We start from the raw sequence: 72,089 nt of genomic DNA on the forward strand, positions 1-72,089 counted from the left end.
GTTTGTAACCTTTCTTTGTTTTTTGCATTCTTTGCATTTTTGTGGTTGTGGTTTGTGGTGGGTGTTACGGTTTTCTAGTGCCGTGTGGATAGGTTTTTTTCGGTTTGATTGTCAACCAACACCGGAGTGGGTGGTGTGTTGGTGGTCAACTCCACCAGGGGTGGGTCGTGCCTCTTATTGCTCGAACGGCTTCCTGTTTGGTGGGTCTAGTGCGGGTGATTGTTTGGGTGGCTATATTGGTTTTTGTGCTTGTGGTGTGTTGGTGTTTTACATCCTTCATGCCCGAGCTAGTCTTGTACCATTGTCCTTTTCGAGTCTTCATGGGTGTCGGGATGGTTTCGGTAAGGGCCTTACAAAGGCGGCTTGGAAGAAACATTTGCAAGACCGGCATTGTCATGACGGGGCGTTGGACCTTACGCGCGAGACTCTTTCGATAGTTTGATTTGTCTATTCCAACGCCGAGAGTTCTTTGAGACGGATGGGGTTGGTTGTGTGTGGGGTGTGTTTTATGATCCATACTCTTGGTGCTAGATGTCGGCATAATCGGGGTGATATTGTGGAGCATCCGGAGTGTGTTGATGGCATTTACTCCTTCCATATTCATGGTATTCCGAGACCTTTGGCTCCTTCTACTTCGGTTTCTTCTGAGGATAGTGTGGAGCTCGTTCAGTGGTCTATATCTTCGTTGGATCGTTTCTTTGTCTTTGGGCCTTCGCACGGTGAAATCTATTCCTCCTAAGTGCCGTCTTGGGTTTGCTCGGGCTTTGAAAGGGGCCTTGGATGCGGTGTTTGATGCCCCTAGTGATCTCTCCGCCGGGTTCGTTTGCTTGCTTTACCTCTTTGTTTGCTCGGGACTTTTGCTCCTCGGAGTAATCATGAGTGTCGGTCTGCTATTCGGCGTCGGCATCGGGAGGAGAGTATTGCGGGGCTATTCTTGCTTGGGGACACACGGGGGGGTTTGCGGTTATTCAGGAGTGCTTTGATGAGGGTCCTTCTTCTTTTTATGTGGATGAGGATCTCGATTTGAGTGACCTTAACCTCCGCCAATGCCGGCGGAAAATATCAGATGGCCATTATTCTTCTTTGTACGAGTGCTTTCTTCCTCGGGGTCGCCCCTACTCCGATGCCACTCTCGTGGCCCTACGTGAGAAGCATCATGTCGCCCGCCTCCTTCATTGCCTCCTCTGTCTGGGGATCATCATCCTCTGGTTGCCTCTTCTGCGGTGGTCTTGGATATGATTCGGAGCTTCCCTCGTGGTACTTCTTGTGGGAGGGATGGTTTTCGTGCTTGACACCTTATGGATTGTTTGAGTGGTGGCTCTTTGTGGCTATCTCCGATGATTTGATCACTTCTATTACTAGGGTGGTTAATCTTTTTCTTGAGGGTCGGTGCCCTCTTCCTGCGGGTGAGTACATTGCGGCGCCCCTCTCACACCACTCGTTAAACCGGGTGGTGGAGTTCGTCTATTCTTTGTCAGACGGTCCGGAGACGGCTTGTCTCTAAGGTTGGTGCTTCTATGGTTGGCCCGTCCTTATCTTCTTATTTTGATGGGCTTCAGTTCGGGGTGGGTGTGTCCGGTGGAGGAGAGGCTATCTTGCATGCCTTGAACCGGCTCATTGAGGCTCGGGGGGAACAGGTGGGGCTTTCTATGTTCTTTGGTTGATTTCAGAATCGTTCAACCTTGTTGACCGTTCGACCATGCTTCAGGAGGTCCGCCGTCGGTGCCCGGCTCTCTCCCGTTGGGTGGAGTTTTGTTATTCCAGCCCGGCCCGCCTTTTTTATGGGGAGCACTGCTTATGGTCTTGTCAGGGTGTTCAGCAGGGTGATCCATTGGGGCCTTTGCTTTTCGCGTTGGTTTTGCATCCTTTGGTTTGCAAGATCCGGGACACTTTTGACCTCACTTTGCAGGCATGGTACTTAGATGATGGCACCATTGTGGGCGATACTTTGGAGGTGGGGAAGGTGTTGGACTTGATTAGGTTGGATGGCCCTCGTTTTGGTTTACACCTAAATGTCTCCAAGACGGAGGTCTTTTGGCCTGTTGAGGATCCACGGAGCCGGCTTCCGGGGTTTTCCTACTTCTATTTCTCGGCCATTGCGCGGTGTTACGATTTTGGGAGGACACAAGAGTACTTGTCCTGGTTTTAGCGGTGAGATTGTGGCGACGAGAGTAACCAAGACCATTGAGCTGATGGATTTGGTTGCGAGGATTGAGGACCCGCAGTGTGAGTTGCTTCTTCTTCGAGCTTGTACTGGTATATCTAAGCTCTACTTCTCTCTTCGTACTTGCTCCCCTAGTGTTTTTGGGTCTGTTCATCTTCCTTTTGATGCCGCTCTGCGTTCTAGCTTGGAACGTATTGTCACCGCATCAGGGCCGGGTTTTGGGGATTGGCAGTGGCGCCTTGCTACATTCCCTTTTCATCTGGGTGGCCTTGGTGTTTATGCGGCCGGAGATGTTTTGTTCTATGCTTTTATTGCGTCCCGCTTGCGATCTCTTGGTTTGCGAGGCTAAGCTCCTCGGCCCTTCTCGTGTTGTAGCTGCTGGCCCTGCTTTTGATGATGCCGCGCAGGTGTTTACTGCGACTACAGGTTCTGATATTTTAGGTCACCCTAGTGAAATTGCTGCCCCCAAACTTATGAAGAAATTGGCAGATATTTATTTCACGACGGTTGCTACTGCCTCAGAGTCTGTTTTTTCTTTGACACCTCGCCAGATCGCTCTATGGCAGTCTCAGCAGGGTTCTCACTCCTCTGATTGGTTACGTGCGGTTCCTATCTCAGGGTTGGGGCAGACTATGAACGGGAGGACTTACCGTAGTGTGCTGGGGTATCGCCTGGGTGTTCCGTTATTCTCGGTATCTAGGCCCTGTCCTGCTTGCTCTCGGGTTTTTGCTGGGGATGTTTTTGGGGACCACGCTGTTTCTTGTCTTTGTCTTGTGGGCGTTAAACATCGGCATAACCTTGTCCGGGACACTCTCTTCGACATCTGCTATAGATCTGGTATTTCTGCGGGGAAGGAGGTTGATATCGGTTTGGTTGATGGGCATGGTGGCTCTCTTCGTCCTGCGGATTTATTGCTTTATTCTTGGGACAGGGGGCGTGATGTGTGCGTCGACTGGCGGGTTCTTCACCTTTGACTCGATCGGGTTAGCGGATTTTGTCGGGCGGGTTGTCGGCCGATCTTTGCTCGGCGAAAGTGTGCTAAGTATGGGGATTTGTGCGCGGTAGCGGTTTATGGTTTCCTACCTTTCTCTTTCTCTTCACTTGGGGAGTTGAGTTCGGATCTTTGTTGCCTTGCTCAAGCGGATCCGAAATTCTCGGCATCTCGGGATCTTTGGGCTCGGGTAGCCGCTTACATTTTTACTCGTATTAGCTTTACTATTGCTAAGGGTGTGGGAGCCCAGATTGTCTCTCGGCTCCCCACCAATTTCATGTAAACCTTTTATTTTTATTATAATGAAAGCTGCGCGCATTTTATAAAAAAAAAAAAAAAAAAAAAATTAATTATAATAATAATAATTATAATAATAATTATTATTATTATAATTATTATAATTATTATTATTATTATTATTATTATTATTATTATTACTATTATTATTATTATTATTATTATTATTATTAGTATTGGTATTATTATTATTATTATTATTATTATTATTATGATTATTATTATTATTATTATTATTATTATTATTATTATTATTATTATTATTATTATTATTATTATTATTATTATTATTATTATTATTATTATTATTATTATTATTATTATTATTATTATTATTATTATTTTGGTTGATTAAACTTTAGTTGATTCACTCTATTCGATTCGATTCAGCCCCATTCAATTTAGTTCAGTTAAGTCCAGCTCTAAAAAGACAGAAATAACAGGGCCTAAGTCTGACTTCTAACAATGACAACAGAAAAGTAAGGAAGATTTGCAAATTTGAGAGAAATCTCAAGGTTTAATTCATTAATCAAGTCTGAGTAAAACAGACTGAGGAAGGGTCCTTATATAGGCCTTTCCTAGTGAAGTTCAGCATAAATAAAGCCCTAGATATCTCCATCTAAGGGCCAGGATTTGTTTTAGGAAGCAAACAAGATAAATGAAAATATATAACAATGGATACAAAACGAATTAAAGCAAATTGAGCAAGAAGCAAAAGTGTTGTAGATATGATAGTGACAAGTTGCTCTTAGACTGCTGCATTTCTTTGGCTGCGAGTGTGAGGTCAAATGGCCTTGGTTCAGGCACCAACTGTTGCTCGAGGTGTTATCTGAGGAGTGCTGAAACAAGACAAGAGTTCTTTGCTAGGAGTTTTTTCCTTGTTTGGCCAGAAATAGTAATTCTACTTTATCTGATTTACCCTTCCTACAACTTGCCTTCAGTTTGATTTTCTGCGAAATGCATTAGGAATTAAGTCTGGCTCCCTAGGATTAATTTGAACCTAGTTGAATGAAGATTCAGCTGGCCAAGGTGGCAGCTGGTGGTTGGCCTAGAACGTCTACTTTTGACCTGGTGAAATTGGACTGACAGTTGAGGTGGCCTCAACATTGTTGTTGTGATTGTTGTTAGCCTGAATGTGGCTGTTGGGGCTTGGCCTGTCCCTGGTAATCCTACGCTATGCCCTGGCAAGGCCATGGCTAGGTTATCCTTGGCCTCCCTTCAAATGATCTATGGCCTGGTTATCAGCTCCTACGGCATGGTCGAAATGGTCGGTCAATTGATTTAATGCACGATGATAGTACCAAGCAATGTGTATAGCTCGTATTTTTTATCGGTAGGTCGGAAATACGTATCGGTTTGTGACTTGAGAAGTCGAGTATAGAATTTTAAGGGAGAAATGAGGGGGTGGACACTCGCGTACCTTCAAATGGTGGCATTTGAGGGGTATTTATAGAGGATTGTATGGTTGTGTGCTTTTTGAGCGATGTGGCTATATAGGCTACTCGAAAAGGCGCGAGCCATTTCGCGGGTCTTCGAGCTGTCTTTTCACTATCACGCATTTGAAATCATGATTTGTTCTATATTAGGTTTTGGATGGCATGATTGTTGTATTTGACCATCAAGTATACCGGGTATACTTAACATGGAAGCTTTGTGATGTTTGTTTATTGTGTTTGCCTCGGTTTGACTCGTTGTTGGAGTCGGGATTTGAATTTTGAGTCGATTTTTGGTCCGGTGTCGGTTTTGACTCTATTTAGTGTCATTGCGACCCCGCCGATGTGCATAAAACACTCTAGGTACTTTTGAAAAGTTTGTAAAATGTTTTTTTTTCGAAATAATTTAGAGTTTTTCGAGGTATAGTTATACAAACTGTCGATTAAACGCATCGATTCCTAAGCATGTTGTAGTCCGATAAGCGTCGGGTGTTTGTTGGGGATTCAGCAGATACTGGGTATCTACAGAACCCCCACTTTGACCGAGTCAAAGTATATCCCCGAGGTCAATCGAATATTACACCCGGAGGCCGAAGGGACTTCGAGGCGGCTCGAAAGAATTTGGGCCAAGGCCACTCGAGGATACGAGTCAGCACCTACCATCGGGAACAGTTTAGAGTCTGTCGACTGTTCGTGTGGGTCATTTAAAGCCCGTTAGACTACCTACAAAGGCTTGCCAGCCATAGGAAAGAGTCATATCTGAGGCATCTTCGGGATAGGTCCTTGAATTGTATCTTATTTTCGGGCGAAGGCTCGCCAGCCATGTTGAATTTATGTTTGAGGCCTGCTAGCCGTGTTGTGAATATGATGAGGCTCGCCAGTAGCGTTGCGGATATGATAAGGCTCGCCAGCCGCGTTGCGGATGTGAGGAGGCTCGCCAGCCGTATTGCGGATATGAAGAGGCTTGCCAGCCGTGTTGAATGTCCGTTTGAGGCTCGCCAGCCGTGTTGAAGTGCTTTTCTTGGCTCAACAGCCATGTTGGAGGTACGTTTTGAGGCTTGCCAGCCATGTTAAAGGTGCGTTTTGAGGCTCGCCAACCATGTTGAAGGCGCGTTTTGAGGCTCGCCGGCCATGTTGAAGGCGCGTTTTGAGACTCGCCAGCCATGTTAAAGGCGCGTTTTGAGGCTCGTCAGCCATGTTGAAGGCGCGTTTTGAAGCTCGTCAGCCATGTTGAAGGTGCAATTTGAGGATCGCCTGCCATGTTGAAAGCTGAATGATTGACTGTGAGAAATAGCCGCGTTGGGCGAGCTTATTTCAAGAGGTTGTTGAGTTAGTAGGCTCCGTGGGGAGATCTCCGGTATCTTGCTGGGGGTTTTCGGTGTTTATATTGGATGTTTGTGGTGCTAGAACGAGATAGGCTTTTTGTGTTAGAGCCCGGCTTCTATGGACGGCGGTCTCTGTTATTGTCATTCGTAATTTCGAATTTCGAAGAGAGGTAACGGTTTTTACTGCCGTTGTTCGGTGTTTGTAGAAATAGGGAATGTGAACTCCGCCATTTGCTGTTTGTTTGGGAGATAACGGTTTTAAATTCTGTCATCTTGTGATTCGAAATTTTTGAGAAATAGTTAATTTGAATTTCACTATGTTGTTTTTTGTTTGAAAAGGTGACGGGTTTTAATGTCGTCGTTTGAAATTATGGAAATAATGAATTTGAATTTGGTTATATTATTTTCTTGACAGGTGGCGGTTTTTAATTCCGCCGTTTGGAATTGTGGGAAAATAACGAATTTGAATTTCGTAATTTTGTTCTTTGTGAAGTAACGGTTTTTAATTCCGTTATTTTGAATTTTGTGAAAATAACGAATTTGAATTTCACTATTTTGTTTTTGCGAGGATGATGATGGTTTTTAATTCCGTCGTTTGAAATTTATGGGAAAATAACGAATTTTTGAATCTCGCTATTTCGCTTGTTTCGTGAAAATAGTGAATTTGAATTTCACTATTTTCTATTTTGTCTGAAAAATGATGGTTTTTAATTCCGTAGTTTGGAATTTCTTAAAATAGCGAATTTGAATTTCACTATTTTGTATTTGTTTGAAAGATGATGGTTTTTAATTCCGTCATTTGAAATTCGACGGAGTCTAGGTCAGGGTCATCCTCACTATCATCGTAAATAGAAATGCATTCAGAGAAACACAAGGAGTAAGCAGAATTAGATTTATTCATATTAAATTTTGAAAAGAGCTGAAACAAAGAAGCCATCTGTTCAATAGTCAGTGGCGGTAAAGGGACAGCTGCGGGGAAATTTCCCAAGCTGCTGTTACTATGTGATGCTAAGCTAGGAGAAACAATGGGATGGGGAGTGTAGATACCCAGTATCTGCTGAGACTCCAACAAACACCCGATGATTATCGGACTACAACATGCTTTGGAATCGCGGCGTTTGATCGACAGTTCGTGTACAACTTTACGTAGGAAAATTTAAAACGATTTCAAAAATAAAACATTTCAAAACTTTTTAAAAGTACCTGGAGTGTTTAATGCATGACGACGGGGTCGCAATGACACTAACTAGAATCAAAACCGACACCGGACCAAAAACCGACTCAAAATTCAAATCCCAACTCCAACAACGAGTCAAACCGAGTCAAACACAAAAAACAAACCATTCAAATGCTTCCAAGTTAATATTTCCCGGATTCATGTATGGTCAAGTACCAAACATGTGCATACAAATCCTAGGATAGAACAAATCATGATTGCATTTGTGTGAAAGCGATAGACTCCTCGAAGACGTGCGACGTGGCTCACGCCTCTTTGAGTAGCTCAGGTGGCCACGTCGCTCAAAACTCACACAACCACTCATTCTCCTATAAATACCCCTCAAATGCCACCATTTGAGAACTTACGCGAGTGTCCGCCCCATCTTTTCTCTCTTAAAATTCTAGACTCGACTTCCTAAGTCACAATCCGACACGTGTTTACGACCTACCGATCGTAAACACAAGCCTTACACATTGTTTGGTACTGTCATCGTGCATTAAATCACTTGACCCACCATCTCGACCACTACACCGTCACTAAACTTAATAAAACACTCTTTTTACTTACTAAAACGGTTTTAAACCGAGTCTTTTCCGACCAAATGAGTTGATACACTTACGTCGGTTTCTCGCCATAAGCCAAGCATGTAAGTATGAGGGTGTAAAAATCCTTCTTTTATCATGTCTTTACTTGTTTCATGACTATAACATGCTAAATCATGCATAACATGGTCCAAAACATGGGAAGAATGAGCCAAAACCGGACTTTTTGGTTGAGGCAGAGGCTACTTACGTAGCACATAGGCTCGCGCCTAAAGCAGCTTGCCCAACCTCAAGTGCAATCCGTGTTTGGTCTCTTCTTTTCTACTATTTTCATTTTCATATTTGTAATCGGTTTTTACCATTTCAAGTATTTTCAAACCCTTTTTATTTTCCTTTACAAGTTTTAACCATAAAACATTTTTCACCCTTGGTTCTTAATACCATGACGCTTTAATCCATGTTTCGGTTATAATATTTGGTTAATTACATTTAAAAGGAATTTTAAAACCTTTTATTTCATTTCTTTACATTTTGGGAGGTATTTTAAAGCCTTTCATCTTTTCTATACATTTTCAAAATAAATGTATTAGTCACCAACACAAAGTCATCCTTGGTTCTACATACCATGTCGGATTTTAACCCGAGCACGATGATGAGTATTGACTAATTATATTCAAATGAACTTAAAACAATTAGTTCATAATTATTTTTTAAAACTATTCATGTCAAACTTACAAAGTCAAACCCGACATCGAATACCGTCAAAACAATGACGTTTATTCAAGTCCCGTTCTTCAAATCAACACAAATACGGCCTAAACGGTCCTTTCAAACCAAAACGGGTTCAAATACCCATTTTTCAACGCGTTTTATAAACGTTTTTCAATGGTCAGAATACGTCATATACCGTTGACTGACCCGCGCCTAAACAGGCCATTTCTTTTCCTATTTTCAAACCAGGGGAGACCCCTTTATATCGCCAATAGGCTCTCGCCTTATCTGGCTGCCTGGTGCGGGGTATGTTCCCTTACCAGCATTAGACTAGGACGATCCCGACTCCGGCTAACCCGAATATAGGACGGATTAGACGACTAACTTGCTCATTCAAAAATCGTATTTTAAAAATGCCTTACTAAGACAAATGGATCACGTTATACACCATAAACCTAATTCGGTAAATGGATGTTTAATTTCCGTCGTTCATGCAAATCAATCATAAATCCAACTCGACATCTTATACTTGATACTTGGATTAAATCAACCGACTTAGAAAACTCTCACATGTTAGGTTTAAACTATTGGATGCGCATTCATGCATTTAAACCGTTTTATCAACTTTTGCATTCAACCAACCAAGATCGATCAGTAGAGGCCGCTACCGCAGGTGGGATTGGGTGTCTGATTAAAGGGCTTCTCAATACGTACCTTCACCTCTTACTCAGAAACTTTGGATAGTTGACGACCTTCTCTAAGGCGTACGAGAGTCATTCTTGAGATAGGATGCTAATGAGGGACGATTCCTTATCTTTAGTACCTATGTTAAACACTGCTTTGTGCTTCGTTTGACCGAGGTATAAAGTGTATTCGAACGTGTTTCAAGCATCCCACAAATGCTTGGTGGCGACTCCGAACATCTCTAATCGTTTCGAGACCCTTGCCGAGACGAAACCGACCGATCTAAAACGATCCGGTCGAATGCATTTTTACGCCGCCGAGCGTGGGTTTCAAAAGACCGTTGTATGTCCACAGATCGGCTGGGCGTGCATGTGGCTATGTCCACAGATTGGCGACTCCACTGGGGAAAACTAGGACACTTGTGTCATTGTGATCCCTAGATGGTGAGACTCGAACGAGGTCTTGGTTGGAATGCATTAATTGATATTACGGTCACGGTCGGGTTCATTGTCCGGGCCCACAACCTAACTCTTTTCGACCAATTGAGTCGTCCCGTCGGCGTGAGTTTTCTCATCCCCGCGTTTCGAATCCTGATTGCGTCAAGCATACCATTGACGTTACACATTTCTGTTCCGTCAAAGAGCTTTCATCACGTTCGACCACGAGGCTAGAGCACCCTCCTTACACATTTTGTTCAGATTGGTATCCCTCTCGCAAATCGGGGTTTGATTGCTTGGTGTGTAACCCACCCTTTTAAGCCAAAACCCGTGTCCGCATAATGCATAATATAATGAAACTGTGAGTGCTTATGTGCTACTTGATCATAGGTCCTTCCGTGTCATTTTTAAACTTTCAAAAAACACGCTTTTGCGCCGTTATAATGGCCATTTCAAACCTCGGTCTTTCGCCGACCGTTGCTTTTCAACACGCCTTTCTAGGCCGTCGTAATAACGATTTTCAAACTCGGTTTTTATAACCATTTCAACATGCCTTTCTAGGCCATCGTAATGACGATTTTCAAACCCGGTTTTTATAACCATTTCAACACGCCTTTCTAGGCCGTCGTAATGACGATTTTCAAACTCGGTTTTCTACAACCATTTCAAATCACTTTTTTACGCCGTTATAATCGCCGCGTCTAGACAAGGATTTAAACCCGTTTCGCACCGACAATGGCTCTTTCAAAACCCGAGAAAAGCACACACCCTTTTCTCGAGACACTTACGAGATCCCGAGGACCATACACCGTCCCCGAGACCTCTTTAAATTTTTCAAACCCGATTTTCAAAACATACAATTTTGAATTTCAAAAACCGTCTTGGGAAATAATACATTGTTTTCCAAGCCATTTCAAACTCAAAACCGTCTTCTGCAAACAAACTTAAGACAACCCTTTCAACTGACCGACTTGCGGAGATCCCTATCTTCGGAAGCCGTCCATAAAACGACAAATGAATCTTTTTAAAAATCTCTATTTTTGAAAACTTCAGTCCACCACTTTAATTCCGTCTCGTGTCTATCGAGTCGAAGCAAACGTTCTTATGGGTCTTTACTTATGAGTTGTCTCACCACGAGACTTGTCCAATGGCGTCACGCCGCTACGTTGGACGCGTGTTGAATGTTCGGCAGCACCGTCACGTCATAAATCGAGTCAGCACCGAGGTACCACACACTATCATCCTCGTCTTATGAGTCTGATCTTTGTCCCGTCCCTTGTGTTGTCTGCGTTCAGTCTTTGAACCATGTCGGTTTGAGTTGTAATGTGAGCCGTTTTTCTGCTACAGAACCATGGCCCCGTCTTCAACTTCGTCCAACAACAACAATGATAACAACAGAGATATCACAATTGCTCAGCTAGTCAGCCTACTCACTGCTCTTAAGGTCACTTTGGATCGTGTCGAGACCCGTATCGACACCCTGGAAAACAAGGAAAATGGAGAGCACAATGCTCCGCCCTTAACTGAAACTGGGAAAAGGCTCAACCTCTTGGAAGAACAACTCCTAGCCCGGGGTAACAATATCCATCTTAAGAACAACCGAAGATTTGAACCTATTGGGGATCAACTACCCGACAACTTTACCCTGACTAATGTGCCCAAATTCAAGGGAGTGGAGGACCCACTCAATCATATTCGAGCCTTCAAAGACTACATGGCCATAAAAGGGGTTAAACAAGAACTTTTCACCCGGATCTTTCCATCATCCTTGGAACCGATCCCTCGCCAATGGTACTATTCCCTTGACCCGAAGAACCTTACTACCTGGGATGAGGTCGCAGTTGAGTTTGCTAAGAAATATGCCGACAATGTCGAAATCCAAGCCAATACCCGTACTCTTGAGGTCCTAACCCAGAATGACAAGGAGGGATTCACCGAGTTCTTAACCCGTTGGAGGAGGGTAAGCACTCAGTTGGTCAGCAAGCCGAGTGAGTCAACCTTGGTGGAAAAGTGTGTCCACAATCTCCGCCCGGTATACGCCAACTTACTGAGATACCAAAATATGAAGACCTTCCAAGACCTGCAAATCTTGGGACACGCATTGAAGACGACCTCCGAAAGGGTGTCCTAGCCAAATCCACCAGTAGAGGCTACCAGGGATCCACATCAACCGGATCTCGTCCTTATGGTCATACGAACAAGATTGACGAGGTTAACCTCCTTGAACTAACCGCCAAGAGAGCTGAGCGCCCCCAGAGAGTGTTCACCAATATAGGGTCAACTTATGCAAGCGCCCTCAAAAGGTTTATGGACCAGGGGAAGCTACAACCGATCGGACCCCCCGGATCCGTCTGATGCTAAGAAATCCCGCTTCTGGAACCCTAATGCCTACTGTCAGTACCACCAAGGGAAAGGTCATGACACGGAAACCTGCATCAAGCTCAAACACATCATCTAAGACATGATCGAGAAAGGGGAATTACCTTTCCCTCCACCGACTAAACCAAACAACAAAACGAACCCTTTGGGAATCCATGCTATCTCCGATGATGAGCCGACCTTGGACTGATCACACCTCATCCTACCAATTGATGACGAGGTGAATGCCATGGAGAAGGATGCCTCAGACGGGGTATTTGTGTTCAGTGCCGCAACAATGCTTGCCATGGTCCAACAAGTTGAGGAAGCTATAGCCAGTCTCTCCGAAAGGATTAACCGACTTGACGATGCTTACCGCCGACTGATTTTCAATCCTCCAACAGCACGCCCGAGGGAAAGTCCACCAAGCACCCAAAACTACCCTCACCAGGATAGATTGCTCTCGTAACCATTCTGGCATGCACCTAATGATAACCACAACAATCACCTTCACAATAATCAACATCACAAAAACTAACCTCACAAAAACTACCCTCACAATAATCAACCTCACAAAAACTGCCCACCGAGGAATACCCCTCCAAGGTACCCTCGGGATCCCGAAATCAATGGAATCTGGAGAGATGATGTTGAAGATGTCAATATCGTCCCAGGGAAGGTGAAGCAGGCAAAAGAGATCGGTCATCTTAACCGGTCCGGAGGCCCCTATCAAAACCCAAACAATTCAACGGTCGTTCCAACAACGAATGACCAAGTTATCCTGGACATGGATACTCAACCCAAGGCTCCCGAGAATTCGATCCTCAAACAACTGCATAAAGCAAAAGCCGAAATTTCAATTTGGCAACTGATTGCTACATCATTCAAGCATCGGCAAGCTCTACTACAAGCCTTGGGAAAACTAAATGTGCCCTCTACCTCCTCCCCGAAAGAAGTGGTGGCACACATGATAAGGGATGTCCCTGATTTGAGCAACCCGGTCATCTTCTCCGACGAAGAAATACCTCCCTTCGGAGCCAACCACAACCTGGCCCTGTATATCACCGTACAGTGCCTCAAAAAGAATGTTCCTATGGTTCTTGTGGATGAGGATCCGCGGTGAATGTCATTCCCCTCAAAACGGCTCATAAACTGGGCAAGACGACAGTTTGCTTATGACTCGTCTCAATTTAACTGCAATGCAATTCTGAATGACTATGAGGAATTTGACTTGAGTGACTACCCACCTCAGTTAGCCAAAGAACTTGACAAACGGGAAACCAGAACCCCCATCATTGAGGAGACTGAACCTATTAACGTAGGAACCGACAACACACCTCAAGAACATAGGATAGGGACAACCCTTGACCCCTCGGAAAGACGACAGTTCATTAACCTCCTCCACGAATACAAGGACGTATTTGCCTGGTCCTACAAAGATATGCCTGGAATTGACAGGGAAATTGCTGAGCAGCGGATACCCATTAAACCCGGAGCTAAACCCGTGAAGCAAAAGCTGCGCTGAATGCGTCCTAAATGGGACCTGAAAATCAAAGAAGAAGTGGATAAACAGTTCAAGGCCGATTTCATCAAAGTGTCTGAATACTCTGACTGGGTGGCCAACATTGTGCCTGTGCCAAAGAAAGACGGGAGAACTCGGGTGAGGCCCTTGGAGAAAGAAAATACCCTGAGCAGAGCTCGTGGGAGCTGAGACGAGCTCGTGGGAGCTAAGTCCAGCTCGGGAGAGCGCATACGTGAAGGAAATTGTCCTGCTACCCAGCTCACCTGACCCCAACCTTGCTTGGGTGGCTCCCCTATACACCCCCAATAAAACACGGTATCTTCTCACTTCCTTCCTCTTTCGTACAACACACTTTAAAACACAATAACTCTTAAAACACAATCTCTCTTACCACAACACGGCAAAACTTAAACCTTATATCAAAGAACATCAACAAACAAATCCCCATCCAACCAAATCTTAGGGTTTGATACTACCCCAAGGATAACCTGAAGGAGTAAAATTCGAAGGTTTTATACGAAAGAAAAAGGGAAGGAGATTCTTTCAAGAAAGAAGTCACTAAGATTGAGGGGAATCTCTTCCACCACAAACCCTCATATGAGAAATAGGGAAGATGAAGAAATGATTGACCTCTCACCATTGGAGGTCTACCCCGAGGTTAAATTTGCAATTGATGCTCAAAATATTGCTTTTAATCGACTAATTAGTACGAATATACTCCCTACAAAATTTGTTAGCGAACTTACTTTGTTGAAGATAAGAATTAGAGAATAAACAAAATCATTTTTTGAAGACCTAGGCCTTACCCTACTCTTTGAGATGAATGAATTAACATGCAAAAGGCTCATACTTTAATTCCTTAGTAGTCTCCATATCTGATACAAAAATGATGTGGCTCAGCAACAAAATGAACAAAATGAACAGACTCCAAGACTAGTCAGTCAGAAGCCAGACACAGCGACATGTTCAGCATTGTTTCCTTTAGTTACTTGGGCGTCAAGTTTACTGACTTGCTTGGACATCAAGTAGAGTGCATGGAGCTGGAGAAGGAAGGTTCGTAGATCTTAAGGAAACGTGCATAGGAAAGCACAAAAGTCGGTCGCCATATCTTTCCTAATTGAAGTTTTCCTAATTAGTAGTCTATCCGGTTTTAGGAAAGTTTCCAATTTTCTTAAAATTTATTTAGTTAATTATTCCATTGTTGTTATTTCCTTTAATTAATTTCTCTAAAAGTATTAAGATTAAAATAAGGCAAATTAGCCATAGCTTAAGTCGTGTAAGCTTAGGGAAGTCAATTGTTTCCTCATTTCCTTCTAGGAGTCGGTCTAGCTTAGTATAAATAGGGAGCTATTGTATCCTTATTTCACATCCAATAATTATCAATAAACTTGTAAAGTTTTCGTTTACATTGTGTAAGCACAGGGTCGACGAGTTTTGTTCTGATTTTCGTTATTGTTTGACGCGTTTTCGAACATTAACACGAGTTATAATCAATAAGTCTTGATAATAATTCACCATTGGTTGAGCTATAGGACTAGCTCAAGCAAATATCCCATTGGGTCGATTTATTCACATATTTCGAAACAAATATCCTTGTTACTTTGTTTAAGTTTACAAATAAAAACTTCAACAAACAGCTTCAAAGACTGTTAATTTTAATCAAATTTAGCCTAGTATCCTTAATAGGACAGTTTAACCGGCTGTTCGGTTTAGTTAATTCCGCTGCAAACTCACGAGTCCTATTCTTTTGAGTTGAATTCGTATCATTAGTGGTATCAGAGCCAGGTTCTTAATTTCCTTAAATCCAGACGGTCCTAGGTGTGTCAAAGCCAAATTATTCGTTGAATTTCTGATTGCAATTGGAGTTCCATGGTTAAACTCAAGCAAGTAGTTTAAGGGTTTATCGGTTTTGTTTAGTCATCTCAGGAGCATTGTTCTAGTAACAAACGTGCCGATTCTTGGCATAAAAAAAAAATTAATATTGTTCACGTGTGTAGTATTGTTCATCCAAAAAAAAAGAGAAGAAGAAAAATACATGTTGGGAGTGTTCTCATTTGAAAGCACCTAGGAGGAGAAGGTTAAGTTTGATCCGACATTGCCTCCTATATTCGATGATTATAGCGATGAGGATCTAATGGATGATGTCAATCTTGAAATTACAAAGCTTAAAAACTCTTATGATGTCGATCATCAAGAAGACAAATATACAAGAAGTGATGAAGAATTGTCTTTGAAGTTCAATTTGCCCTATAAAATGATTTAATGCATAATTGAGCCAATGTTGATGAAGGGCGATTATAACTCTCCATTGGAATTATAAATAGATGAGTTCTTATATGGTGACGAGAAGAGTTCGTTGGTATGTTAACTTTTGGTGGTGATTATAACAATTGTTGTCAATTTTGTGCAAGGAGGGTGGTCGGGTGAAAGGCATGAGTTGATTTGGCACGAACATGAAGAGCACAAGAGGAACTTGGAATCAAAGAAGATGAATGAGCTTAAAGTTTACTTTGAAAATGATGAGCTAAAGGATGATTCAAGTTCATTGCTATTAGTTAACAATTTTGCATTCAAGTTGGCGATATTCGTATTTGATGTCGGTGGATTGAAGCATCATGAATTGAGGACAATTTCTTTCCAAGGGGGAGGGGATGATACAAAAATGATGCGGTTTAGCAACAAAATGAACAAAAAGAACAGACTCCATGACTGTTCAGTCAGAAGCCAGACGCAGTTACGTGTTCAGCATTGGTTTTCTTTAGTTACTTGGGTGTCAAGTTTAGTGACTTGCTTGGACGTCAAGGAGAATGCATGGAGCTGGAGAAGGAAGACCGTAGATCTTGAGGAAATGTGCATAGGCAAGCACAAAAGTCGGTTGCCATATCTTTCCTAATTCAAGTTTTCCTAATTAGTAGTCTATCCGGTTTTAGGTAAGTTTCCTATTTTATTAAAATCTGAATTAGTTAATTATTCCATTGTTGTTATTCCTTTATTTAATTTATCTAAAAGTATTAAGATTACAATAAGGCAAATTAGCCATAGCTTAAGTCGCGTAAGCTTAGGGAAGTCGATTGTTTCCTTATTTCATTCCATGACTCAGTCTAGCTTAGTATAAATAGGGAGCTATTGTATCCTTCTTTTACATCCAAGAATTATCAATAAATTTGCAAAGTTTTCGTTTACATTGTGTAAGAACAGGTTCAACGAGTTTCTTTCCGAATTTCGTTATTGTTTGATGCGTTTTCGAACATTAACACGAGTTATAATCAATAGGCCTTGATTATAATTCACCATTGGTTGAGCTATAGGTCTAGCTCAAGCAAATATCCCATTGGTTCGATTTATTCACATATTTCGACACAAATATCCTTGTTACTTTGTTTACGTTTACAAATAAAAACCTCAACAAACTGATTCAAAGAATGTTACTTTTGATCAAATTTAGCCCAGTATCCTTAACAGGACAGTTTAACCGACTAATTCCGCTGCAAACTCACGAGTCCTATTCTTTTTAGTAGAATTCGTATCAATATCTCAACATTGAACAAAGTAATTCGTGTTGAATTTCGATTGGAAAACGAAACTAGGATGATGACCTTTGTGGAATTCGCTAATATACTTGGGTTGAATGTGAGTACAAGTCAGCCAAGTAGTCCCAAAGGGTATGATGTTGGACCACTATGGAGAGCTCTAACGGGCCACGACTTAACTCGATTTAGGAATTTCTTTGCTTTATCCATCCGAAATCCCATAATTCCTTACACCTATCGGTTCTTAACAAGTACCATTCTTGCAAGAAGAGATCCCACTATGGTCAATGAACTTGATCTCGATTTCCTAGAGTCACACCTTCAACTGCAAGGAAGAAGTGGCTACCGTTTCAATGCCCCTTACGCCCTTTTGGAAAGATGGGCAAGGTTCACATATGGTAACGAAGGTTCCATGAGATACGTTGTCAATGAAGGACTAATTACTAGATTAGCCAAGCACTTCAACCAGGATAACCCCTACATTCCAATTCCGGGTAGCACATTGATTGATGAGGCTCTCCTTCACCATTATCATCATTCGATAAGGTATGAAGGGGATACGATCTTGTGGTTAACAAAAGGGTGTTCGCCAATTACACTTACTAGAATAGGTTTCCCACGAGTTACACCCAGTTACCTAGTGTCGGGAGTAGTGATTACAACTCCCCCTAAGAAACAATAACCTTCCAAGACTAGAGCCTTTGCCTCTAAGACAAGAATAAAATGCTATCCCATAACCGATCATAATCCCTCCATATCTGTTTGATTATGAAGAATATCAACACCCTAACCCCCTTGTGTCACCTAATGACGACTTTGCCACCGAAATACTCTAACGTATCCACCGACAACTCTACCAACACCGGATTGACATGTACCATGCACTTTATCCAACTTTTCATAAGCAAGCTACTAGGTGTAGGATAAGTGTGTAGAGTACCCTTCCTTCTTGGGTAAGAGCCGATTTGATCTTTCCATGTATGGCACAAAGAAACAACAATGCGGGAAAACAACAAGGAAGTGAGGAGGCGGGAAAAGAAGCTCTAGATGATGGCGACACGGTTGAGATTGATAATGTGGGGAAGGGAATCATTATTCCATAAACTTATAAAAATATGAAATTTTTTGAAAAGAAATCAAAAGCATGTTATTTAAATTCATAAAAACAAAAATTCTAAAAATCTCAAATTTTCAATATTTCAAAATCGAAAAACATGTTCTTTACGTTAGTAGTGTAGACTTGTATATACTTGTGTGTTTATTACTCTTTTTACATAGTAGCTGCATCACATTCGAGACATCCTTAAGGGATTAATGACGAACCGCATGATATGATCTTTCCAATCTCTTTTCCCTACTCTTTATGTGATGTAAAACCTACTCGGAATTATGGAACAGAACGGAATTGTGAATTGTTCGTTTTATATTAACAAGTATGCAGCGGAATTTAAACTGTTTATTTTGGTTTTTGTATGAATTTGAATGAAAATATAAAATGATATGACGTGATCACTCTCTCCTCCCTTGCAAGGAACATGATTGCAACACACGACTGGTTTTGTGACTCTCACCTCGTAAGGATTGACTCACACTCTAATCTCTCCCTCGCAAGAAAGAAATAAGACACTTAAAACTCGCAAGCAAGAAGCAACAAGAAATCTTGTATTGATTCTCAAACTCGGATGCGTAAAACTTAATACAATGACCCTTATACTCTTACCTTGAAACAGACAAAGAAACTTTCCTAAAATAAGTTGAAAACTGACGCCACAATAAGTTCCATAAAATCGACTCCTACTATCGCACAATTGCCTTATTACAACCTTGATAAGATTAGGAAAGAAACAATAAGGAAATAACAATACTACCTTAAATTTATTGACTAAAATAAGAAAAGCTGAAATAAGGAAACTCATAATTTTAGACAACTCTTGAACCGACTTGGCAGCACCTCGGATTACGTGTTGGTCAGACCGACTCCGACCCATCTCTATTGCTTCTCCATGATATCATATTCACGATACTTGAGCCCATTTTCAAACCTTTAGAAATGTGAGTTACATTTCGACTAATCAAGACTTCATTTTCATTTTCTTCAAGTGCTCCCGCGTCATTCTCCCCTTCTTTTTGAGAAATTGACCTCAAATTATCATCATCTAGGTATGGTGACAAATCCCCAACATTGAACGCCGCACTTACACCTCCATACTCACTCGGTAATTCTATTTTGTAGGCCTTAGTCCCATAGCTCTCAAGTATCTTGAATGGTCCATCGGCTCTCGACATCAAATTATGCTTCCTTTTTAAATGGAAAACGTTCCTTCCACAAGTGTAACCATACTAAGTCTCCAACTTTGAAAACAAGTTGCTTTCGATGTTTATTCGCCTTCTCGTTGTATCTAGCATTAGCTCTCTCCATTTGTGCTTTAACTTGCTCACAAACTCGAAAAAATGCAGCTTGTCTCTCCTTTGCTTCGAAACTCATCACATACTTGTTTGGTATAGGAACCAAATCAATAGGAAGATACGGGTTCACCCCATAAACAATCTCGAATGGTGATCTTCCAGTAGTCATTGACGGCGTGCGATTGTATGCAAACTCGGCATGAGCTAATTTAACATCCCAATCATTCGTACTCTTGCTCACCAAACCTCGTAACAAGCTTCCCAAAGTTCTATTAGTCACCTCGGTTTGTCCATTTGTTTGTGGATGATTAGTAGTACTGAATAACAACTTCGTTCCAACAAATCTCCATAATGTCTTCCAAAAGTAGCTTAAGAACTTAACATCTCGATCCGACACAATAGTAAGTGGAATACCATGTAATCAAACAATCTCTTTGTAATAAAGTTCAGCAACATTGGTAGTATCATCGGTTTTATGATATGTGATGAAATGCGCGATCTTTAAAAATCGATCCACAACAACCATAATTGAATCTTTTCCTCTTTGAGTTCTAGGTAAACCAAGTATAAAGTCCATACTTACCTCATCCCACGGTTGTGTTGGTACGGGCAGGGGCGTATAAAGTCCCTTTTGAACGTACTCTTCGCTTTTTGGCACACCACACACTTAGCCACGATCTCTTGCACATCTTTGCTCATCTTTGGCCGATAAAAATGCTCACTCACAATATCATTAGTCTTGTTTACTCCAAAGTGTCCAGCTATTGCACCACCATAAGCTTCACGAACCAACAGCTCTCGAATTGAACCATTAGGGATACATAGTCGATTGCCTTTGAATAGATAACCGTCTTGAACAGTATATAACCCCGTTGGCTCAATAATCTCTTTAGCAAACTCTGGATCAGCGTTGTAAAGTTCCTTGATATGTTTAAATCCAAGCATTCTTGCATCCAACTCGATCAATAATGTATGTCTTTGAGACAACGAATCAGTTACAACATTAGAAGCTCCCGTCTTATACTTTGATAAGAAAGTAAACGATTGTAGAAACGCAACCCATTTGGCATGTCTTGGATTTAACTTTTGTTGCCCATGAATATTCTTCAATGCTTCATGATCCGAATGTAATATAAATGGTTTAGGCCGCAAATAATGACTCCAATGATCAAATGCATAGAACTCCGTATCATAAGTCGAGTAATTCAATCAAGCACCACCCAACTTCTCACTAAAGTATGCTACTGGTCGTTTATCTTGCACCAAAACAGCCCCAATCCCAACTCCACTCGCATCACACTCAACTCGTCTAACATATCATCTAACCTCGGCATAGGAAATCGATATTTGATTATGATATTGTTAACGACTCTACTATTAATACACATTCTCCATGTCCCATATTTCTTTGGCAGCAATAGAGCTAGTACGGCACAAGGACTCAAACTTTCTTGAACATAACCCCTATCAATCAACCCTTGTCCTTGCCTTTGTAATTCTTTTGCTTCTTCGGAATTACAACGATAAGCTGGTTTATTTTGCAATTGAGCTCCTGGAATTAAGTCAATTTGATGTACAATACCTGTTCAAGGAGGTACTCCAACCGGCAACTCTTCGGGAAATACATCGTAAAACTCTTTTAACAGCCCTTGAACTTCACGGCTACTACTTTCACCATTGGCCTCCAAATCTCGAACCATAAGAACATAGGCTTGTTTTCCCCGAGCTAAAACTTATTCAACCTCACGAGCTTCCATGAATAAGCTTCCCTTCTTTGATTTCGGCTCCTTAATCATATTAGGTGATAAAGGCTTCAAATTGTATGTTGTGTTGCCTTTGGTCACGCTATATATATTAGTCCTTCCATCATGCTCAAATATGGCACGTACTCATAGGAATTACGTCGCACCAAATATCATCATTATAAGGTCCCAAGCTCAAAGAAACCATTGCTTATTTCCTTACTTGAATTCCATGGTATCCATTCAACCAATGCAACTTATACGGTCTATCATGATTCTTGGTTTGTAATTTCAACTCATCAACTAATTCCACTGATACAACGTTGGTACACGAACCACTATCAATGATTAGATTGCAAATTTTGGCATGTACCTTGCAACAAGTGTGAAATATTTGCACTTTTTGTTCAACTTCAGCCGGAGTTGCTTCCACATAAAGATTACGAATCACCAAACACTCCTCTTCACTCAATGAATCAACATCATAGGACACGCCTTATTCTTCGTTCTCCTCAATATCAAACATTTCCATGGACTGTTTAGTCTGAACAAATTCTGGAACTATGTTGCGTAATTCTTGAGCGGTGAGGACTCGATTTTTTGGACATTCATTTGCTATGTGTCCATAGCCTTGGCATTTGAAACAACGTCTCAATAAGTTACTTTTAGGCTCCACGACTCCCTTACCTTTGTCTTTCACGTCTTCTTTCACAACTTCTTTTGGCTTGCTAGATGTTGATTTTAAATAAGAACTCGAGCCAGAACTTACACCCCTTGAATAAGCATAGGGTTTCCTTGTTTTGTCTTGCTTTTCAAACTTTAGAGCCAATCTACAAACATCATCGAATCCATTGTAAATCTGAACTTCAACTCTATTAGCAATCGAGGGCGTGAGACCCTTGATAAATCTTGCAATTCTAAGCTCTTCCTTTTATTCAAGATCACAAACAATCGTCATCCTCTTGAATTCTTTGATATACTCGGCCACGGAAAGATTTTCTTGCGATAAAGATTGCAAGTTTAGGTAATTTTCTTGCTCATAGTCTCTTGGTAAGACTCTCCTCATAATATGCTTCTTTAGCTTCTCTCAGGTATCAATCTTGCCTTTCTTATCTCGCTTCCTCTATTTTTTCAAGTTTTCATACCACAATGATGCATATTTAGTAAATTTTAGAATAGCTACCTTGAATTGTTTATACTCATCATACTCCTTGTATTCAAAAACTCGTTCAGCTTGCCTAATCCAATTAAAAAACTTCTCGAGTTCCAAATCTCCATTGAAATCAAGTATGTCAAGCTTTAGACCTCGATCATCATCATTCTTACTTTCTTTCTTAGGGTTGGAAATTGCATCATCTGAATCTAACCCACAGGACCTACTTCGACTTGGACTTTGTTCTCTACCTCGTCAACCTGGAAGGTTCTTCATCATATATTTTAGCTCGGCCATAGCTTCCCGCATCTCATCTATTTGCGTTTGAAGTGTGCTTGTAATGTCTCTAGTACCCTTGCTTGAATCAGCATTTCCTGGCATCTTCACTTCCCAAGATTAATTTGTTAAGAAACAAATTAATAACCTGGCTCTGGTAACCAATTTGATGTAAAACCTACTCGGAATTATGGAATAGAACGGTCTTGTGAACTGTTCGTTTTAGATTAACATGTATGCAGTGGAATTTAAATTGTTTATTTTTGTTTTTGTATGAATTTGAATGAAATTATAAAAGAATATGATGTGATCACTCTCTCCTCCCTCGCAATGAACTTGATTGCAACACAGAACTTGTTTTTGTGACTCTCACCTCACAAGGATTGGCTCACACTCTAATCTCTCCCTCTCAAAAAATAAATAAGACACTTAAAACTCGCAAACAATAAGCAACAAGAAATCTTGTATTGATTCTCAAACTCGGATGTGTAAAACTTAATACAATGACCCTTATACTCTTACCTTAAAACAGACAAAGAAACTTTCCTAAAACAAGTTGGAAACTGACGCCACAATCAGCTCCATAAAATTGACTCCTACTATGGCACAATTGACTTATTACAACCTTGATAAGATTAGGAAATAAACAATAAGGAAATAAAAATACTACCTTCAATTTATTGACTAGACTAAGGAAAGCAAAAATAAGGAAACTAATAATTTTAGACAGCTCTTGAACCGACTTGGCAGCCCCTCGGATTGCGTGTTGGTCAGACAGACTCCAACCCGTCTCCATTGCTTCTCCATGTTATCATATTCACGATACTTGAGCCCATTTTAAAAACTTCAGAAATGTGAGTTACATTTCGACTAATCAAGACTTCATTTTCATTTTCTTCAAGTGCTCCCGCATCATTATGTTAATGACAATAAGGTGAGATTTTGATATTGCAGTTTGTAACTATGTGATGATAGCAGTATGCATTTATTGTTACATGGCATTTAGTTGGATAGTAGCATATGCATTAGAACTTATCTAATAGAATACATTATTGAGACCCATGACAAGTGTACATAACCTTCATATCTACTTTTTGTCCTTAAGATTTTATCTAACAGAATACATTTCAAAAAAAAAATTGTGATATGAAATCGTTTTAATTGCCAAGAAAATCTCAAGTGCTTTGAAATGTTGAAATTTTCGAAATATAGTCATTTTGATGGAGGCGTACCACTTCGATGTGCTTTGGAGAGGAATCCATTTAATTGAGCCCCATATGATTGTGAATTAAACCACCCAAAGTCAGAGTGACTATCACCCCAAAACGTTTCGTCTAGAGGTTAACTGTTTGCCTAATAAGCGATTGGTGAAAGCAAAGGGCATTAGCAAGGAAGGGACAAACCCCATCTTGTGTTTTGAAATGTGAAATGTGAAAGTACAAATGAGGTCAAATTTTAAATGCTAGTCAAATCCACTTTCTTTTGTTGAATTCAATTGAGCATTTCATTCCCAAAAACCTTTTGTTATACCACCTCGTTGAGCTTGGGACGACCCTTCACCTCTTCTTTTATAGAGAATTCGAGACTTATCATGTAATATGCCACTAACACCATAGGAATCATCCTTCGACGCCATTTGATCGCCCTTGACAAAAGCATTTAGTGATTGTGGACAAAAGTAGGCTAGTTTTACACTATTTGGAGGTGACTTGTTTGTATCGTCTTAGACTTAGTAGTTTGTAGAACTAGTGCCTATGAAGGAATGTGTGCCCTTGAAGTGTTTCTCTTTTAGCGATTTTCGCCACCAAGATGAGGAAAGTGGTTATTCTTTTGTAGATGCATCCTATGTTTCTTTATGTGCTTAATGTTTGTATGCATCGCCATTTGGCAAGCCCTACCTTGCCTTGCAAGAAAGCATTCTACCTCATGGATGTCTTGTTTTGAGTTGAAGGGGCGGAGTGAGAGCTGACAATTGTCTCACATCAGCTATTTTATTAGGATAGTTTAAATAAGGGTCATAGTTTTAGTCATCTCTTTACTCGGCACGAGCCAAGGTTCGGTTTGGGGATATTTGATGTGATTCGTATTTGCGCACATTTAGTCCCCTAAGTAACCCTCGTTTCATATGCTTTTACGTAATTATTAGAGTCGTTTCTTGTATTTAGCTTCCTATTATCCAAATTCTAAGAGGTTTGGTGCCTTTGTAGGAGGAGAACAATTAGCCTTACGTAAATGGTGCATTACGGAGCTAAATTGACCACATCTGACGACCAACCATCAAACAGGAGACCAGTACTAAAGGCCTTAGTCAATAAAACAAGCATTCGGTCAACGAAGAGGAAACCCCACAAGTTCTAGCCAACTCCCACGACCTGGGAGGCAGCCACGCCCAAACAAAGATGAAAGGAGAGTGAGCTCGTGGGAGCTCATTGAAACTCCCACGTGCCGAGCTAGCGCTCGAGCGAGCAGTTACCCAGTTCCTACGAGCTGACCAACAGGATGAACCTCAAATAGGAGGAGTTAAAGGCTAGCTTATCCCAGCTCCCATGAGCTAGCTGACAGGGTGAACGACGAGGAGGAGGAACTCGTGGGAGCTAGCTCAGTTCTAGTAAGGCGAATGACTTCCTTAAGGAGCTTAATCGTCATTTAAACCCTTAGTTAACCAAATGCTTGTACTTAATATAAATACCTCATGTACTTAGAGGAAAGGACACATTAGATTAGCTTAGTTAGACCATTCTAATTATTTTAATTACATCTTAATCCTTCCTTAATTATTGCTCATGTAATCTTAGATCAAGCTTGGTAGTTGAAGAATTCTTGGGTTTGTATTGAGAATTGACAACTCTTCATCATTAATCAAGGCTTTCTTCTATTATTCATCCATTTCCTTTGTTCATCTTAAGTTGGTATTGTAACATTTCGTGTTTAATTGATGTGTCAAAAGTGTGTGTTAACTGTATGTACGATATACAATACCCTTCTGATGTTTATGTAGTCTAGTTGAGTGTTTGACTGTGTTAGTTATACGGGATGCCTTTATATTCGGATGACATGTTTGGCGTGGGAGCGAACTTCGGGACGAAGTTCATTTTAAGGGGGGAAGACTGTAATACCCCGTATTTTATATCGCTAATTGAGTCGAGTTAATTGTTTAGTCATGTTGATATCGTAAGATCGAGTTATTCGTAAACTTGTTGAGACGGGTTCTTACCCAATCACGTTACCCATGACCCATTTACCAGACCCATTACCATCCAACCTAATCTTTAACCCTAACCCTAATTATAACCTAAACACTACCAAACCCTCCCTCAACCCGCCTCTCTCACGCCTCCTTCTTCATCAACACCAACATCAACCTTCACGCATAAAGAGAGAGAGAGAGAGTGAGCTGGGTGTTGACGGCGCAGCAAGGAAGCCTTTAGGGTGTTTGTCGACGACCGTGGGTGGCCCTGGTGGCTGTTGTGGTGGCGGAAAAGGTAAGAGTTCAACCCTTTTCTCGGTTTTTCATTTCTGTCACGTTAGGTTGGTCTGTGTTGTACGTCTTTTAGGGTCTGTTGTAGGAGTCTTCGGGGTGTGAGATGTGTTGCTGGTGGTGAGTCGAGTCGTGTGGTGGTGTGTTGAGTGGTTGTCGTCGCTGTTGGTGGTTGCAGTGGTGGTGATTAGGTGTCGGGTTGAAATTGGGGTTTTTGTTGCATTTCAGACATAGGGTAATGGGGTGGCACCACCGTGGACTCGGGGGAGGTCGAATTGGTGGTGCCACGTGTGTCAGGGTCGCCTTTCGACGGTGGTGTCAAGGGTGGTGGTTGGTAAGGTGGCGGGGTTGTGTCGTGGTGGCAAAGTAGTCGAAAAGGAAGTGTTGGGGCGTTTTGTGGCGGCTGGGCTGTAAACAGGGGGAGTTGGTGGTGGTGGTTCTGACCACCGGCGTGGGTCGACCACGTTGGTGGTGGTTGGAGGTGACCAGGCCAGACCTGGTGTCAGGCCTGGTGGTCGGCGGTGAAGGCTGGTGGTTGTTAGAGGGAGTTGTGTCGGGTTGAAAGGGGGGGTGTGCGTGTGTCGGGTTGAGTGTTGTTTTTGGGTTATTTTGTTACGGTTTCTATTTTAATAAGTCGGGAATATGTATATTTCTATTATTTACATTATTAGTTTTAGTTATTAAGTTAATATTAAGTAGCGGTGACGGAATAATATATTTAAGTTTTGAGTCGGGATTTTATTTCGGGAAGGTTACTATTTTTAGTAACCCGCTATTTTTGGCAATTGCTATTTTGGAAACTTCCCATTTTAGGAAACTTTCTATTTTGGGTAACTTATATTTTTAGTAACTTCTATTTTGGGAACGGGAATAGTTAAGTAATTGTTTATCATTTAATTATCTTTCAGAGGGCGAGTTGTTGTGGAATATTACTGGACACCCGACCATTTGACTGCAGTACTGAGGTAGGGAAATACACTTGACTTCTTATCGTGTCATTGATTTGTGTTGACTTATTTGTGTTTCATATGATCAAATTGTGAACGTGACTGGATTCGTGGTTGTTGATTACGCTATGATATGGTTGACTGAACTGTTCGTGTTGAGTGTGTTATTACAACATTTGGTAGCTGGCATGATTTCATTCATTGATATACATATTGTATTGCATTGTTTACTGTTGGACATTCATATGCATTGGAGATGGAGGATGTTGAGGTGATGTGGTGTGGTGATGATGATGTTGTGATAAGGCCCAGGCGGGTTCTGCAAGACTTGCCCTGGTGTCCTCAATGAAAGTGCGGCAGATCGGCTACGGTCGATATAAAGTCTACCGGGATCGGTATGTTGGGCGTTCCGGGTTATGAGTTATGAGAAATGAGATATGGGATATGAGTTGAGGTGGAGATGGAGGTGTCGGAGGATCATGCATATCATGTTTTGTTGTTTAATTGTTTTCCCTACTCAACCTCGTGGTTGACCCTGTGTATTCGTGAACACCTGTGATGACCCAAATATTGGCGAGCAGAATTGACAGGTTTAAAAGATAGAACGGGAGCTTGGTGGGCGTGAGACACTGGAACAGAAGACTTAGTAGCTAGATCATCATCTAGAAGACTTTCACTTTTACTTATGTTAGTTCTTTGTATTTTGACGTTAAAGAGGTTTGTAATAATGAAGTTAAAAATAATTATATATATTGCCTTGGAGTTTAATTTGTTATTCACTACCTCGGGAAACCGAGATGGTAACAGTCCGGTTTATTAGGGAATGTCTTGCTAAAGGCTCCTTCATAAACCGGGGTGTTACAAAGTGGTATCAGAGCGAACGATCCTCAGGCCTAAACCAATGAACCCAATGAACGTAGGATGTGTCTAAATAAAATGAACCCCTGGGAATAAACTGTTAGGGGCTCACAGTGCGGTTAAGAAGGCGCCCTTAATGCGTGCTCTTTTGCCCTCTCAGTTTTGAACCAGGTAACCCGAGAGAAATTGAGTGAATGGGGTAGTTAGAAGGAAAACCTTGGATATAATCGAGTTGATGTACACCTTGAGACCCATATATTCTAACCATGCTACAGGACAACATTACGGTAAGTATTTGTATGAATGATGACGTGATCATATGATGTTGTGGTGATGAGAAATAAATTTTCGAGTTCAGGTTGATAATCAATGAAGTGTTGAATTGTGGTAGTCGTGAGCGTGAAAATAATTGCGAATTTATGATAACTATCTGGATGGATGTTTAATGACATGTTGATAGTACTATTATGTCTAATGATATGCGGTCATGTGATCCCGAAGCCATGCTAGTATAGTATTGTGATAGGAATGAGAAACACTATTGAATTGCACGTTTTAGTCATAGCAATCGTGATTTAGATGTACGGAGTAGATCGAGATGCGAAGGGATTCTATGGGGTAGATATTACAAAATACACAGTGTGAGATTTAAGTTAGGATGAGTTAGTAACGATAGTATGGTTGTAAGAGTTTGGGACATAGAAAATGAACGACTTAGTGCTGAAACGCGTTTTGTTTGATTTTACTCTTTAATTGACCTTACTGCCATTTCTTTTCTGTTTATTTCCTATGGATGAAAATTTTATGAGAGATAACATCGTGAGTTAGTGTTCTTTTGGCGTTGGTTTCATGTTCATAGGATATACGGATTAGGAGTAATAAATATTTTAGTGGGCTGTGGTCAGGAAGTTCATGTGCAGTGATGTTTTGACCAACGAGTTTGTAAAAATCCTCATTTAATTTGTATTAATAATTTGTGCATAATTCCAACTCCATCGATCAGAAGGTTCGCATACATCTTCAAATTTATAAGTCACGAAAATTCTTGATGTCTCTATATTAAACGGTAAGTTTTGCAAACTGGCCCAAGTTTCGAACCAATTGATGTCACATACTTATTTGGAACAACTGAGTTGTAAAATGCTTTAAAAATGGAATCCTTGTGCTTTAGACCTAATTCTTTTCCCATGTGTTTTTAACTCTCCGTATTTTATAAAGGTAATATGAATCAAGTTTTAATCGAACGGTTAATTGTTCGTGGTCTTTGGAAGTACAACGTAAATCATGATACATTAAATGTTGAGTTTTCATGGGAGTTACAATGTGCATTCTATGTTGAGTTTTCATACAATCGTTTGGTTATTTCATGAGCCTTATTAATGTGACTTTATAATATTTTTTTTTTTTTTTTTTTTTTTATATCATGATAGTAGCACGCATGTTCAGTAGTTATGTATCTTAACAGGTGATAAAATTAAAGTCTAGTTGATAACATTGTTGGCATGATAGTATGAGTGAAATTGAATAGCTTAAATTGATTCTTAATCAAGGGTGAAATATTTTATACGAGTCCAATTGTTGCATATTGTATGTATGTTTGGCATGTTGTAATATCTCTAGTATGTTCATCATATTTGTATAGTGGACGGATATATATAAATATAAAACTATATTGTCATATCTTGGTAAAGTTGATGGCGTTAAAAGTTATTTTGATTGTTCTAATATACTCGCATGAATAATTATAATAATTATGCCTAAATGTTTACACATGGATGATAGTAATGAGTATGTCTAAATGTTCACACACATAGGTTGCATCTAAGTTCTAATGACTTTCATATGAGTTGTGTGCCAATAGTTATATTTATTACCTTCATCACATTAAATTATTTCAGCTGAACCTAAAACGATAACATGATAACAAACAGTGAGTTATTTCTTATTGGATATGTTCGTTATTATATTGTCATAAAATGCTAAGGTGATTCTTACAATCGTAACACGACATTTGACATATCTATATTCTCGAGTCGTTACTATCAATTATATTCTAATAAAGATTGTTTATGATAATTATGTTGGCAATTATAATGGGATGATTCACATGATATGCATTGGTTTAAATGATAGTCGTTATAGTTACGTTTAATTGAGCCTACGAGTTGCCTAATTATTCAAATCGTGCAAATCAGAGAAGTTGTTCAAATTGCTAATCTTTATTCATAGCTAGTGTTCTACAAAGTATATGATGGCAAATGTATATGTCTAAGTTATTTATACGATATCTTTTGTTTTGCTGAAAATGAGTATACTAAGTTGCTAGACACAATTGAAAGATATGATTGATAACGTGTGAAACGTACGTGGGATATGAAAGTGATGTTGTTGTTGTCTTAGATCATATGTAGTGACTTTTATTGGGAAATATGTTTCAGAATTGATATCGTGCAAACAATTTTTTTTTAATTTAAAATATGAATTATGAGTATGTTGTTGATTGCTTAAATTCGTCGACCCAATTCGTGACCTAAACCAGTGAGTGAGTAAATGGTTGTACGGACATGTCAACAAGATCCTGTGAGTGTGATGGATGGTAGTGGTAGATCTATTTTCGGTGATATGTTTACAAATGTGAGAAGTTCCTAAATTGTTTTGTTGATTTTACTCTCGCTCGTTCATGGTCTGTAATTGATCATCAAATTTGTTTAGTTGTGAAACCGTGTAAACCTTGGTTCCTTTCTTGTTGTTCTTTTAGTTTGATGTTGTGTTTTTAAGTTAAACATGAGCTAAGTAATAAATGTTACTTGTTGACAATCAGTTAATTCCATAATAAAACCTTGTTTCGACTTTAATGTTAATGCGCAATCTCTTATTATGTGTTCTTTCCTGTCACAAGTGGTTGATAATGATTTTGTTGCATATGTATATGAAAGTTAAAAGAGGTTACGAGGACGTAACCATGTTTCTAGTCGGGTAGGATTGTAAAATCTTAATGTTTATATTGCACTTGTTTGTAGATTGTAGTTTTGATCAAGTTGATGAGTCGTTGTGGGGTACCTATGCAAATGAGTTCTATATGTGTTGGTTCCTACTTCTGTTAGTTGGTTGATGTGTAAAAGAAGAGTGCAGTTAAACTATTGATATTGAGATTGAGATTGGCCACTAGTATTGAGTTGTGGGGCCTTTGTGCCGAGTTACGTTTACGGTCCAGTGTGACCATGGTTATGGAGTTACTTGAGTTGAGATCGGAATTTAGATGGAAGATGACGGTGTTCTCAAGTGATTATTTAGCTGTTATACATTTGTGTTCTCAGGTAATCATTAGTCGTAGTTAGTTGGGTTAAGTGTAGACGAGTTAAACTTCGGGACGAAGTTTATTTTTAGGAGGGCAGAATGTAACATTTCGTATTTGTTATGTTTAATTGATGTGTCAAAAGTGTGTGTTAACTGTATGTACGATATACAATACCCTTCTGATGTTTATGTAGTCTAGTTGAGTGTTTGACTGTGTTAGTTATACGGGATGCCTTTATATTCGGATGACATGTTTGGTGTGGGAGCGAACTTCGGGACGAAGTTCATTTTAAGGGGGGAAGACTGTAATACCCCGTATTTTATATCGCTAATTGAGTCGAGTTAATTGTTTAGTCATGTTGATATCGTAAGATCGAGTTATTCGTAAACTTGTTGAGACGGGTTCTTACCCAATCACGTTACCCATGACCCATTTACCAGACCCATTACCATCCAACCTAATCTTTAACCCTAACCCTAATTATAACCTAAACACTACCAAACCCTCCCTCAACCCGCCTCTCTCACGCCTCCTTCTTCATCAACACCAACATCAACCTTCACGCATAAAGAGAGAGAGAGAGAGTGAGCTGGGTGTTGACGGCGCAGCAAGGAAGCCTTTAGGGTGTTTGTCGACGACCGTGGGTGGCCCTGGTGGCTGTTGTGGTGGCGGAAAAGGTAAGAGTTCAACCCTTTTCTCGGTTTTTCATTTCTGTCACGTTAGGTTGGTCTGTGTTGTACGTCTTTTAGGGTCTGTTGTAGGAGTCGTCAGGGTGTGAGATGTGTTGCTGGTGGTGAGTCGAGTCGTGTGGTGGTGTGTTGAGTGGTTGTCGTCGCTGTTGGTGGTTGCAGTGGTGGTGATTAGGTGTCGGGTTGAAATTGGGGTTTTTGTTGCATTTCAGACATAGGGTAATGGGGTGGCACCACCGTGGACTCGGGGGAGGTCGAATTGGTGGTGCCACGTGTGTCAGGGTCGCCTTTCGACGGTGGTGTCAAGGGTGGTGGTTGGTAAGGTGGCGGGGTTGTGTCGTGGTGGCAGGCGAGTCGAAAAGGGGGTCTGTTGGGGCGTTTTGTGGCGGCTGGGCTGTAAACAGGGGGAGTTGGTGGTGGTGGTTCTGACCAACGGCGTGGGTCGACCACGTTGGTGGTGGTTGGAGGTGACCAGGCCAGACCTGGTGTCAGGCCTGGTGGTCGGCGGTGAAGGCTGGTGGTTGTTAGAGGGAGTTGTGTCGGGTTGAAAGGGGGGGTGTGCGTGTGTCGGGTTGAGTGTTGTTTTTGGGTTATTTTGTTACGGTTTCTATTTTAATAAGTCGGGAATATGTATATTTCTATTATTTACATTATTAGTTTTAGTTATTAAGTTAATATTAAGTAGCGGTGACGGAATAATATATTTAAGTTTTGAGTCGGGATTTTATTTCGGGAAGGTTACTATTTTTAGTAACCCGCTATTTTTGGCAATTGCTATTTTGGAAACTTCCCATTTTAGGAAACTTTCTATTTTGGGTAACTTATATTTTTAGTAACTTCTATTTTGGGAACGGGAATAGTTAAGTAATTGTTTATCATTTAATTATCTTTCAGAGGGCGAGTTGTTGTGGAATATTACTGGACACCCGACCATTTGACTGCAGTACTGAGGTAGGGAAATACACTTGACTTCTTATCGTGTCATTGATTTGTGTTGACTTATTTGTGTTTCATATGATCAAATTGTGAACGTGACTGGATTCGTGGTTGTTGATTACGCTATGATATGGTTGACTGAACTGTTCGTGTTGAGTGTGTTATTACAACATTTGGTAGCTGGCATGATTTCATTCATTGATATACATATTGTATTGCATTGTTTACTGTTGGACATTCATATGCATTGGAGATGGAGGATGTTGAGGTGATGTGGTGTGGTGATGATGATGTTGTGATAAGGCCCAGGCGGGTTCTGCAGGACTTGCCCTGGTGTCCTCAGCTGCGAGCTGGCAGATCGGCTACGGTCGATATAAAGTCTACCGGGGATCGGTATGGCTGGGCGTTCCGGGTTATGAGTTATGAGAAATGAGATATGAGATATGAGTTGAGGTGGAGATGGAGGTGTCGGAGGATCATGCATATCATGTTTTGTTGTTTAATTGTTTTCCCTACTCAACCTCGTGGTTGACCCTGTGTATTCGTGAACACCTGTGATGACCCAAATATTGGCGAGCAGACTTGACAGGTTTAAAAGATAGAACGGGAGCTTGGTGGGCGTGAGACACTGGAACAGAAGACTTAGTAGCTAGATCATCATCTAGAAGACTTTCACTTTTACTTATGTTAGTTCTTTGTATTTTGACGTTAAAGAGGTTTGTAATAATGAAGTTAAAAATAATTATATATATTGCCTTGGAGTTTAATTTGTTATTCACTACCTCGGGAAACCGAGATGGTAACAGTCCGGTTTATTAGGGAATGTCTTGCTAAAGGCTCCTTCATAAACCGGGGTGTTACAGGTATAATTCCTTTACTCTTTACTTAGTCTTTTACTTAATCTTTTGTTAATTGCTTTACTCAAATCATCATATTTATACTTGTTAAAATGTTTGACACCATTAATGACATGATTTCCATGATGATCTGTGATTAGTCTCTTAGCTAGGGTTAGTGTGGGATTAGGGCAGTAAACATGGGTTAGATCTATTCTTAATGAGTTTATATAAATGATTGTATGTTATGTTTTAAACTTATGCACATGTTATGCTTGACGAAATGCTTGATTGACAACCTAGCATGATTTTCCAATCTTTTCAACAAGACTTGTAAGACATAAATCAACTCAAGGCTTGTTAGACCATGCATATTATTGAATAGGGAGATCCAAGTCGTTGTAGGTTTTGTAAGCTATAAATCAACTCGAGTCCGAGAACTAAGTCTCCCTAGGAATTGTAAGACATAAATCAACTCGTTTCCAACACAACTATAATCGTTTGTATGACTCATTATTGTGATTATACCATATTTCCCCTATGAACCCATGACACCCTTGTGTTTTTAATAAATTGTTTACATCTCTATTTCATTTCTTTGTTTTTCATTTGTTTACATTTTCATTGTAGTAGTTTAGCTTACAACTCAAAACACAATTATGACACAAAAGACATAGCTACCTTGCATAAGATAACAACTATTTGATAAACCGTCCCTTGGAATCCGACCTCTACTTACTCTTTTACTAAGTAGTTTGTTGAGTTTATAAATATGATTTGATGTTGGTTGCTTTAACGACGAATGGACAACCGATCAATTTTACGTTTCACGCTTAACTATTTAATGGTAAGAAAGGTTATTTTCTCCCTTTTTTTAAAAAAATAATGTTGTACATCTGCTAAAAATAAGGGCCAACAGTCTGGGTTTATCGGACGGTATAACCTATGAACGATTCTAGTACAGATATACAAATTTCAAGAACATAGTTGGATAAAATTAGTATTCCGTAGTTAAGGAGTAAGACTACTCTAAAATTCATAGGATATTTTGTAATTATATTTGCAAGATGATACATGAATCGGCTTGTTCGGTAGAATTCCATATATATGGGTCAATAGAATAAGAGTCTATTGTTCAGATGTAGACAAAACCCAAATATTATCTTTTCCAAATTATGGTTGAAATTCTATCGTCTATCGTCTATCGTCTATCGTCTATCGTCTTTACTATCCTGTATCCATAGCATTAGCATTTCCATAGTATTTTCAAGTCTTAGATTCCTAAGAGTATAGTTCTTAAATTCCCATAATACGTTACTTTGTACTATAAGGACATTAGGACGTAGTTTATAACTCTAATATAGCACGAATGTGCGAAATTATAATGTAACAATGCCTTATATATGTTATCAAATATAAAATTATAATTATTCAATATTTATTTTCCAATACTCAAGAAATCTCTAATAGTTGCTCCAAAGGTGTCTTATGAATGTTCTACTCTATACCATGTATTGCCAGCATTCATGACAAGCCTCTATTTAGGAGAACATGAACATAGTGCAACATTTCTTTGATGTCATAATGGTATGTAATTAAGGTGTTCATGGTAGTGTTCTTCAGTATTAATTTTGCACAAAGCTAGAAAGTAAAGCAAGCACTTATCTCGTTTGAGTGCTTGGTGAAACATGTATGCATCATTTGCATAACTATAATTGTTTTCATTAATTTTAAAAGCTAACTAAAACTCATTATAGACTTGTAATAGTTCCTAACAAAAAACAACTCAATTGTAGTTGGTTTTTCTAATCGGGATAAAAAATTAATTTCTGTAATACCCCACGTTAATTGAAAAGGTTCAGTGATACGCTTAAATGACTAGTGCTTAAAGGGATTGGAAGTACTACACATATTAACAAAGTGCACTTTCTTTTATGGTCATCCATGCAAAAGAACTCCACAGTTAAGTGTGCTTGGCTGCGAGTACTCTTAGGATGGGTGACCTCCTGGGAAGGATCAAGGGATGCGCAAAAGTGAGGACAAAATGCGCTATAAAGGACCCGTGTTGATTTGTGGGCTATGTACACAGCTTAGCGAGCTACCGTGAGTGACCGCACCCGACCCGGTTTGGGCCGGGGTGTTACAAGTGGTATCAGAGCGACCCTGCAACCGGGTGGTGATGGGAGGCAGTTGTTAGACGATCTTAGAGGTAGTTGTTATACGCTCTATTGTGATCACCCACCTAGCGGGGGAGGATTCTGGGTTAGTGGTTATGCTCTCAGGCGCAACGAGGATGTTGCATTCTTCAAGTGGGGGTGATTGTAACACCCCAGGGTAATTGAAGAGGTCCATTGATAGGCTTAAATGACTAGTGCTTAAAGTGATTGAAAGTACTACTCATATCAACAAAGTTCACTTTCTTTTCTGGTTATCCATGCAAAAGAATTTCACAGTTAAGCATGCTTGACTGAGAGTAGTCTTAAGATTGGTGACCTCCTAGGAAGGTTCCCGGGATGCGCATGTGTAAGGACAAAATGCGCTGGAAAGGACCCGTGTTGATCTGTTGGCCATGTACACAGCCTAGCAAGCTACCGTGAGTGACCGCACCCGACGCTAGGTTTGGGCCGGGGTGTTACAACTTCATTAAATACAAAATATTATGATTCAAAAAACTTGAACCTCTAAACTTGTTCGAATTTTCTACTTTTAACGTGGAAACTCGAAAATCATACGGTAAAATTATAATTGCATCCATTTTCTTAGAATTAACATTATAAGATTCAATGGAAGACTATTATTGTTGTATACATGGTATGTCCTTGAAAGTAAAGAAAATAATACGACAACATTAAGCTACTGCGTCCCTTGCTTGTGCCTGTCATTCTTCAGCTATTTTACATTGATATATAAATACATGATGTTTGCGAGAATTGATACGTTAAATTGAGAGATGATGTAAACGCAAAACATTACTGTTTGGGCAAAATTCTGCACCTTGGGCCGAGAAGAAGATTGGTCCATCAAGACCCTCAAGGTGGACTGGGCTGAATAATCTGATAGCCTCAAGGAGCCTGTAAGCACGAAGCAATCAGGCAGACTTCATGGAGAATGAAGGGAGACGGGCTTTAGTGAGCAAGTCATGGGCTGGCAGCAGGAAAGGTCCAGCGAAGGCGGGTTTTCGGCTAACTTACCATGCAAGCAACCTAAACCCTACTAGGGTTTAGGTCCTATATATATGACGGAGAAAAGGGAGAAAGGGCATTCATTCATACACATACAGACCCTAGACATTGTACTAGATAGAAAATCGTGCACCATCGTTGTATTTGTCCTCCACATTAAAAGCTAGTGCAATCTTTGAAAGGGTACCGTCCCCTTCCCGCGGTCGTTTCCCACATTGGGTTTTCCGCGTCACTAAAGCTCTTGTGTTACTTTTATTTACGTTTCTATTCGCTCACATATCCACCATACAAGCATCATAAATTTCTCATATAACGCATAAGATGACTTTGACCTAATTAAACCTAACTCGGTAGAAAAATACCAAAACAGTTTGGCGCCCACCATGGGGCATAATGGTCGTCATGGTTAATTACTCAATATGGAATGGGCGGAAGCAAGAACGCATCATCAACATCAGCAGCCGGGTCAGGAGGTAATCAGCCGTTGTTGGTACCACCAAACCCCATCTAGAATCCAGCTTCAGCGGGTCAAACTCAGGCACCCGGACATTCGTCAAGAGTCAACCCCGTGGATAAGGTCACCTTACCTCCCAAAACTCTTACTAAGGGAACGTACTCCAGGTTGGATAAGGGACAAGGAGGCGTGAGTCTCACCCCGTGGAAAGCATGCGGGAAGACCAGGGGAAGGCAGAAGCCCAAGCAAGAAGGGGGAATAGGGAGATCGAGGCACAGATAAACCTTCTGAAGCAACAAGCAAGCACGCCAGCAAGCACTGAGGGTGGAAACCAGGTATCGGTAGTGGAGCCCTCGCAGGGGGCATTAGGCAGCAGGAGTCAACCGCGATAGATTCCAGCCGAGTGGTGACCAGATTGGATCTGACAGCAGTACCGACAAGAGAAAGAATAGTCTCACAGGGGCTAGGATATCTGACACCAGATAGCTGGCAGTCTGCAAGCAGCGCAACCATGGATAACGAACACCTAGCGCAACCAGTAATTTCAGTACCAGGTAACATTGCAACCAGTAATTTCATTATGACTAACCAGACACCTGGCGTAGGATCTGTAGGCAGTCCGCAGGTAGGCTGGCCCCAAGGGTCACTTATAGCATCAACCCCTCTAGATAACGGACAAAACCAGAGCCCTGGGAAGCTCTGGCCTGGAAGCAGTACCCAGAATCAGTAGATAACTTGCAGCCGCAATGCAAATTCAGGCAGCTTAACAAATCCGCCATACTTGGAGCTAAGAGAGATGCTAACCAGGGTACCAGGGATGCCACCTCCATTTGAGAAGGCAGGACTTGATAGCTACGCAAACTCGCCATTCGTGGACGCAATATCGATTGTCGCCATGCCAAAGGGGTTCAACAACCCAAACATGACTCTCTTTGACGGCACGACGGACCACTTTGATCACGTGAGCCAGTACAAACAAAAGATGATTACAGTAACGACCATTGGGCATGTAAAGGAAGCTTGCATGTGTAAGGGGTTCGGATCAACATTGTCGGGGCCCGCACTCCGTTGGCTCGGAAGTCTACTTAACAGGTCGATATCCACATTTGACGACTTGGTAAATGCGTTCACTCAACAGTTTGCTAGCAGCAGGAAGCCACAAAAGCACGCTGGCGACTTGTACCGAATAGTCCAAGGCGCCAACGAGACAATTGGAGAGTTCAACACCAGGTTCAATAACGAAAAGGTCGCAGTACGGGAGTGTGACGTTTCGACAGCAGTGGAAGCCTTCAGGAGGGGCCTGCACAACGATTCAGATCTGTATAAACTGCTGACAATGCATCCCTGTCACAGCTTTGAAGCAGACCAAGAAAAAGCCACATCAGCAATTAGACTGGAAGAAGATATGCTCGCCAGGGCATGTATACCGAGCACCTTAGGCATATCCAGTACATCAGCCATAGAGAAATCGGGCAGAAAGTAGTCTACTGGGAAGAAAGAATAGAGATACAAACCATATGGTAGAGGAGTGAACAGAGTCAACAATAGAGAGGAAAATCAACAGCTTCCTATGCTAGCCGAGTATGGGTTCACAACTGGCATCGGGGGAATTCTGAAAGACTAAGGGAAATAACTGACGGAGTAAGGTGGCCTAGGCCGCCGATAGAAGGACAAGCCTGGAGAAAAGAGAGCAAGAAGAAGTGCGAGTTCCATCGTGATATTGGGCATACTACGGAGGACTTCTATACTCTGCGCAGGGAGATCAGACGCATGTACGAACAAGGGGAACTAAGCCACCTATTACCACGTGGGGGTAAGCAGCAGGATAAAGTGGGTTCTACAAAACTGGCTAAGCCCTCCACACCACCTACATGCACCAAAATAATAAACGTTATAATAGGCGGCTCGAACCTAAGCGGTTTGACATATTCGGCGGAAAAGAGACACGCTACCGAGACCAAGGGTGATAGGCCAGAAACCTCCTGTAGAGTTTCCCACAGCAACCTGCCTCCCGTCACCTTCGATGAGGAGGATGTCCATGAAAGTCAGGAGCACCATGACGCACTTATCATAACATTATCAATGGTTAATTGCACGGTTATGAAGGTTCTGGTAGATACGGGTAGCTCGGTCAATCTGATCATGCTAAAAACCATAGAAAACATGGGATTCAGCGAGAAGGATTTGCAGAGGAAGACCATCCCACTAGTGGGATTCAGTGGAGAAACGGCTAACTCACTAGATGAGATCGTGATCCCAACCTACGTAGGAGGAATCAACGAGCAGGTAAGGTACTTAGTCATTGAGGGACCATCCACCTACAATGTTATCCTTAGAAGACCATGGCTACATTTAATGAAGGCAATCCCATCAACATATCATCAATGCGTGAAATTCCCCACACCCTGGGGAGTGGAAAAAATACGTGGAGATCAGAAAGAAGCCATGGGATGCTATAAGAAGGCACTGAAGTGGACAGCTACCCCCAACATATAAATTACAGAAGCAGCACGTCCAGAATGAGTATGTCGAGCCCCCAGCCAAGGAACTAGATCAAGTCAACCTGGACGGACTGCACCCAGAAAGAACAGTACTAATAAGGGCAGAGTGCACAGGCGACCTTAGGCGACACCTAGTCAAGTTCCTGCAAGCCAACATGGACTGTTTCTCCTGGTCCCATGAGGACATAGTAGGGATAGACCCATCTGTCATAACACACAGGCTGAGTGTAGACCCTGGATGCAAGCCTGTCCAGTAGAGACGAAGAAAGTTCGCAGCTGAAAGAAACAAGGTAATCAACCAGGAGGTGGATAACCTGCTGACAGCAAACAAAATAAGAGAGGTGAATTATCCATACTGGTTGTCAAACGTAGTGGTAGTGCTCAAAAAGAATGGGAAGTGGAGAGTATGTGTGGACTTCACCGATCTCAACAAGGCCTGCCCAAAAGATCTCTTCCCACTACCGCATATGGTTGACGCCACAGCTGGACACGAGATGCTAACATTCCTGGACACCTGGAGTGGTTACAACCAAATCAAGATGGACCCAACCGACCACGAAAAGACAGCATTCATGTCAGAAAGAGTTATATACTGTTACAACGTTATGCCTTTCGGCCTGAAGAATGCAGGATCTACCTATCAAAGGTTGGTCAACCGAATGTTCAAAGAGCAGATAGGAAGAATTATGGAAGTATATATTGATGATATGGTAGTAAAGTCAACGAAAGCTAGGGATCATTTGCGGCATCTGACATAAACCTTTGACACACTCAGAGAGTACAAAATAAAGCTGAGCCCTTCCAAATTTACTTTTGGAGTCTCATCCGGGAAGTTCTTGGGCTACATAGTGACTTAAAGAGGAATAGAAGCCAGCGCAGAACAGATAAAGGCAGTACTACAGCTGGAGTCACCAGAAAAGCCAAAAGACGTGCAGCGGCTAGCAGGAAAAGTGGCAGCTCTCAGCAGGTTCATTTCAAGATCTTCAGACAGGTGCATATCATTCTACGATATATTGAGGAAGAGCCAAAGATTCGAATGGACCGCAGAGCACGAACAAGCATTCAGAGAGCTTAAGCACTATCTCAGCACCCCGCCACTGCTATCAAAAGGAGCAAGGAGAACCAATGTTCCTTTACTTAGCCGTTACAGAGGTAGAAGTGAGCGCGGTCCTAGTCAGGGAGCAGGATAAGGAGCAGCGGCCAGTCTTTTATGTAAGCAAGTCTCTGCTACCGACAGAGACCAGGTACACATCCTTTGAAAAGCTGGTACTTGCACTTATAATTGCATCCTACAAATTGCGCCATTATTTTGAGTCACATACCATACATGTTGTAACTAATTATCCTCTAAAGTCTTTAATGAGGAAGCCTGAGTTATCAGGCCGAATATCGAAATGGTCCATACACCTTAGTGGATATGACATTAGATATGACCCAAGAATGGCAATAAAGTCACAGGCATTGGTAGATTTTGTTTCAGACTTCATCCCAACTATCCAAAATCTGGCTGATAAAGAAATCTTGACCCTCAAAGGGGACAAGGATGCAGAAGTCTGGCAGATGCACATCGACGGTGCCTCTAATCAAAAGGGGGGCAAGTGTAGGCCTAATTTTGTGATCTCCACACGGGGATCTGGTAGCACTAGCAGTCCGCTGAGGGTTTAAAGCTACTAACAATGAAACAGAATATGAAGCCTTAATACTGGGGATGCAACTAACACTAGACCTGGGAATCAAAAATTTACAAGTATATAATGATTCCTTGCTTATAGTTAATCACGTAAATGATGAATATGTAGCCACGGATTCAAAGATGACAGCCTACTTAAAAGTAGCAAAGGAGCTAAAGCAGAAATTCAAAGACTGCAAGCTCAAACAGGTTCCCAGAGACCAGAATGTAGAAGCTGACGCCCTGGCAACCCTGGGGGCAACTTTCAATCCAACAGAGCTGGCCAACATACCCATCGCACACGTATTGGAGCCATTAATCCAAAAAGAAGATGGGAGCTAGAAGACCAGCAGGATGTGGAGAACGGAGCAGCAGCTCTATCGAACACAGACGACCAATCAGCTGATCTAAACTGGCATACACCTTACTTAGATTGGCTAAAAGACGGCAAGCTGCTAGATGACAAAAGGGAGGTAAGGGGGTTTTTAAATGAAAGCCTCCAGATTTGTACTGATTGACAATGTGCTTTCCAGAAAATCATTGGCTAGACCTTACTTACGGTGCATGCATAAGCAAGAGGCACATACCGTATTGCATGCCCTCCACAGTGGCGAATGTGGAAACCACGCAAGGGGCAGAAGTGTGTTAAACAAAGCTCTCAGACAAGGCTACTTCGGGCATATAATGAAGGCAGATTCGGCAGAATACACTCGAAAGTGTGATGCCTGTCAAAGGTCAGCACCAATAATCCACCAGCCAGCAGAACCTTTACATCCAATCATTTTCCTATGGTTATTCATGACATGGGGAATGGACATCATTGGCCCTCTGCCAAGGGCCCCAGGAAACAGACTGTGGATGCTAGCAATGACAGATTACTTTTCCAAATGGATAGAGGCGGAAGCATTCACTGAGGTAAAGATAAGCAAGTCATTTCTTATACCAAACGTAACATCCTCTTCAGGTTTGATATCCCATCATAAATCATATGTGACAACGGATCAAAATTCGTGTCAAACGAGGCGGGGGGATACTATGCCAGGTGGAACATCTCACTGAAAAAGTCAACGCCTAAGAATCCAAAGTCCAATGGGCAAGCTGAATCCAGCAATAAAATCATTATGGAAAATTTAAGGAGGAGGTAGGAGGAGTTAGAAGGAAAGTGGGAAGATAAGTTGCCACTAGTACTCTGGTCAGTGAGAACCACACCAAAGAAGACGACAGGCCAAACATCCTTCAGCCTGGTGTTTGGAGCAGAGGCGGTGATTCCATCGGAGGTTCTAGTTCCAACTCACAGGTATGGATGCATGACAGGGGAACTGAACAGTGCAGAAATGATCAGGAGTTTGGACACGGTAGACGAGCTGCAAGCAAGTGTGAAGATACGTCTGGCTACCTACAAACAGTCAGTCACCAAAAGCTACAATAAGAACGTAAAAGTTAGGCTCTTGGAGGTAGGAGACCTGGTTCTCCGTGAGGTGCTTCTAAACACCAGAAACCGGAAAGCAGGCAAATTCGCCTAAAAATGGGAAGGACCATACCAAGTTGAAGGCGTTGTTGGCCATAGGGCGTACAAATTAATGACCATGGATGGTCACATAATATACAAACCATGGAACATACTTTACCTGAAGAGGTATCACTTTTGATAACAAGTAGAATTTAGTGTGCAGAGTTTGTATTCAAAAAACCCAAAAAAATAACAAGGTAGTAGGCATACTATCAGCTTTCTATTATACTTCTTTTTGTTTACATTTCTTTAAACTTGAAACCACTATTGGAGCTGTGTGGTTTGTAGCTTCCTGGGTCCATGGTTGCTCTGGAACCCCCTGAGATAGCGCTAGGTACTTCACATTGCTTTAATAATTTTTTTTTGTTTTTGACTTTTCTATTTTGGGTTCTTTGAAATACCACTTTGCACTATAACGTCTATGGTACGTTGAAAGTGTTGCCAACATGACTGTTAACTGTGAACGCAGGGTGACAAGACACATGGCACTCCAACATGCCTAACCTAATTCTCCAGTAGGAGCACCCTCACCAGGCGGCTTGTGGAACATACGAAGGGGGCTTGGCCGACAGCTCAAAGCTCATGTAGCTACCTGGATACCACCCCCAAAGATAGCTATCGACACCGAGTACTCGACGTAGTCAGGGCCCCAGGTAGCATGCAAAAACATAAGGAGCGCAGGGATCTCTGAGCAACTAGGATCCTGCAACATTCCACTAGTCCTAGAATGACGATAAACTTTCCTAAGGTATGTCCCTGTTGGCTCTAAACATGATGAACACATATTGCATCATGAACAAGGTTAAGTAGTCAAAATTTGGCGATAAGTCTAAATCAGCGCCTAGGCTGACACGACAGCTAGCTAAGTCTAAATCAGCCTCCTTGGTTGACACGACACGTCTAAATCAGCCCCCTGGGTTAACACGGCCACCACCAGTCTAAATCAGCCTCCTGGACTGACACGATAGGTCTAAATCACCCTCATGGGTTGACACAGCCACCTCCATTTTAAATCAGCCATTGGGTTGACACAACGGTAACTCAGGCTCTAGAACAGCCCCCTAAGCTGAACATGACTACCTAATATGTGCCTAAGTCTATCAATAGGCAAAAAAGACAATTCACGCAACATAATATATGTAAAACAAAAAGCTGCCTGCTAACCAGGAAGGAGCTATTTCCAAAGTACGACCAAACCTGCCAACTGGGCAAACATGGCCAAAAGTACAAAGTTCAACCCGCCACCACGGCAGGAACCACAAAACAAATTGTTTTAAAATACTTACAAAGTCAACGCCACACAGGGCCAGACCCCCATAACCAAAAAATACTTAAAAATTTTCTAAACAGAGGCTAAGTAAATAACTTCCCTCTCAGCTTCCTGTGTCCCCTCCCCTACATGTTCTGGCTGACCCTCGTTTTCAGGAACAGGACCAGGTTGCATGATCCTCTCACCAGCGGCATCCTGGACACTATCATCAGTATCAGCCTTCTGAAAAGGGCCTGATCCCTCCGTAGCAGCCTGCTCCGTCATGGCAGGAGAGTTCACCTTACCAACTTCCGGCATCAGCATGCTCAAGTCATACATCACAAGATAGAGTTCACCTCTCCTCCTCCTCTACCAACTTCCAATGCAGCACGCATCTCGCTGATCTTACCACGCCAGATAGCATAAGCCACAATATTGGTGGGAAGAGTGATCAGCTCATTAATCCTCTCGTCAGCACGCTTGAGAGCCTCGGTAAATGAATTGCACACCTCCTGGGTATGTGCCAGCTGGTCATCTCCCTCCTTCAGGTGCTTCTTGGTCCCAGATAGCTCGGCCTTCAGCTCCGCAACACACTTCCTCAAGTCAAGACGCTGCTGCTCCAACCCAGCAACAGTCCCCGTAAGCTCCTGATTCCTGGCGTTGGTGGCTCTGCTAGTATTCTGAACCACGTCGATCATCTTCCTGTTATAAAGAGCTGGCTAGAAGACCTGTCACCAAAAAAATAAGAATAGCGGATCCAACAGGTAAGAGTTCGGAATGAATAAAGGCAGCAGAAGAGGCAAGCTTATCATGAAGGCGTTGTGCACGTCATTTTCAGTCATCTCCTCAGGGGAGAACTGTATGAAAGTTTCAACCAGTGGTGGAAACAGAAGTTGATCCATGGCTGGCTAGTAAGTGACCTGGTCCACGTTCCCAAATCCTTTAGGAAATTGGGCAATAATAACTCCGCCAGTGGCAGTAGGGCTTGACGGAGTAGTTGGAGGATGGCGCGATAAAGGGCCGACTTTTAAAGGTTGAGAGGTAGGGCGAACAGTGCAAGATCGAGCATGAGGTGATTGAAAGGAGGCAATAGGAGCATTCCTCTTAGAGGCGGAGGGGGTGTTAGGGCTCCCAGCAGCCCTCTTCCTCCTAGCGCTCTGGAGGATGGCCTCTAAGGGATCAATTCTACCACCTTTTGTCAGCAAGAAATACGGTATCAGGGAGTATCAGGTAGACAAAATAAAATCATCACGCGTCAGAGTTGTCTAAACTTACCAGAAGACATGTTGCGCGACGATTTTTAGGGATGGAGGAGAAAGCAAGAGAGAAACCAGGGAGCAGGTCAGGAAACTTTCTGTCAGAAGCGGGTATGCAGAACAACTTATTGCGAGCAGATGCAGGATCTCCCAGATGGATCAGATTGCCATGACCTGCATGCAAATAAAAAGTAAGCCAGTGAGCACGTGGAAATCAGCAAGATAGCAGGAAAGCCGCTTACTCGAAGTCATGACCTAGTCTTCGAAGATATATTTAGCAGGCAGCTAAATAGAGTCTTCCTTAGGTAGAAGAACTCTTCAAACCACTTCTCGTCCTTCGACTTCGACACATGCCTGAAGGGAGTCTTACCATGGCCATAGAAAAAACTGTCCTCTTCCCAGTGACCGGATCTCAAACATGTGTGCAAGCTCACCAAGGCTGATATCGCTGCTCGTATTCCGGCTGGCAGTAAGAGAATAGAGAAGAACCCTCCATACGTGGGCAACGATTTGAAACATGGCAAAGCCATTAGTTCGGAGGAAGTCCTGAACAAACTTGGGGAATGGAAAACGGAGGCCATGCTTAAAGGGGTAGATGTAAAGCAGATCCATCTCTCACGGGACGCGTCAACCTTCTGCCCATAACGAGGAATAACAATATCCACCCTGTCACCAAGCCCCAACAGTTCTTTGATTTGGGGAATGACGGCGGTCGTCAGGGTAGAGTCGCAGTTGTAGGAGTGGGTGAAAAGGTCACGAGATGGAAAAAAGGGGTCCGACACCGAAGTGACCGAGATAGAGGACGAAGGGGCATGACGAGATTTACCCATGGTAATACAAGAAAAGATTGGAAAGATAAGGGTAAATACCTGATGGTGGAGATAAAGCTCTGGCGAAAATGGCCGAAGTCCGGCAAAGGGATGAAAGGAAGAAGAAGGGTTTAGGAGAGTGGGAGGGTTTTAAAATTTTGGAATGAAGTGTGGGGAGATGGAGTGGGGACGGTTGTATTTATTAGGGGAGAGAGAGTTGAGGGGGCGAGAAACGAGGAGTGTTATGGGGCAATGATGAGTATGTGGGAAGTTGTGCAAAAGTCTGCGCAGGGATTAACTGATAATTTCCCGCTCGTCAGTTCGAAGCGTGTACCGCAAGAAATTAGGGGCAAACAGTTTGGGCCAAATTCTACACATTGGGCCGAGAAGAAGATTGGTCCATCAAGACACTCAAGGTGGACTAGGCTGAATAATCTGATAGACTCAAGGAGCCCGTAAGCACGAAGCAATCATGCAGACTTCAGGGAAAATAAAAGGAGCCGGGCTTTAGTTACCAAGTCATGGGCTGGCAGTAGGAAAGGCCCAGGGAAGGCGGGTTTTCGGCTAACTTACCATGCAAGCAACCTAATGGAGCAGGAGCTGATAACCAGGTCCCTGAGCATTTGAAGGGAGGCCAGGGACAGCCTATCCATGGCCTTACTTTCCCATGATATAGCCTAGAATTACCAGGCACAGGCCAGGCCACAACAGTCCCAGCAAGCCATATTCAGGCTAACAACAATCACAGCAACAATGATTAGGCAACCTCAACTATCAGTCCAAGTTCACCAGGTCACAAGTGCACGTTCCAGATCAACCACCAGATCCCACCTTGGCTAGCTCAATCTTTATTTAACTAGGTTCAAATCAATCCTAGAGAGCCAGGCTTAGTTACCAATGCATTTCACAGAAAATCAAACTGAAAAGCAAGATGCCGGAGGGGTAAAACAGATAAAGCAGAATTGCCATTTTTACCCAAACAAGGCAAAACTCTTGGCAAAATGACTCTTGGCTTGTTTCAGCTTTCCTCAGATAGCACCTTGAGCAACAGTTGGTGCCTGAACCAAGATCATTTAACCTTCACACATCTAGCCAAAGAAATTAGCAATCAAAGTACAAGCTGTCACTATCATACCTGCAGCTCTTTTGTTCTTATTTAAGTTTGCCTTAATTCATTTTGTATCCATTGTAATATAGTTGTAATGCTTTTGTTTGATTCCTAAGACTAATCCTAGCCCTTAGATGGAAATATCTAGGGTTTTGTTGTACTGAATTTCAACAGGAAAGGCCTATATAAGGACCCTTCCTTAGTCTGTTTTACTCAGACTTGATCAATGATATAAACCTTGAGATTTCTCTCAAAATTTTCAAATCTTATTAACTTTGATGAGTCTTAGTTGTAGGTCAGACTTAATATCTTCTCGTGCTTGCTTAGAAGGTGATTAAGGTGTTGGGAAATGTGTCCTCAACAGTAGTGCGATCACATGATTTAAATATCATTATTAAATCTCATTTTAAAGAATACAATTGGGAAGTAATTTTGTTACTGTCAACTGGTCAACATATATCGGTAATGATTGGCTGACTAGAGTTTGACATTACTGTCGTGTGACGGTGGTGATCAGTTGACCCCCTAGGTCATACCTATAGGGCAACACTCTTAATTGATCATTTAATTAATCGTATAATGTTACGAGTTAATTAAATTACTTGAAAAATTGACGGACGATTTTGGAAGTAAAATTTACGTATCAAATTGAAATGTGATTAAATGAGATACGGTCTGAGTAATCGAATTGTATCATTACTCGGATGAAATTATTGTTTAAAGAAACAATTGGATTTGAATGAATTATTATAAATGCGATTTATAAACGGTAAAATATTTTGGTACAAGTAATTATGAATTACTAAGTCGATTTTTGTACATGACGTATTTTTATTAATGCGTTGATTTTTAATATGATTAAAATACATAACAAATTTCTGTCACATATGACATGTGACATATTGACATTTGACAAAAATAATATGGATCCCATATTATCATATGTGCCGAAAATCGGAGGTGGTTTAAACAAATATTGTGTTTGTTTAATTAGTGGTGAGCATAATGATGATTAACCTATTGCTAGCCATGCACACCTACATATTCTTGTGAAGGTAACCATGGGCATGCATTGGCTCTCCTTTCCCTCCACTCCCACCGGTTTTGGGGAAGACAAAATCCTAGTGATTTTTCCTTATTTTGCCTATTATTCACTTTTACAATATCATGTGAATTATTATTATTCATTCATCTAAAAATAAGAGTTTTTAGAAAGAGAAAATCCTCTATAATCCCTCTTCTCCTACCCGGTTTTAGGAGCATAAACCAAATAATTTTTGGTTCAATTTTTCACTAGATTAATATTATACTAGCTCAAATAATATTAATTAGATTAAGAGTTAGCTTTGGGTATTATTCCTAAGGAGAGATCCTACACTTGGATCTTGTTCTTCCATTAAAGGAAAGCTCAAGAACAAAAGAAAAGGAGATTTCTTTTGTGCCCATTTGAACCGAAATTTCAATGTAAGGATATGATTTCTTCTCTATTTTATTATATTGTTTGCATGCATAAAATCCGCATTTAATTTTATGACAAATTAATTTAAACATATATGAGTATGTTAGTATGTATATGAATCTACATTTCCTTCAATCGGTATCAAAGCAACGGTTGTTTGCATGCAAATCGGTTAAAAGTTTTTCCGAGTTATAAGAATAACAAATAAAACTTGTAAAATTTGTGTTATTATGAGATATCACGAAATTAATCCATGCATGTTAATATTTCTGGTCCAAAAATGTTTTAGGATATTTTGGTTAATTTTACGGATTTTTATTGTTCATATTTTACAATAATGGCATTTAAATGTGATTTTATGAGTAAAAATGTCATTTTTGGTCTAAAATTAGCTATACTTCGAATTTTCCATTGATTTTTGGATATGTTGTCACAAATATTATTTTGAGATAACCTGTAAATTTTCATAATTTGTGGACTTGTTATGCTCGAAAAATGAATTTTTCATTATTAAATTCGGATTTAGGTGAAAAATAGGTTAATATGAGTTAAATTTCGAATCTGGTCATAGAAATTTAATATCTTGTCACATGCAATTTTACAAGATGTGTGTAAAATAATTGGATATAAAGAAGTCTTTTTGCATGATTTATGAATTTTTGAAGAAAAATAGCATAAATAGTGACATTATTAGTGGAAAATTAATAAAACATAATCTATGACTTAGGAAAAACGTCTAATGTTGCATTTTATTATCGTTTTCAGATCTAAAATTGAAAATTTAATGAAAATAATTTTTCCATGTTTTTATGATTATTTTATTAAAAATCGATAAACCGCAACATTGTTTTTCCGGGAAAATTTCGAAATTTTTAACCTAAGATTTTGAACATTATGAGTGTCATGGTATTTTTCCAGAATGTTCATGAATTTAAATTTCAAATTTTGAATTTATTTGAAATTTTGTGATTTATTTGAAGTTTAATAGCTTATTTTTGTAATTTTTGGTCCATTTATGAACAATTTTATAAAATATGGGTTAATTATTGTCAAATTATTAGTGAAGACTAAATTTTGAGTCCTAAGAGGTTAGGGTAATTAACTTATGCATAAATATGAGTTTATGTATTTTTGTGATTATAAAATGTTGAAATCACGCAAATCCGTAAAAACCGAGTAATAACCGATATTGGCTAATTAAAGGCGATTTAGCATAAAATTGAGCATGTTCATACATATTATAATACTGCATTTTCTTTATGATTGTCATAATTTTAATTTATGTAATTTTGAATTATGTAATTTTACTTAGTATGGCCTTAGATTTTAATTGGTATTTCCCGAAATGTATGGGAATATCGATTCGGTTGTAATTTTTATTGTGATCTCGTATCACCGTTTTGTAATTTAATAGATTTATTTTATTTTAGTTACAAATGTATAATAGGAAATTATGTAATTTATTATGTAATTTTATTCATTCCGGAGTTCCCAAAGATGGATTTCTTCAAGAATGGCGATACATAAAGACGGTGTTACCTCGAGATGCGTGCCACAACCGAAGTTCAAGGGACCAATGGAGTTGGTTTCCGAATATGTAATAGTTAAATAGTTTTACTATTTTAGGAAAGGCCATACTAGGATTTATTTATTTATCTTTATGCTTGCATTTTATTTTATGTCACATGCATCGCTAAATCGCCATAACTAAAACATGCATTGTCCTTTTTATCGAGTTTATCGACCGTGTCAATTCGAATTATCGTAGTTCACCGCTTTAGTTCACTTAAAACGTGATAAATAATAAATTGACATGACCTCTCGCTAAAACAAACAATTGAGACATAGCCTTACCAAATAGTAGAAACCATGAAAACCTATTTCGCGAGGGAGTGCACTCGGCTACCCCGGGGTACAAACCTTGTTACGTAGGAGAAGTGGGTGATGAATGTTAATCCACCGAATTCATGTTGATAAGGGATGTATCGGCTACCCCGTGCCCAAGTTGATGTGGGTTTGGATAATGGACACATTTATTCGAAATTTGGATTGAACTCAACAAAAGTTATTGATAAGGGTTGCATCGGCTACCCCGTGCCCTTGTTGATGTGTTTTGGGCTATAGATAAACATTAGAGTAATTTTATCGACCAAGAGTTCTAAAAGTAGAATCGATTAAAAGGTTAATCCACCGAGTTATATTAATGAAGGTTGCATCGGCTACCCCGTGCCTTAGTTGATATGAATTTGGGTCTTGGAATCATTTATAATAGTTGGGTAGAGGTCACTATATAAATGTTCATATCTTGTTAATTTGCAAGTATGATTTAAAAAGACAAATGTTAATATTTCCTTTCCTCCATATTTGTAGTGCATTACAATGAATCCAACAAATGCTACCGCACCGATAACTATTGAGTCATATCACAATGTTCTTGACGACGTATGCTCCAACAATAATTTCGATACAACTAGAGAACTTCATTTCGGGATAGGTTCGGATGGAAACCTTAACTTCATCACCTCTTCTAAACCACCCACTTCTACTAGACCTCGTGTGAGTCCATCTCAGGAAGACTACCTCATACGATCTATAGGGTCTTTATCTCTGGAAGATAAGGATGCCAAAGCTAGTGGGAGCTCTAGAAATCAAGTTCTTGCTTCAAAGGGCAAGAGGTTCAAGAAGAAAGGAAAGAAAATCAAAAACTTCAAGCAAGTTAATGATGAGTGCCATTATTGCTATGGCATGGGACATTGGCTTAGGAATTGTCCCATGTATTTGCGAAATATAAGGGAAGGACTCATTGCTCCAAAAGGTACAATTCCTAAAGAAATTTATGTTATTGATATAAATTATACTTCCACTACGACATGGGTACTAGATACCGGTTGTGGTTCTCACCTTTGTAATCATTTACAGGGTTTAAGAGATGTGAAGAGGCTTAGCAAGGGAGATGTGGATCTACGCCTTGGAAATGGAGCTCGGGTAGCGGCCGAATCCAAGGGAACTTATGTTTTAGCTTTGCCTAATGGATTTGAGTTGTATTTGCATAATTGTTTTTATGTGCCTACGCTCTCTAAAAACATTATTTCAATCGCCATGCTAGACATGGACGGTTTTTATTTTGTCATTAAGAACAATCGTTGTACTATTTCTAGGAACGACTTGGTTATAGGCCAAGCTTCCTCTATCAATGGCATTTACATTTTAGAGACCTAAAATCCGACAAATGATATTTATAACATTCAATCAAAGAAACTCAAAACAAGTGACCCAAGTGAAATGTTCATTTGGCATTGTCGATTAGGTCACATAAACGAGAATCGCATCAAAAGATTAGTTTCGACTAATGTGATTACACCATTTGATTATCAATCATTTGGTACATGCGAATATTGCCTACTTGGCAAAATGACTCGTAATCCTTTTAGTGGTAAAGGGACACGAGCTAGTGAGCTATTGGGACTCATACACACCGATGTATGTGGACCAATGACTATCACCGCTCGTGGTAATTATGACTACTTCATAACCTTCACCGATGATTTAAGTAGATATGGGTATATCTATTTAATGAAACATAAGAGTGAATCGTTTGAGAAATTCAAAGAATTTCAAAACGAAGTAGAGAACCAATTGAACAAGAGGATTAAGGCACTACGATCCGATCGTGGTGGTGAATACCTTGGCCTTGAATTTGATTCACACTAGAAAGGTTGTGGTATCATATCACAACTTTCTCCACCCGGAACACCACAATTGAATGGTGTTGCCGAAAGGAGAAATCGAACCCTACTTGATATGGTTCGATCCATGATGAGTCAAACCGAGTTACCTAACTCGTTTTGGGGATTTGCAATCCAAACTGCAATTCTATCTTTAAATAATAGTCCCACTAAAGCCACCGAAAAGACTCCATTTGAAACATGGAAAGGAAAAGTTCCTAATCTATACTACATGAAAATTTGGGGATGTGATGCTTACGTCAAAACTAAACCGGACAACAAGCTTGCCCCAAGATCTGAAAAGTGCATCTTTGTAGGCTATCCTTTGACCTCTCGAGGTTACTATTTCTATAAACCTCAAGAGAACAAAGTGTTTGTGTCTTGCGAGGCTGTCTTCTTAGAACGGGAATTTATTTCTAAGAGACAGAGTGGGAGAAATTTTGAACTTGATGAAGTTCAAGAGCCACAAACCGAGGTAGAGACGCAAGAAGATGTTCCTTCGTCGTCTAATGCGGTTGTACCTCCTCCACTAAGAAGGACGAGTCGAGTAATTCGCCATCCCGATCGATATGTGGGACTTATCGAGGAAGATGGAACACTCGATGTGTTACTTATAGAAAGTGACGAGCCCGCCACCTACAAGACCGCAATCTCTAGTCCGAATTCCTCCTTATGGCTTGAAGCCATGAAGTCCGAAATGGATTCTATGCATGAAAACCAAGTTTGGGACTTGGTAGATTTGCCTAAAGGGGCAAGACCTCTTCAATGCAAATGGATATTCAAAATCAAGAATGGCATAGAAGGACATGATGATGTCTACAAAGCTAGGCTAGTGGCAAAAGGATTTACCCAAGTCCAAGGTCTCCATTATGATGAGACCTTCGCCCTCGTAGCCATGCTAAGATCCATACGGATTATGTTAGCGATCGCCGCATTTCATGATTATGAAATATGGCAAATGGATGTCAAAACCGCTTTTCTAAATGGGCATTTAGAAGAGGAGGTGTACATGATACAACCCGAAGGTTTTGTTGATTCTAAAAATCCTAACAAAGTGTGCAAGCTTAAGAGATCCATTTATGGTCTTAAGCAAGCATCTAGAAGTTGTAATCATCGATTCGATCATGTTATAAAAGAAAATGGTTTCACTCGAAGTGTTGAGGAACCATGTTTATACATGAAATTCAGTGGGAGCAATGTTGTGTTCCTAATCTTGTATGTCGATGACATACTACTCATTGGAAATGATATTCCAATGTTGTCTTCTGTTAAGAAGTGGTTAGGTAACCACTTCCAAATGAAGGATTGAGGAGAGGCACAACGCATATTAGGTATCCGGATCTATAGAGATAGATCCAAGAGGATATTGGCACTAAGTCAAGAGTCTTATGTTGATAAGATTCTTCGACGGTTCAGCATGGACAAATCAAAACGGGGTTTGGTACCTATGGTAACCGGGACGATATTGAGCAAGACTCAATCTCCCTCCGAACCCCATGATGTTGAACGCATGAAGTTGATCCCCTATGCTTCCGCTGTTGGATCAATCATGTATGCCATGATATGCACACGTCCTGATGTCTCGTATGCCTTGAGCATGACGAGTAGATATCAAGGAAATCCAGGTGAGAGTCACTGGATTGCAGTCAAGAACATCCTTAAGTACTTGAGAAGAACTAAGGATTCTATCCTTGTGTTTGGAGGAGACACTGAGTTGCGTGTTAATGGATACACGGACTCATGTTTTCAAACAGATAGAGATGACTTGAAATCACAAGCTGGTTTCGTGTTCATGCTCAATGGTGGTGCCGTAAGCTGGAGAAGCTTCAAGGAAGTCAGAACCGCGGATTCTACAACGGAGGTGAGTACATAGCGAGCATCGAAGCGCCAAGGAAGCTGTGTGGATCGGCAATTCACGGAAGGTCTAAAAGTAGTACCTACCGCCAATGATCCCATCACTCTCTATTGTGATAATAGTGGGACGATCTTCCAAGCTAAGGAGCCAAAGTCTAGTAATAGATCTAGACATGTACTTAGAAAGTAACATGTAATAAGAGATTTCATTGAAAGAAAGGAAATTGCGATTTGTAAGGTTGGGACGGATGACAACATAGCCGATCCGCTCACCAAGCCTTTATCGCAGGCTAAGCATGATGGACATGTTACGTCCATGGGACTTAAACGTGTACCAAGTTTTTGTTAGATTTTGAAATGAAATAAAAAGTGATGTTTTTGTTCATGTTCATAATCACATTTGGCTTTTATCTTTAATTTATACATTGTTACATCCAAACGGGTTGTAGAGACAATTGAACCCCGTTAAAGTGAACACGGATTAACATAGTATTTGCCCATAGTCACTTGTATGAGGTGACGTCTCGAAGTGACTAGAGTGTGAGTCGATTGATGGCAAGTTCAAGTGCCATAGAGTCATGTGAGATGACTAGTCGATCACATAGGCAGACTGTTAGGAACATTTTGTCGGGCCTTATGACCGCTTATAGAGTTCTGGCAAATTTATATAGCCTGGTCGTGGCGAGAGCTACTATAGTATTCAAATGAGTCGATTCTTTTGACTATAAACTATTCGCCTAAGATGGCACAGTTTCAGATTAACTTTGATTTGTGTTACTACGACCTTCGTAAATGGGGTCAAATGGGCATATTTTGGGTTATGATGGCTGTGGCTAGTCGAAGGGAATGAGTGCGATAGGAATTGTCCACCCCTAGTCAGAGTTATAACAATATCTCAGGGCCACTCGAGGAGTAATGAACTGGAAATGCGTGGCCACGCTCGGAAAGTATCTATGATAGATAAGTCCGGTCAATCAGTTATTCTCCAGATCGAGGAAACCACTCTCGATATGATCACTTGCAAGTACGACCTGAAAGACACCTTGCATTGAGTGGGAGATAGTAATAGGACAAGAGAATTGGTGACGCACACTTGTCGAGGACAAGTGGGAGATTGTTGGGAAATGTGTCCTCAACAATAGTGCGATCACATGATTTAAATATCATTATTAAATCTCATTTTAAAGAATACAATTGGGAAGTAATTTTGTATTGTCAATCGGTCAACATATATCGGTAATGATTGGTGACTAGAGTTTGACATTACGTCGTGTGTGGTGGTGATCAGTTGACCCCTAGGTCATACCTATAGGGCAACACTCTTAATTGATCATTTAATTAATCGTATAATGTTACGAGTTAATTAAATTACCTGAAAAAAATTGACGGACGATTTTGGAAGTAAAATTTACGTATCAAATTGAAATGTGATTAAATGAGATACGGTCTGAGTAATCGAATTGTATCATTACTCGGATGAAATTATTGTTTAAAGAAACAATTGGATTTGAATGAATTATTATAAATGCGATTTATAAACGGTAAAATATTTTGGTACAAGTAATTATGAATTACTAAGTCGATTTTTGTACATGACGTATTTTTATTAATGCGTTGATTTTTAATATGATTAAAATACATAACAAATTTCTGTCACATATGACATGTGACATATTGACATTTGACAAAAATAATATGGATCCCATATTATCATATGTGCCGAAAATGGGAGGTGGTTTAAACAAATATTGTGTTTGTTTAATTAGTGGTGAGCATAATGATGATTAACCTATTGCTAGCCATGCACACCTACATATTCTTGTGAAGGTAACCATGGGCATGCATTGGCTCTCCTTTCCCTCCACTCCCACCGGTTTTGGGGAAGACAAAATCCTAGTGATTTTTCCTTATTTTGCCTATTATTCACTTTTACAATATCATGTGAATTATTATTATTCATTCATCTAAAAATAAGAGTTTTTAGAAAGAGAAAATCCTCTATAATCCCTCTTCTCCTACCCGGTTTTAGGAGCATAAACCAAATAATTTTTGGTTCAATTTTTCACTAGATTAATATTATACTAGCTCAAATAATATTAATTAGATTAAGAGTTAGCTTTGGGTATTATTCCTAAGGAGAGATCCTACACTTGGATCTTGTTCTTCCATTAAAGGAAAGCTCAAGAACAAAAGCAAAGGAGATTTCTTTTGTGCCCATTTGAACCGAAATTTCAATGTAAGGATATGATTTCTTCTCTATTTTATTATATTGTTTGCATGCATAAAATCCGCATTTAATTTTATGACAAATTAATTTAAACATATATGAGTATGTTAGTATGTATATGAATCTACATTTCCTTCATAAGGATCTGTGGTGTTATTTAGAACAGGTTTGTGCTTGCTTGAGCTATTTCAAATGCATTGTCTGGTTGAGATTGAATTAATTCTGTTCTTGCTTGAATACTTCTCTCTTAACCTCCCCAAATTATTGAGTTTGACCTCTGTTCTTGCTTGAGGGTGAATTTGATAATTATATCATGGTTCCTAGTCACATTAAGAGTCACTCAAATCTGCTGAGAAACTGTCTGAGAATCACACCATTTCAGTCTGGTTTTCTAATTGTTAAAAATACTTAGAGTGCTTGTAAAATTCTGAATTTTGGCTCAATTTTAGTTTCTTATCTTAACTAAATTGTCACCAATTTTCATGATTTATCAAAGTCATTTACTATTTTTACAAAAATCCTAAAGATTGTTGCATTCCCTGAAGTTGTCCTTTGTCTATTGTCAGGGTGTATCAAAATTGTGCGAGTCCCTGTGGTTTACACTGCACCTAAACCCTAATAGGGTTTGGGTCCGATATATGACGGAGAAAAGGGATAAAGGGCATTCATTCATACACATACAAACCCTAGACGTTGTACTAGCTAGATAGTCGTGCACCATCGTTGTATTCGTCCTTAACATTAAAAGCTAGTGCAATCTTTGGAAGGGTATCGTCCCCTTCCCGCGGTCGTTTCCCACATTGGGTTTTCCGCGTCACTAAAAATCTTGTGTTAATCTTTTATTTATGTTTATATTCGCTCACATATCCACCATACAAGCATCATAAATTTCTCCTATAACGCATAAGACCACTTTGACCTAATTAAACCTAACTCGGTAGAAAAATACCAAAATAACTACCACAAAATATCCTACGATTGTTTATGATTGTTAGTTTAACATTCTACCTAGAGCACACAGTTGAGCACTATGATATTTCCGTTGGCGCAAATTTTGCGATGCGATTCCACAGCTTGCTTCCTGTAAAACAAATGTAAAGAGTATCAGAAAAACAAGATTTTTTTTTTATCACGAGGGGGTTGAATCCCCCTGAGCCCATGCATTCCCGTACCACCACATGGGACCATGTAAGCCACCTCCTTCGGGGGGCTGATGTGGTCAAGTGATCATCGTCCCAGCTGGTAGTCGAATCTGGGACCTCGAAACTCCTGCATTTCTACAAACTTCAAGGTTTAACTCGGCTACAACAGGATTAACATAAAAAAAAAACAAAAAATCCAATTATTTTATCACTTTATCAAATTTTTTTTTACCAATGTGTCCAATGTGCTATTTTTTTTAATAATTTGTCCAACATGCAACTTTTTTTACCAATTTGTCTAAGGCTCCGTTTGGCACGGCATTTCAGGTACCTGATTTGGTCAAAATAGCTTATTTGACCAAAATTTCAGAAACCTTATTTTTTTGTAAGCGTTTGGCAATTAGCTTATTTAACCAAATAAGATACCAGAAATGAAATGCTACCTAGAGTAGCATTTGAGATTTCAGGTAGCTGATTTGGTTTGATTTTCCGTTTTTACGTCATTTTTTTTTATCATATGTTTACTATTAAATAATTATAATATCCTTTTACGTCATTTCATCAAAATAAGTTACCTTTTTAATTAATTTGCCAAACCTTTTTTATATAATCAGGTACCTTATCAGTTCCTAATTTTCAGCTACCTTATCAGTTACCTTTTCAGTTTTCAGCTAACTTTTCAGGTTTTAGCTACCTTTTCAGTTAGTTTTACCAAGCATAGCCTAAAACTCTTTACTTTTTTTACAAATTTGAGATTTTGGCCGTACGTTTATATGCATGATACGGGGTAATGGACTAATGGCGTGATGCCAATACGGAAGCAAGCAAAGAACGGCTATAAAAAAAGAGATCAATAATAAATAAAAATAAAAAATTAGTCAACAAAGGCCTATGTGTATGCGGTATAGGATTTTATAGGCTGGTTTTTACAGTGGTTGATTTTCCGGATATCAATAGAGACATGCTTCATTTTAATTTTTTTTTTTTTTTTTTTTTTGACAACCACAAGGGAATAACTTACACTGTTCTATCAGCAACAACGTAAGCTACTCGACAAGGTAGCACCAGAAACACGACGGCTAAATCTAGCACTACAAAGTCATACCTAAGACATACATTATAAGTGATTAGAACAAGAACTAGATAAGCTAGCTCTGCGAGGATAGGACGGATAAGGACGGAGCAATGGCCACGAACAACCGAACCAGCTTCAACAGCACACTTGACTTCAAGAAGACATCGACGCAACCGAGCCACAGAGTGACAATGACAAGGTGTACTTCCGCTCTTGCGAAAAGAACGAAGAAATAAAAAGAGATGATCAAGACGACGAAGTCTGCCATCGACGGAGACCAAACTCCTACACCTTAGAAACCGAACTCTTTGACCAAAAGGCCAATACTTCAAGAAAACTCTTCTGTCGAATCCAACCCACACATCACTACCAACAATCTCCATAAGGAAATTTATTGAGACTAAAATCATAGGGGGGGCTATAAACAGACAACATTACCCATATACGAACTAAAAACACAACCCTACGATCCACCTCAAAGATTAAGGGACAGGACATCCATAACCAAAAGGAGGTTATTATTGAACTAGATAGAGAAAAGGACAAGCAACGACAAAGAGACATCATCAGTTAGAAGCGGAAACCACCACATTCGACCGAACCAACAACACTCCCAAAGCCCCGACTCCACCCTACCCATCACGCCTCAAAAACAACAAAAGGGTACCCAAAGAGCTGTGAGCTCGCACCAACAACAAAAAAAGACGGCCTCACCATACCACCCAAAAACGCACAACCATCCCAACAAAGATCAAACCCGTAAAAGACACCAAGACACCCGAAATCAAAACAAACCCCCCAGGACCATCGGCTTGCATGCACCAACCCCTTCCGGAAGAACAACACAACCGACATGATTAAACTTAACCAGACACAACAAAAACGCCCGTTTCACCAAACGACTCCTCCCAGGACCACCGCCTCACAAGCAACTAGACCATAACCAGAACTAAAAAGGCAGACACAAGAGGAAAATGACGAGTGACCGATAGGTGGGGGGAATGTGGGGATAACCATATCAGACACAAACCACGACCACAAAAAAACCAAAGGACCAGAGAGATGATTATAAACTCATCGAAACTGACGGACAAACAAACACAGGCAAGCCATCCCAGAGATGGGGAAAAATGGGGGATCACCTCTGGGATAAAAATAAGAACGACAGTTACAAGACAAGGGGACGGAGGGACGGGACACACCAAGACAACGAGAACAAACCAAGGAAGGGGCGGCATGCAAGGCTTGACGACAGGACAGGGAACTGGAAAAATGGCCGACATCAGAAAACGGGAAGACAGACCGTCACAGCCGGTGGTACAACGAGTCAGAACCAAGAACCGTAAAAAAGGAGAGATCAAGCCATTGAGCACCGAAATATAATGGAGGCGTGAGCGATCGCCGGAGATAGGCCGAGGAAAGACCCCATCTCTGGCGAAAGGGTAAGGGGAAATAGAGAGGAACTGTGTGGTAAGGAGATGCGGCGGCGCACAAGAATTAATTAGGGTTTTTTGATTGTTTTGGAGAGAGAGGGGAGTTTAGAGAGAGAACCGTTTTTTTGTGCATGTGTTCATTTGAAACTCTTAGTGCACATCTATTAGTTTTTCCATTCTAGTAAGGCAACTTTAATTAATTCATCTCCTTCCCAAATCTTTATCACATTAGTTTTAACTAGAGGTGGCAATCGGTCAGTCGGGTCGGGTGTGGATCGGGTCACGCCGGGTCGGGTCATATCGGGTTCGGGTCATACCGGGTTAGCGCACCATTTTGGGTCAAGTCGGGTTGGGTTCGGGTCAATATCGGGTCGGGTCGGGCCATTTCGAGCCAAATGATGTATCGGGTTGGGTCGGGTTTGGGTCAGGTCATTATCGGGGCCGGTTATTTAATCGCATTACTACAATTTTTTACAATTAAATTTAGTTTTTAACCTATTATTTGGTTTAATTACTTCATTACTAAGTCAAACATATCAATCTAAACACAAAATCACTTTCCTTATGATCACAATTAAGCATAATAATTGTCCGGTCATCAATTTAATCGGGTCAACATCGGGTCGGGTCAATATCGGGTCGGGTCTGGGTCGGGTTCGGGTCACTGATAATCGGGTCGTGGTGGGTTATGGGTCGTCATCGGGTCGGTTTCGGGTCGCAATATTTTCGAGTCCTGTCAGGTCGCGTTTGCTCGAGTTCAGGTCGGGTCACTCAGGTCGGGTCAGACTTGCCAGCTCTAGTTTTAACTCCGTGCAAATTGCACGGGTTGGTTATTAAACTTGTTGTAAATACTGTTCGACTAAATTACAAATATTGAAAACAAAATTAAATAAAATTAAATTCTGAAGTACAACTAATATCATCTAATGAACTAAAAGTTACAGTTATATATTATAATATTACAAATATTGGAAATTTAATTTATTATTGCATATCGATATTTTTATAAATTGCATTACATGTTTGCTTTAATACCGTTTCACTATTAAGTAAAAATAGAGAAAATAATTATAAACAAAAATTATATGTCTTATATAATAGTAATATGGAGCATAATATAACTATAAATTAAGCTTTCACATTTTCTATTGTTAAACGGACCGTATTCACCTTAAAACGGGTAAAGTATCATACATAAGACAAAACGGAATGCATTGAAATTGCCAAAACGTTTAACCTATTTATGCGAGTGGGATGTTATTTGACCCGTTTAATTTTTAAAACAGGTATATTCATCTTAAAAAAGACATGTTGTTGTTTATAATGTTAACGCAGCCCAAATATTCCAAGCACATCCTTTTGTTATGAAATGCATGTACTATGGATGTTCATAAATGTCGAATGATTCTAGACTTATCCCTTCAAGTTCCTTTGGCATAACTCCCCATTGTAATTATGTATATATATACTCCTTTATGCTAATAAGAAGGATACAATTCTCTACCATCTCCCACTCTCATTCTCTAAATTTTATAATACATTATCAGCATGATCGTCTACCTCACTCACTTTTCCAGTCTATTGAAATCACTATGCCATAAAACATTATAAACGTCATATTTGAATGTTCACAATTGATAGAACATTTAAAGAGGATGCCAAACTCTTTGTATTCCATATGTAGTGTACTAGTGTGTTTGATTATAATGTGTATTCTTAAGTCTCAAGACCGGTCCATTAATCGCATATCCAAACGTTTATTTATTTTATAAGATCATACCAGAAGATTTACATCAGCCTTTATTTTATTATTTAGGTAATTCAGATTTGATAATCAGGAGGTTCATATCACATCTAATTATTTTATTTCGCTAGTCAAGGTATGCTTTCGTTATACTCCGTATTTTTTACGGATCCCTAGCCAACTGGAAAAAAAAAAAAAAGAAACGAAAAAAAAGGGATAATCCCAATTTTTAATTTATCATTAGTATTGATGAGAATATACGGATTAGTGTTTACATAGCGATTCCATGTACACAAAGCAATGAGCTCCTTATCAAATTTGGACAGGTTATCATGCCCTCATCTATATCATATTACTAACTTGTTTTTATTTTTTCATATAATATGCATGCTATTGTACTTTATATAATAGTTAATATTTGTTGTGGTTGTCAGTGAATACACTCCATATTACTATCAAACACTAATCATGTTACTAGTATGTTATAACTTATATTGTAACTTCAAGTTTGACGAAATGTGAATCGAAACAATTGTCTAATAATTTACGTGGCATTCCTTAAGAACATATGATCTCTGGTTTATTTTTTTTTCTTTTATGAATGATTTCATGGAATCATTCATAAAATCATTAGTGTAGTCAAATTTTTATCACTCTATAAAATGAACCATGATTCATCAATCCAAACTCTATGAAGTTTGTTGTTTTCAATTGTTATGGGGTATGTCTTGTTAACGGCTAATATTTTAATCATAAAAGCTATGATTTCTTTATTACACTTTTTTACCAACCACTTTCTTATAGATTTTACTTGGTTCATTCCGGATCTTTAATTCTATTTCGGTTTTTAAAAATCGTTTTAATCTTTTCTCTCAATTGAAATTTTAAGTTTTTATAAAAGAAATCCGGAATTCTATTTTAAAACCCCTAAGTTTACCTTGACTTCCCATTACATTTTCGTTTTTCCTTTTTGTTTTTCATCTTCCCTTTTTTTATTCATATTTTGAGGCGTGCGTTCACCTATGGAAGGTTCGAAAGGATGATTCATGTCAGCCGACCCCAAATCATTTTGGGATTAAGGCTCTGATGTTGTTGTTGTATGAAAATAATTAAATTGTTTTATAGATATTCCTATCAAATATCAAGTCTCCTAGTCATTAAAGGCATTATTCATTTGACCATTACTATGATTTTTGATTATGACAAAATGGTTGATATTCCCTTTTTATTTTTCAATATGAGTGAATACATAAAACTTATGGTGTCAGTGGTTAATTTAATAGCTTATTAATTGTTACCACTTGAATGATTTAATGTCTATTTAACATATTTGATTGAATATAATGATATTTATTATGGCGTATATTATGAAATTTATCAGTTTTGTATGTTATTGGATATCAGTACCAATATGTGGTGAACAAGTTTTGAAAATGACCTATCATAAAATTTTGGGGCTGAAGTTCCAAATTTTATAAAGATAAACATATATATTCACATTATGACTTTGACCTGAAGTTCAATATTTTAACGGTGTATAATATTTTAACACCGACTTACAAATACAATATAATCATATTGTATAAGTGTAAGTGGCCAGAAGTCCACATGTAAATGCTAGTGGTCAAAAGTTCAAAGCTGCGATTTTATGAACCGCATTTGAGTTTCAAATGGATAAAGAGGTCTTTATCTAGGCAAATTTATTTATAATTTATTTTTGTTCACCTGATGTTGAACAATATAATGAAATCTGAAATTTGATCATTTTCTTAGGGTGAATGTAACATCTAATAAGCACTCTACATGTAGCAGAGATCGAGAACATGGCCAAATATTAAGCCTAATAATGTTGTATTTGGTAAGCCAAGCAAAGACACCTTAATAGAGCCCAACGTATAATGTGGCCTTACTTGAGCCAAATACGTTATGAAAGAAAATATCTAATATAAGTAAATATCTCATGAAAAGACATGTGAGACTCATATATGCTAAAAGTTCGATATGAGTAAGAAAAAGAATAATAGACGAGTTGATTAACATTTATACTATGGTCCGATGTTCATAGTATTTACGGATACTGAAACTATGACCACAAGTTAATAGTGCTCATAAATTATGAAACTATCACTCGAAGTTCATACTGTCTAAAAATACACTAAAACTCTGACCACAAGTTCATAGTATTTACATATACTAAATTATGACCTGAAGTTCATAATGTTTACAGATATTAAAACTTTGACCTGAATTTGTGGACAGCGGGCCGCCCACGGGGGCGCTTGGGTAGGAAAAGAGAAACAAGCATTTGCATTTTTGTATGGAGTCGCCACCAATTTTTATGGGAAATTGGAACCGTTCGAGTACCTCGTGTCATGTCAAGACACAAAGTAAAGACATGAACACTAAGCAATCGTTACCCTTAGCATTCTATGTCTAGAATGACTCTCGTGAATGCCAATGAACACGGATGCTCACGGATATCTGGAGTAAGGGGTGAGGGTACGTATTAGGAAGCTCTTTTGATCGAACACCTAATCCCGCCCGCCTCGATAGCGGCCTCTACTAATGATTAGGGAAGTTATTCGTACTCGATATATCGTCGGCTATATGCATGCAATGCAACATCCAAGTTTTAATCCTAGCATGTGAGAATTAATACTAAGTCGGTTGACACGTAATTAGCATTCAATTAATGTCGAAGTAGGGATTTAATGCTGATTACATGTGAAAGCATACAAACAATAAAAGAAATACAATAATTATAAATTACAATAATGAAAATTACAATAATTACAACGGAATAGGCGATTTATGTCGAAAATACCTTTAAAACGGATAGTTTGAGAAAAAGGAACAAAAGAAAGAATCGAGTAAACTAACGAACGGGAATTAACGTGATATTACGGATAATAGTTAGTTAATACGTAGACTAAATAAACTAGGTCAAGGCAGAAACGGAGTTCAGAGACAGAACTCAGCCAGGAACAGGCGCAGCAGAGCTGCGTCCTTTGGAATAGGCGCAGCAGACGCTGCGTCTGTTCCGTGGCTCAGTTCTGGTTGTGAAGCCGTAATTGCAAGCCGTTAATGTTAATTGGTGATTTAATGGTTAATTAAATTATTTACTCGGATGAAAGTGATTAACATGTTATTTAACATATGAATGGGTCGTGAAAACAGTAAAATATGAATGAGTCGGATGCAAACGAATTAATACAAGATGGAATAATGACAGAAGTGAAAAATATTAATGAGTCCAACAAATTAATTCAATTGATTAGGTTATATACGATGGATTAGTGACGAATATGCGACGATCATGTAAATAAACAGATGAAGACTATATCAAAGTCGAATTCCAGAAACCCAATATGAACAAATTGAATCTCCATAACCCGGAATTGAATTTTATGACGAAAACCCGCAAATATCGAATTACTTGGGATTTAAGTCGGATTTGTGATGAATTAAACATGTTAATGATGATGATTATAATATACATGTGAATTATATACGATTATGACGAACAATACGAAACAATCAAAAGGATTTTGAAAAGAATAACAGAGGACGAACGAAGAAGAAAGGAAACAGGAACTGCGGCAGCCTCACGAAGAGGCGCAGCAGGAACTGCGCTCCTTCGAAGAGGCGCAGCAGTTGCTGCGTCCTTTCTCGACGGTTGTCTACTGAAAATCCGTAAAAAGAGGTTTTAAAGCATGGTTTTAGAAATCGGTTTTAATGGTATTTTCGACATAAACCTTACAATTGACGATTACAATAAATAAATACAATAAATAAAAGAGATTATACACCCTCAGACTTACATGTTGACGAAACGAGAAGGACTAAGATATCGATTAGTGATGCTCGACGCGAATGCAAAGAAAAGTGCCCTCGTAAGAGGAAAACGATTAAGTTAATTAAGTTGATTGATGTGGAGTTGGTCAAATTGGTCGGTCATGCAAACGGGGAGGCTGGTACTCAGAAAGATCCGAGCTTACGTGGTCGAATGTTCAAGCACGTAGACGCCAAAAAGTAAGAACAAAGTCTAGAATGCAAAGGGAGAAGAGAAGGGCGGACACTCGCGTGAGAAATATGAGGAGCGAAGGCTCCTATTTATACTAATCACGTGAAGGAATTAGGGTTTCGGAGACTCTTTGGAAGTGAATCTCGGAAAGATATGAAAAAGATACGAGAAACATGCGAGAAAAGGGCTCGGGAAGAGGCGCGCGCCACTGCATGCGTCTCTTGGAAGAGGCGCAGCAAGACCGCTGCGTCTGTTCCCAAGTGGTTTCCTCTGCAGAAGAAAGATCTCCGTGTTTGAGTTATGGTAGGACGGAAATAATTCGGTTTTCCTTAATATCTTATGTGAATATTACGGGAAATTGCTTACTAAAAGATAAAATTTATGAAATATGGAATAGAAATATCCGGAATATTCGAACATTCGACTCGGGATTTCTAGGTTATCGAAAATGGAGACGGTTTTAGGCCCGGACTCGAATGAACTCTAATTACTGTCAAAACGACCGTATCGGGACGTAGATGACAACTAAGAGGTAGACATTAATATTTGAACAATCACTTGACGATAACCTTACGAATTGTCACAAATCGTTCCGCGTATCAAACATGCGGCCCAATCATCACCGGGTGGTTTGCGGGAGGTGCAGAAATGAGGTATCTCTGAGCCCCCACTTTGACCGAGGCTTGGACAAGGCGAAAGTCAAAGTATAGCCATCAGTTCAATCGAAGATTACAACCTGACGACTATGGCGACGCGAGGCGACTCAAGGGGTCTGAGCCAAGGACCTGTCGTCGGGAACATTTTAGAGTCTGTCGACTATCGGGGAGGGTCGTTTAAAGTCCATTAGACTACGTAAGGAGGCTCGCCAGCCATAAGAAGAGACCATACCTGAGACTTCTTCTCGAGATGCTTTCGGAGGTGCGTAGGAGCTAAGGGTAAGACCTAAAAGATAAGTAAGGATTGGTACTAGGGTGTGGGACCCTAAAGGATAGCATTGACGGGAAGGAGGCCTAAAGTAAGTTCAACTTAAGGGTAACTAAAGCTTGGGTATAGGAACTCTATTGGTTTAGGAACTTCTGGAGAACGACACCTAAAAGGATTGGGATCCTATAGTTAAAAAAATCCTAATTTCGGGTTTACGAACCCAAGAAAGAACGCTTTGGTTTGGAAACTTCTGGAGAACGACACCTTTGTCGCGCTCTGCGGGGAAACAAGAAATATTGTGAGTAGCAGGACACAGGCGGGAACTTCTAAGAGAAAACTGCTTGGGTAGTCTTCGGGAAATAATTGCGAGTAGCAGGACACATGCGGGAACTGCTGAGGGGAAATCTGCTTAGGTAGATGTCAATCCTGTGTCTTGAGAGAGACAGTACGTCCGCTTACTCTCGCTAGAGACACGATTGGGAATTATTTTTCTGTCGTGAGAGGGAAAGTATATCCGCTTACTCTCGCTGGAGACATAACGAAGGTGTGTCGAATTCTGTGAAGGAAGAAATGCTCGTTGCGACAAGCAAAAGGTCTTGGACGGGATAAATAATATGCGGTAGTCTGCTGCGGGCTTGGAAATGCGGGCCGGAACGAAAGAAAATGGCCAAACGGACCAAAAGAATAAAAATAGCATCGGGGAAGAGGCGCACCAAAGATGGGCCCACAAATAACGAACTCATAACGAATTTTTGAAAATCCGTATGGAGGGAACAAAAGGAAGAGGCGCAGCAAGAGCTGCGTCTTTTGGAAGAGGCGCAGCGCCTGCTGCGTCTATTCCCCAAATTGATTTTCCTGCGTAAAAACGCGAAAATCAGGAGGCTTTGTATTCATTTGCTCGAAACATAAATCACTCATTTCTCTCTCAAATCTTCACCATTTCCGCCAAGGTTTGATTCAAAAGCTTGCATTAATCATGACTAATCGAGGTATGTGTCTCAATCTTGCATTAATCGTCTACATTTGTCCAATTTTGAGCCGAAAAATCTAGGGTTTATGACCCATATGATCGAAATTTTGGGGCTTTTCCCCCAAACGCATTTGCCTTGTCAAATTGACATTAGAAATGGATAGTAGGTAATATTAGGAACATAACCACGTATTTGTTTCGAATTTTCATCAAGTTTTGAGCCTTTGAGTGAATTTTGAGACGGTTTTACAGCTAAACCGTAAATTGCTTCGAAAATAGCCTTAGGGTTGCCCATTTGCGATGAAACTTGATATTTGGGATCCTTGAATGATGGGTAAACTTTCTAACATTTCGGAATTTTGGTTTTTGAGAGCTTTTTCAGGGCACTTTTCTAGGGCATAATCGCCATTATAGCGAAATGCTGCCGAAATTTCGACTCGAACTCGGAACTAGGCTTCAAACTAGACTTGACTTGACCCTAATTACCACATGAGTGATCGGGTAGGTGGGGATATGGCCAAAGATGGCGAGAAAAGGGCGGTTTCAGGGCTTTGAAGGCTCGAAAACCCCTTAACCAAGGCTTGTCGTCATGTGACGCGGCCTAAATTTGCTTTAATATTACAGGTGATGAGGCTTCTACTTCTGGAAGAGCTCCCATGGAGATTGACGCTGCCACTGTCGAGGAGGCTTTAGAGCAGGCCTTCACCGCTGCGGTGATGGCTGCTGGGGACGAGTTTCACGAGGAGGAGGCCGTTGAGGAGGAGGAGGCCCCGAGACGGGCCAACGTCGGACGAGGAGGTCGTCAGCTGAGAGGGGCTCCCGCGTGGGTTGAGACTTGGGAGATCAGGCACCTGGTGTGGGCTGCAGAAGGTCACTTGTCCTACAGGACGGTGAAGAGTCTGGTAAATAGGAATTCACTACTCATTACCCATCCTCTTTCATTCTTTTATTCATATTTCTTTCAAACTTCATTCAAAACTAAAGATAGCTTTGTTTTAAATCATAATAGGAGGCCGGGAACATCAGGTCGTTCTCGGGTTACACGACAGCGATGGAGCACTACGAGCGGCTGTCGGCGGAGGAGAGGGCCATGATCGAGCGCGGAGCGTTTGGTCCTTTGGGTCAGGTTTGGAGGGATATCGCGAAGAGGAAGTTGCGGGCTAACCTTAGCCTGGTCCGCGCTTTCTTGGACCGATTCTGGGATACGACTTCCACGTTTCACATGCCTTTTGGTGAGGTGGGAGTCACTTTGGAGGATTACGGCATGATTTACGGTGCAGGTGTGGGACCGAGGAGGTGGTGTGGCCGGAGAGGCGCCATGAGGGTGGACTCGGCCGAGGCGAGGAGATTGATCGGTTGGAACTTGTCGCCGAAGGTGTTTGATCTTAGGGTTTGATACCCGATTCTTACGTTCGAGACTACTTTGCGGGAAGACCCCGGCGGCGGTGACGATTGACGGGAGGGAGACGGCTCCTCCTCCCTGTCTGGTGAGAGAGAGGGCTCGTCGTGGCTTTGGTGGTTTCTGTCTTCGATTTACCTCGGAGACAAGGGCGAGAGGTCGCGACGAAGTTTCTCCCCTTCCTTTTCGACCGAGCTCCCTAGGGCGTTCCCCGGGTCATCTGCTGGTTTTGTGGTCCTCATCCGCTTTATGAGGGCCATGGTTCGTCCGGAGTTGATGGAGAAGGGGACTTCTCCTGGTGCTGTCGGTCCTGGACTACTGTTGGAGGTATGAACCTACCTTTAGACCAAAGTAAATTCCTTTTTCTTTATCAAACCACGAAAGATCGTCATTGATTATTTTGTTTTACAGGCGTGGGTGTACTCCTACTTCCCGAGCCTCGCGCCCAAGAGGACGGAGCCGCTGGAGAGGGCCTATCCCGTGGTGAGGGATTGGGTGATGTGCCGAACGAAGAGCAAGCGTTCTTCTCACAACGTCTACCGGCGGGACATGAACGCTCTTCAGCTGAGTAGCGTGAGTATCTCACTTATATTTGCTCGTGCTTCTTATATTCGCTTTTAGTTGATCATAGGAATGATCCTTGTTTTATCTTGTCACAGTGGGTGCCCAGACCTTGGGCGGAGTACGCCGGAGCGCCTCCTTTCGTGGCTGAGGTCCTTCGACCTAGGAGCTCGAGCCGGCTACTGTTGAGGACGTCGATGGGTCCTGTGTGGTACTTGGGCGAGCGCTTGGCTCGTCAGTGCTCACGGGACGTGTTGACGGTTCCCGTCGATCCTCCCGGGACGATGTTTAGGGAGCCTTATGAGGCTGAGAGGGAGGCGGACTTGGCTGGTGCCAGTGGTGACGACCTTCTTCTCCTTGGCGAGGACTACTCGGCGTTCCTTTACGGGAGGTTGGCATACTGGCCAGTAGTGGTGAGTATCTTTTATTTTGATTTGATTTTTGAGAATCATGATGAAAGATCATCGATTGATGAGAACCATTTGTCTTTGCAGGAGGTCGAGGCGGCGGGCATCGAGCCCCTAGAGTACCCCGAGACCCTCGAGTACACTGACGCGACTGGGAGGACGACGATCTCCGAGCTGCGTGACTTCGACGTAGCTGTGACGGATGCTGGCCTGGACGACTGGCAGCATCTGATTCGGAGGGTGAGCCTCTAACTTGTATAGCCTTTGTGTAAGAACACATTTGATTGAGTTTGTTCAATTGTTGAGAACTTCTTTTTGAAAATGCAGGTTGCGCCGTCTCGGTTCGTGGAGTTGTGGAGGGTGGCCAACCGGCTGCGAGCTACTGCCGTCGAGGCACTTGTCGGCGGTCGAGGTCGTCAGGTATGAACCTTACGCCTATTTCATTTTTGATTTTTTTTTGTTTTCTGATTTTGTTTGAAACGATTGACATGAGCCAATTTATTGTTTACAGGGTGGCCGCGAGTCGGAGCGAGAGTTGGCCCAGTCCCGGCAGGAGACGGCTCGCTTGTTGAGGGAGCTCGAGGTTCGGGACGCCGAGATCGCCGTTCTTGTGGCGAGAGTTGCAGAGTTGGAGGGCGCCCAGCAGTAGTTTTGTGTAGCTTTTGTCGTATTTTGCACATTTGTACATTGATTTTGAACATTTTTGGACTTTGTTTGGGGCTCGAGCCCCCAGTTTGTTGTACATTTTCTTCATTTGGTATATATACGATGGCCTGAGCGCCTTTCTTTCTTTGGATTGTGTTGCTTGTATCTGTGACTTAGTTTTGAACAGTTTGGTAGATGACGGTTTACGCCGTCATCTTTGCCGAAAAATTACATAGAAAACATGCAAAACATACATTTGTATATACATATGGCCTTGATTAGCGCAAAATGAGAGACTCGAGAGGATGCAAAAATGCAAAAATTTTGCCGGAAATGACCGGACGGTAGGGAGGGTTACCCCCTAAAAAAAAGAAGAAAAGGAAATTTATAAGTTAGAAATTAAGAAATTAATATATACATGTTGAGATTCGTTAAAATAAACGAATTAAAATGAAAATTATTTCCTAAAAACGAAAATGGAATTTATAAAAAAATGAAAATGGAATGTATTTCCTAAAAAACGAAAATGTGCACATGTGGTAAAATGGCGAAATGTCGATGTCGTCTCGAAATGCGTGCCCGTGGAATTAGGAAACTTGAAACATGGTAATCTTCCCGTATTTACCAAAATAATAACCCGTAGGAATAGGAAATTATTCGTCATGGAATTAGGAAAGATCCAACGCGGGAAATCACAGAAGTGAAACTGAGGAAGAGGCGCAGCATGAGCTGCGTCCCTTTGAAGAGGCGCAACAGGTGCTGCCCCTGTTCCCAAGCTGTCATGTTCTGACGGATTTTTGGAAACAGCAATTAGTATAAATAAAAACGTCGATAGAGCTTTTATTCACACAAATCTTCCGTCTCTTCTTCGTCTAAATACATAAAATTCTCAAGACAAAATTTTCATCATGAATACTTTGGAGATCCGCT

At 40.6% G+C, this 72,089-nt stretch overlaps 3 protein-coding genes across 3 annotated transcripts; all 3 read left to right on the forward strand.

Moving 5' to 3' along the window:
- Window positions 1-38,390: 38,390 nt before the first annotated feature.
- LOC141601514 (uncharacterized) lies at window positions 38,391-38,951 on the forward strand. Its single transcript, XM_074421803.1, has one exon. The coding sequence runs from the start codon at window positions 38,391-38,393 to the stop codon at window positions 38,949-38,951; it is 561 nt and encodes a 186-aa protein (XP_074277904.1).
- Window positions 38,952-41,094: 2,143 nt separating this feature from the next.
- On the forward strand, window positions 41,095-41,980 carry LOC141601515 (uncharacterized). The gene is made up of 2 exons (XM_074421804.1): window positions 41,095-41,563; window positions 41,655-41,980. Exons 1-2 carry the CDS (start codon window positions 41,095-41,097, stop codon window positions 41,978-41,980), a joined length of 795 nt encoding a protein of 264 aa, XP_074277905.1.
- A 342-nt stretch (window positions 41,981-42,322) lies between these two features.
- LOC141601516 (uncharacterized) lies at window positions 42,323-43,622 on the forward strand. Its single transcript, XM_074421805.1, has 4 exons — window positions 42,323-42,602; window positions 42,953-43,116; window positions 43,437-43,482; window positions 43,618-43,622. Exons 1-4 carry the CDS (start codon window positions 42,323-42,325, stop codon window positions 43,620-43,622), a joined length of 495 nt encoding a protein of 164 aa, XP_074277906.1.
- Window positions 43,623-72,089: the final 28,467 nt, after the last annotated feature.

The sequence above is a fragment of the Silene latifolia genome, chromosome 9, assembly GCF_048544455.1.
Source record: "Silene latifolia isolate original U9 population chromosome 9, ASM4854445v1, whole genome shotgun sequence".
Taxonomy (NCBI): Eukaryota; Viridiplantae; Streptophyta; class Magnoliopsida; order Caryophyllales; family Caryophyllaceae; genus Silene; species Silene latifolia.

Excerpts from the sequence above, each read along its gene's own strand:
- LOC141601516 (XM_074421805.1), top strand. The coding sequence starts at position 42,323 with ATGAAGGCAGATTCGGCAGAATACACTCGAAAGTGTGATGCCTGTCAA. Across the intron at positions 42,603-42,952 it reads AAACGTAACATCCTCTTCAG|GGGAACTGAACAGTGCAGAA; the intron begins GTTTGATATCCC and ends GATGCATGACAG. Across the intron at positions 43,117-43,436 it reads GAGACCTGGTTCTCCGTGAG|CTTCCTGGGTCCATGGTTGC; the intron begins GTGCTTCTAAAC and ends TGTGGTTTGTAG.
- LOC141601514 (XM_074421803.1), top strand. The coding sequence starts at position 38,391 with ATGACTCTCTTTGACGGCACGACGGACCACTTTGATCACGTGAGCCAG.
- LOC141601515 (XM_074421804.1), top strand. The coding sequence starts at position 41,095 with ATGTTCCTTTACTTAGCCGTTACAGAGGTAGAAGTGAGCGCGGTCCTA. Across the intron at positions 41,564-41,654 it reads TGCCTCTAATCAAAAGGGGG|AATATGAAGCCTTAATACTG; the intron begins GCAAGTGTAGGC and ends ACAATGAAACAG.